Source organism: Thunnus maccoyii, chromosome 15, assembly GCF_910596095.1.
Source record: "Thunnus maccoyii chromosome 15, fThuMac1.1, whole genome shotgun sequence".
Classification (NCBI taxonomy): Eukaryota; Metazoa; Chordata; class Actinopteri; order Scombriformes; family Scombridae; genus Thunnus; species Thunnus maccoyii.
In genome coordinates, this window is record NC_056547.1 from 297,254 (window position 1) to 369,342 (window position 72,089).

Below are 72,089 nucleotides of genomic sequence, written 5' to 3' on the forward strand. Positions count from 1 at the left end.
ATGAACGTCTGACATGTGTTGAGATATCTCAGTCTGAAGCAAAGTGATTGTTCACGTGGCTTAAAAAAGGTTTGTATAAAACTTTATTGTTGACAGTATTAATGTTTGTAGAGTTTGTTAGTTTGAAGGTTTTCTACAGTTGAAGGCAGCTGATTGACTGTAGCTGAATAATAATGTTGCTCAGTATTCAGAAATCAAGCAAACGTTGGTTGATCTTTAGTTTATAGATGAACTCGTAGTTTTCATGGTGAAACTCTTCATGATGAAGGAACAACGATACATCAGCTTTGATACAAACATGATACTTGTTAGTAGATCCGTTCATTGTTTGGATCCAAACATGAAGACAAATAAAGGAAATCATCATCTAAACCCTGTAAGTGATGTGTTTAATGCTGCGGTGGCAGTAATGTGAGGCTGTTAGCTGCAGTCGCTCCAGTTTCTTTAATACATTTGCATAAAGTAACATTATAAATGTAGCTAAACAATTAAAAATGCCATATTTAAAGTTGTTGAAAGTTTGTGTTGAGCTGAGCCTTGACACCAGCGAGAGCTCCACAGGGATCAATTCTAGTTCCTCCTTTATTTAACATCTTATTTAGACTCATTTTACAAAAACACATCATTCATTACCATAATTATTCAAATAATGTGCAGCTATTCATCTCTCTGGCCTTGACCTTATTCCTCTTCCTGCACTAATGTTATGTATTCAGGCCAAACAGCAGCGAGTCAGTTGAACTTGTTTCTTCTTTATTAAAAGTCCTTCATACTCATCATCATCATCCTCACGAGAAAAACATCTCGTCCTTCCTCTCTTCCCGCCGTTCCCACGTTCTCAGCCTCTACTGTATGTCTGACCTCTGACCTCTGGGATATTTGGGATGTTTCCATGGTGACCCCGTCACCCTGATGGTATGAAGAGAGAAGAGGAAGAGAGAGAGACAGAGAGAGACAGACAGAGAGAGAGAGACAGAGAGAGAGACAGAGAGAGACATAGAGAGAGACATAGAGAGAGACATAGAGAGAGACAGAGAGAGAGACAGAGAGAGAGAGAGAGAGAGAGAGAGAGAGAGAGAGAGAGAGAGAGAGAGAGAGAGACATAGAGAGACAGAGAGAGAGAGAGACAGAGACAGAGAGAGAGACAGAGAGAGAGACAGAGAGAGACAGAGAGAGAGAGAGAGAGACAGAGAGAGACACAGAGAGAGACAGAGAGAGAGACAGAGAGAGAGAGAGAGACAGAGAGAGAGACAGAGACAGAGAGAGAGACAGAGAGAGAGACAGAGAGAGAGACAGAGAGAGAGAGAGACAGAGAGAGACAGAGAGAGAGAGAGAGAGACACAGAGAGACACAGAGAGAGACAGAGAGAGAGAGAGAGAGAGAGACAGAGAGAGAGAGAGAGACAGAGAGAGAGACAGAGAGAGAGACAGAGACAGAGAGAGAGAGAGAGAGAGAGAGAGAGAGAGAGAGAGAGAGTTTCTACAACGTCTGTGAGTAAACATCCAGATTTTAATTCAAAGAAGAAGAAAAAAAAACAGATTGTCTTTTAATAAATCTGTCACTGACACACACACACACACACACGCACACACACAGTACATTTACACAAAGACATCATAATGTGATCCTGTCATCTTTATTCTCAGGACTGAGATTGTTTTCTCAGTTTTGACCTGCTGAAGATTCATCGTTAACATAATAACATAATAATACAAAGATAATAAATACAGATGAACATTATGTTTTATATCAAAAAGAAACATTACAAATAATTATTTCATTGTACAAACAAAACATTAACCTGAGTAGATTACTTATGTCAGATAATAAACAAAAAAAAAACTTGAACTAAAAAACACTCAGGTGCTCTAAAAAACACTCAGGCGCTGTAAAAAACACTTAGGTGCTCTAAAAAACACTTAGGTGCTCTAAAAAAACACTTAGGTGTTCTAAAAACACTCAGGTGCTCTAAAAAACACTCAGGTGCTCTAAAAAACACTCAGGCGCTGTAAAAAAACACTTAGGTGCTCTAAAAACACTCAGGTGCTCTAAAAAACACTTAGGCGCTGTAAAAAACACTCAGGTGCTCTAAAAACACTCAGGTGCTCTAAAAAACACTCAGGCGCTCTAAAAAACACTCAGGCGCTGTAAAAAACACTTAGGTGCTCTAAAAACACTCAGGTGCTCTAAAAAACACTCAGGTGCTCTAAAAACACTCAGGCGCTGTAAAAAACACTTAGGTGCTCAAAAAAACACTCAGGTGCTCTAAAAACACTCAGGTGCTCTAAAAACACTTAGGTGCTCTAAAAAACAATTAGGTGCTCCAAAAACACTTAGGTGCTCTAAAAAACACTCAGGCGCTGTAAAAAACACTCAGGTGCTCTAAAAACACTTAGGTGCTCTAAAAAACACTTAGGTGCTCAAAAAAACACTCAGGTGCTCTAAAAAACACTCAGGTGCTCTAAAAAACACTCAGCTGCTCTAAAAACACTCAGGTGCTCTAAAAAACACTTAGGTGCTCTAAAAACACTCAGGTGCTCTAAAAACACTTAGGTGCTCTAAAAAACACTTAGGTGCTCTAAAAAACACTCAGGCGCTGTAAAAAACACTCAAGTGCTCCAAAAAACACTCAGGTGCTCTAAAAAACACTCAGGCGCTGTAAAAAACACTTAGGTGCTCTAAAAACACTCAGGTGCTCTAAAAAACACTTAGGTGCTCTAAAAAACACTTAGGTGCTCTAAAAACACTCAGGTGCTCTAAAAAACACTCAGGCGCTGTAAAAAACACTTAGGTGCTCTAAAAAACACTTAGGTGCTGTACAAAAAACACTCAGGTGCTCTAAAAAACACTTAGGTGCTCTAAAAACACTCAGGCGCTGTAAAAAACACTTAGGTGCTCTAAAAAACACTCAGGTGCTCTAAAAAACACTCAGGTGCTCTAAAAACACTCAGGTGCTCTAAAAACACTTAGGTGCTCTAAAAAAACACTCAGGCGCTGTAAAAAACACTTAGGTGCTCTAAAAACACTCAGGTGCTCTAAAAAACACTTAGGTGCTCTAAAAACACTCAGGTGCTCTAAAAAACACTCAGGCGCTGTAAAAAACACTTAGGTGCTCTAAAAACACTCAGGTGCTCTAAAAACACGTAGGTGCTCTAAAAACACTTAGGTGCTCTAAAAACACTTAGGTGCTCTAAAAACACTCAGGTGCTCTTAAAAACACTCAGGCGCTGTAAAAAACACTTAGGTGCTCTAAAAAACACTCAGGTGCTCTAAAAAACACTTAGGTGCTCTAAAAACACTCAGGTGCTCTAAAAAACACTTAGGTGCTCTAAAAAAACACTTAGGTGTTCTAAAAACACTCAGGTGCTCTAAAAAACACTTAGGTGCTCTAAAAACACTCAGGTGCTCTAAAAAACACTTAGGTGCTCTAAAAACACTCAGGTGCTCTAAAAAACACTTAGGTGCTCTAAAAAACACTCAGGTGCTCTAAAAAACACTTAGGTGCTCTAAAAAACACTCAGGTGCTCTAAAAAACACTTAGGTGCTCTAAAAAACACTCAGGTGCTCTAAAAAACACTTAGGTGCTCTAAAAAACACTCAGGTGCTCTAAAAAACACTCAGGTGCTCTAAAAAACACTTAGGTGCTCTAAAAAACACTCAGGCGCTGTAAAAAACACTTAGGTGCTCTAAAAACACTTAGGTGCTCTAAAAAAACACTTAGGTGTTCTAAAAACACTCAGGTGCTCTAAAAAACACTCAGGTGCTCTAAAAAACACTCAGGCGCTGTAAAAAAACACTTAGGTGCTCTAAAAACACTCAGGTGCTCTAAAAAACACTTAGGCGCTGTAAAAAACACTCAGGTGCTCTAAAAACACTCAGGTGCTCTAAAAAACACTCAGGCGCTCTAAAAAACACTCAGGCGCTGTAAAAAACACTTAGGTGCTCTAAAAACACTCAGGTGCTCTAAAAAACACTCAGGTGCTCTAAAAACACTCAGGCGCTGTAAAAAACACTTAGGTGCTCAAAAAAACACTCAGGTGCTCTAAAAACACTCAGGTGCTCTAAAAACACTTAGGTGCTCTAAAAAACAATTAGGTGCTCCAAAAACACTTAGGTGCTCTAAAAAACACTCAGGCGCTGTAAAAAACACTCAGGTGCTCTAAAAACACTTAGGTGCTCTAAAAAACACTTAGGTGCTCAAAAAAACACTCAGGTGCTCTAAAAACACTCAGGTGCTCTAAAAAACACTCAGCTGCTCTAAAAACACTCAGGTGCTCTAAAAAACACTTAGGTGCTCTAAAAACACTCAGGTGCTCTAAAAACACTTAGGTGCTCTAAAAAACACTTAGGTGCTCTAAAAAACACTCAGGCGCTGTAAAAAACACTCAAGTGCTCCAAAAAACACTCAGGTGCTCTAAAAAACACTCAGGCGCTGTAAAAAACACTTAGGTGCTCTAAAAACACTCAGGTGCTCTAAAAAACACTTAGGTGCTCTAAAAAACACTTAGGTGCTCTAAAAACACTCAGGTGCTCTAAAAAACACTCAGGCGCTGTAAAAAACACTTAGGTGCTCTAAAAAACACTTAGGTGCTGTACAAAAAACACTCAGGTGCTCTAAAAAACACTTAGGTGCTCTAAAAACACTCAGGCGCTGTAAAAAACACTTAGGTGCTCTAAAAAACACTCAGGTGCTCTAAAAAACACTCAGGTGCTCTAAAAACACTCAGGTGCTCTAAAAACACTTAGGTGCTCTAAAAAACACTCAGGCGCTGTAAAAAACACTTAGGTGCTCTAAAAACACTCAGGTGCTCTAAAAAACACTTAGGTGCTCTAAAAACACTCAGGTGCTCTAAAAAACACTCAGGCGCTGTAAAAAACACTTAGGTGCTCTAAAAACACTCAGGTGCTCTAAAAACACGTAGGTGCTCTAAAAACACTTAGGTGCTCTAAAAACACTTAGGTGCTCTAAAAACACTCAGGTGCTCTTAAAAACACTCAGGCGCTGTAAAAAACACTTAGGTGCTCTAAAAAACACTCAGGTGCTCTAAAAAACACTTAGGTGCTCTAAAAACACTCAGGTGCTCTAAAAAACACTTAGGTGCTCTAAAAAAACACTTAGGTGTTCTAAAAACACTCAGGTGCTCTAAAAAACACTTAGGTGCTCTAAAAACACTCAGGTGCTCTAAAAAACACTTAGGTGCTCTAAAAACACTCAGGTGCTCTAAAAAACACTTAGGTGCTCTAAAAAACACTCAGGTGCTCTAAAAAACACTTAGGTGCTCTAAAAAACACTCAGGTGCTCTAAAAAACACTTAGGTGCTCTAAAAAACACTTAGGTGCTCTAAAAAACACTCAGGTGCTCTAAAAAACACTTAGGTGCTCTAAAAAACACTCAGGTGCTCTAAAAAACACTCAGGTGCTCTAAAAAACACTTAGGTGCTCTAAAAAACACTCAGGCGCTGTAAAAAACACTTAGGTGCTCTAAAAACACTTAGGTGCTCTAAAAAAACACTTAGGTGTTCTAAAAACACTCAGGTGCTCTAAAAAACACTCAGGTGCTCTAAAAAACACTCAGGCGCTGTAAAAAAACACTTAGGTGCTCTAAAAAACACTCAGGTGCTCTAAAAAACACTCAGGCGCTGTAAAAAAACACTTAGGTGCTCTAAAAACACTCAGGTGCTCTAAAAAACACTTAGGCGCTGTAAAAAACACTCAGGTGCTCTAAAAACACTCAGGTGCTCTAAAAAACACTCAGGCGCTGTAAAAAAAACACTTAGGTGCTCTAAAAACACTCAGGTGCTCTAAAAACACTTAGGTGCTCTAAAAAACACTCAGGTGCTCTAAAAAACACTTAGGTGCTCTAAAAACACTCAGGTGCTCTAAAAAACACTCAGGCGCTGTAAAAAAACACTTAGGTGCTCTAAAAACACTTAGGTGCTCTAAAAAACACTCAGGCGCTGTAAAAAAACACTTAGGTGCTCTAAAAACACTCAGGTGCTCTAAAAACACTTAGGTGCTCTAAAAACACTCAGGTGCTCTAAAAACACTTAGGTGTTGTACAAAAAAGCACTCAGGCGCTGTAAAAAACACTTAGGTGCTCTAAAAAACACTCAGGTGCTCTAAAAAACACTCAGGTGCTCTAAAAACACTCAGGCGCTGTAAAAAACACTCAGGTGCTCTAAAAGCACGTAGGCGCTGTGTCTAAGTCTGTAGTAATCTGTACACTAACTCGCCCGTCTGGTAAAAACTTGTGTACTTTTTTAAAGAACAATGTGTTTGATGTCGCAGCATCACGACTGTCCATCCAGGAGACGACGCTGAGGATGAATCCTGCTAATTAGAGCTGAAAAGCTGTAACTGCAGTCAGCTCGTTACTGTTCAGCAATCTGAAACTACTCCAACACACACACACACACACACACACACACACACACACACACACACACACACACACACACACACACACACACACACACCAGTCCTCCTCATCATCATCAGCAGCACTAATTTCCTGTCTTGTTGGAGTCTGACTGCTGCCAAACAACAACAGGTGGAAAATGTGAAGTGTCAACAGCTGTGTGTGTGTGTGTGTGTGTCAGTGTGTGTGTGTGTGTGTGTGTGGTTGTGTCTATTTGTGTGTGTGTTTGTGTGTGTGTGTGTGTGTGTGTGTGTGTGTTTGATATGTGAAAGGATATAATCAGCAGGTTTGGATGCAGAAAACGCTGGTTTAAAAATATGTTTATGTTAATTACTCATTAAAGAGAGAGACATTGATTTTATTTTCAGAAGCAGGTGACAGATAAACAGCTGAGAGGCTGCAGGGTTTCAACAACATGGCTGCATATTTCATCAGCGTTTCTACTTCATACAGCAGCAGGATTGTGGTTTATAGAGTCTGCAGTGTGCTGTAAAGTACCAGAAGAAGAACTACTGACGTGTGAATTATTATTATTATTATTTTATTATTGTTTGTGAATTGTGATGGTGCATCTCAAGAGGTTTATCCTCAGACTAAAATTCAAATAAATAAATGAATAACATGTTTGTTATTGAGTTTTATGTGTGTTTTTACAGAGCCAGGCTAACTGGTTCCCCATGTTTCCAGTCTGTATGCTAAGCTAGGCTAACTACATCCTGTCTCCAGCTCAGGATTCAACACACAGACATCAGATAAGAATATACTTCCTGTTCGCATCTTCTATTTTCTATTGTCATGTGGAAAAACTCAAAAAGATTCAATAGTGACTGATTCATTTCTATTCAGTCTAATCATTTCAGATATATAATATTATTGATTAGTGATATTTATTTTATATCGACTATGAAGCTCAAAACTTCTCAGAGAAACACTGAAGAGAAGAATGAGGTCTGCTGTCGTCTCCTCTGTGAACCCTCCGGCTTCCAGCTGACCTCGGACCAGCCGGCGGTCTCGTCGGGTCGACCGCGGCTGAAGTTAATTGGCTGAAGTCTGAGCTGAAGAACCGCAGGACTCTAATTAATGCTGGAGTTCCTCCTGGAACCACACTGAGCCCTCTGTGAATCTTTGTTGTCCACATGCTGCAGGGTCAAGTGTCTCGTTTCTCCCACTTCATTATAATCCTGCTCTCAGATCCGTGTCATCATCTCATTATTAACACTTCCTCTACTGCTCTCTGCTCTTCATCCCGTCCTCTCTCTGTCACACGTTGTCTGTTTTCTCTCTTATAAGTGATATAAAAAGGATATTTATCACTTTCTCTCTCTTCCTTTGGGGTTTGATCGCTCGTTATTGATCCTGGATCCTTTTGAAGCCTTTATTAGTTATTGATCTGAAATGACCTTGGTTGACCTTCGAGATGTTATTGAAATGGAGGCGATCAGCTGATGTTTCACCACCATATTTACTCTTTATTGACATACATACACACATTTATTCTTCCTCTGCTGGTCCAGGTTTTCTTCATCGTTTCATCTCTTCTGTTCAATATTTACTTTATTTTATTATAATGTTTCTTGTTTCATTTTTTTTTCACGTCTTTTCAAACACATTTCTTCCTTCATGTATTTAAACCTAAATCTGGGATCTTTCTCCTTCATCTCTGCGATCTTTACTTTGTATTACTATAACGTTCTCTTCCTCCTCCTCCTCCTCCTCCTCCTCCTCCTCCTCCTCCCTCCACACTGCGACCTCCATCCCTCCCTCTCTGCAGTTGGGCGGCAATTTCATGTTCAAAGTCAAGGTCAGGAGGCGACGGGGCTGCCGGAGATGAACGGAAGAGCTGCTGGAGGGTTTGAACCTCCCAGAGAGAAGAAGAGGAGGAGGAGGAGGAGGAGGAGGAAGAGGAGGAGGAGGGGGAGGAGAAGGAGGAGGAGGAAGAGGAGGAGGGAGACAGAGGGATGTGGAAACAGAGAATCAGAAAATGATGTGTGTGTCTGTATTTAACCTCCTGATGCTCCTCTTCCTCAGCTGTGAATTAATTCAATAAGACTCGATATTTTCACTGTTGTGATGTGTTTCCTCCTGGAAATGTGTTTCTGTAAAGAAGCAGAGACAGGAGAAGAGAAAATATCAGTTCTGTTGAAGGGACAGAAGAGACGAGACGTGAGGAGGATTTTAATGTTGGAGGTTTGCTTTTATGTTTGAACCTGAAGCATCACAGTTAAACGGATATATGATGAAGGCTTTCACACTGATTCTACAGAACAGAAATGAATATTACTGAAAAAAAATCAAAACATTTGAATCAAACGAGTCTGCAGTCACACTAGTGTCTCTGCTGTAGCTACACTGCAGTGTTTGGAGCTAAATGCTAACATTAGCTAACATGCTGTTGTTGTTGTTTATGCTAATCCATCCAATAGTTGTTGAGATCACAATTCATCACAATTTATTGACATTAGATCAATGTGGAAATTGGGAATACTGCTTTTAACTGGGACATTATGGAATTTTCTACTGAAACATATCAGAGACCAACCCTGATCAATCGCTCCATTCATTGATTAGTTGTTTGGTCCATAAAATGTGGATCAATGTTTCCCAAGACGACGTCATCAAATGTCTCGTTTTGTCCACAACACAAAGATCTTCAGTTTACTGTCACAGAGACTAAAGAAACCAGAAAATATTCACATTTAAGAAGCTGAATCATCTTTTAAAGTGACTCAACGTGGCGTCCAGGTGACGTAAACGTCTCGCTGGAACTGAATGAATGAAGATGCTGTTTAAGTCTCTAAACATACGAGTGGAGTCATGTTCAGAATCCTTCGTCTTTATTCTGTTCAGGTTTCTTTCTTCCTCCTCGTCGAGCAGCGCTGAGGTCACAGTGAAGTGTACCGCGGGATAAATAAGAGAAAGATGACCTCCACACATCATCTCCAACTCCGAGGTCGAGACTAGTTTCTCTTTTACAACCAGCTGCTGCGTTCTCATCCTTCCTCCTCCTGCAGCTGAACGACGCTGCTCTTTTCACTCTGATAACAATCCTCAGTCTCACTTCTCCTTTCACCGCTTCTTCTTCTTCTTCTGCAGTCAGAGGAGACGACTTCACAACAAATAAACAACTTCACAACAGATAAACAACTTCACAACAAATAAACAACTTCACAACAAATAAACAACTTCACAACAGATAAACAACTTCACAACAAATAAACAACTTCACAACAAATAAACAACTTCACAACAGATAAACAACTTCACAACAAATAAACAACTTCACAACAAATAAACAACTTCACAACAGATAAACAACTTCACAACAAATAAACAACTTCACAACAAATAAACAACTTCACAACAGATAAACAACTTCACAACAAATAAACAACTTCACAACAAATAAACAACTTCACAACAGATAAACAACTTCACAACAAATAAACAACTTCACAACAAATAAACAACTTCACAACAGATAAACAACTTCACAACAAATAAACAACTTCACAACAAATAAACAACTCCACACCTCCAAACTGCAGCCAGTCTGACGTTATGTCCAGGTGATAGACCGGTCCCTCCCATCAGTCTCACATCAAAACGTTTCATAGCTACGTTGTTCTGCGTCCACGTCACAAATATTTTAAGACAGTTTCAGCATTAAAATGCATTTTGATGACATTTCTAGCAAGAAATGTGTATTTTATTTTCATAATCTTCATCCAGTGGATGTATATGATGCTTAGTTTGTCAGGTTTTTGGAGGCTTACTATCGTTGCTATGGTGGTCGCTATGGTGGTTGCTATGGACGCTGCTGTCGCTGAAACCATGTTAGTGGCATGTTGTTTGAATGATTGTCTGTGTCGTGTAGTTATCTGAGCTGTTGTGTTGTTTAGAGCCTCAGGGATGAAATGAATATGAAATCTAGAATTTGGAGCGTTGTGATTGGCTGACTGGAGGAAGTGCTCCCTCGCTGTCAGCGCGTTAAAGTTCTCTTATAATGACGTCGTCAACATTTCTCAACACAACTCAACAATACGAGAGGTTCATGTTAACGCCGTCAGTTTTAATTATTATTATTGTTGTCAGTTCTGGCTAGCAGAAGGTAAAGGAGGAGCAGTGCATTGTGGGTAACTTGTCTGCTGTCGGTGGACTTCAGATCGAAGAATTTAGAAGCTTCTTGAGCTTCAGACTCAGACGACAGAGATTCCAGAGTCAGCAAGAGCAGAGCAGAGGACTGAGAGCTGGAGCGAGGGTCAGAGGGTCGAGGGTCGGGGATCGGGGGTCGAGGGTTAGGGAGGAGCGAGAGGGAGAGGAGTGAAGCCTGATGAAGAGCAGGACAGACTGGAAGCTCTCCAAGAACAGAGAAGCACACACAGAGGCTGGTTTAGTTTAAATCATGGCTCAGTGGTTTATAAAGAACAATAACGACACACCGGACCCACATGATGATGTGGATTCATGTGGTTCCCTCAGCAACTTTCACAAGACCTGGACCTGGAGGAGTTCAGAGACCTGGACGGGGAACAAGAGAAGCTCAGTCCTGTAAAGACCTGTTTCTCCTCTCTGACAGTTGATTGGCTGTGATCATTAAAGGTGCAACACTGAAAAAAATAAGATAAGATTTTCTGTTCTGCAACTTCCAGTGTTTAATATTTGACTGCAGGTCGTATGTGTATATGTGTGACAGGTGTGTGTATAGTGTATATGTGACAGGTGTGTGTATAGTGTATATGTGACAGGTGTGTGTATAGTGTATATGTGTGACAGGTGTGTGTATAGTGTATATGTGACAGGTGTGTGTATAGTGTATATGTGACAGGTGTGTATATAGTGTATATGTGACAGGTGTGTGTATAGTGTATATGTGTGACAGGTGTGTGTATAGTGTATATGTGACAGGTGTGTGTATAGTGTATATGTGACAGGTGTGTATATAGTGTATATGTGTGACAGGTGTGTGTATAGTGTATATGTGACAGGTGTGTGTATAGTGTATATGTGACAGGTGTGTATATAGTGTATATGTGTGACAGGTGTGTGTATAGTGTATATGTGACAGGTGTGTATATAGTGTATATGTGTGACAGGTGTGTGTATAGTGTATATGTGACAGGTGTGTATATAGTGTATATATGTGACAGGTGTGTGTATAGTGTATATGTGACAGGTGTGTGTATAGTGTATATGTGTGACAGGTGTGTATATAGTGTATATGTGACAGGTGTGTATATAGTGTATATGTGTGACAGGTGTGTGTATAGTGTATATGTGACAGGTGTGTATATAGTGTATATATGTGACAGGTGTGTGTAGTGTATATGTGACAGGTGTGTGTATAGTGTATATGTGTGACAGGTGTGTATATAGTGTATATGTGACAGGTGTGTATATAGTGTATATGTGTGACAGGTGTGTGTATAGTGTATATGTGACAGGTGTGTATATAGTGTATATGTGTGACAGGTGTTTGTATAGTGTATATGTGACAGGTGTGTATATAGTGTATATGTGACAGGTGTGTGTATAGTGTATATGTGACAGGTGTGTGTATAGTGTATGTGTGACAGGTGTGTATATAGTGTATATGTGACAGGTGTGTATATAGTGTATATGTGACAGGTGTGTATATAGTGTATATGTGACAGGTGTGTATAGTGTATATGTGACAGGTGTGTATATAGTGTATATGTGTGACAGGTGTGTGTATAGTGTATATGTGACAGGTGTGTATATAGTGTATATGTGACATGTGTGTATATAGTGTATATGTGACAGGTGTGTGTATAGTGTATATGTGTGACAGGTGTGTGTATAGTGTATATGTGACAGGTGTGTATATAGTGTATATGTGACAGGTGTGTGTATAGTGTATATGTGACAGGTGTGTGTATAGTGTATGTGTGACAGGTGTGTATATAGTGTATATGTGACAGGTGTGTATATAGTGTATATGTGACAGGTGTGTATATAGTGTATATGTGACAGGTGTGTATAGTGTATATGTGACAGGTGTGTATATAGTTTATATGTGACAGGTGTGTGTATAGTGTATGTGTGACAGGTGTGTGTATAGTGTATATGTGACAGGTGTGTGTAAAGTGTATATGTGACAGGTGTGTGTATAGTGTATGTGTGACAGGTGTGTGTATAGTGTATGTGTGACAGGTGTGTATAGTGTATGTGTGACAGGTGTGTCTATAGTGTATATGTGACAGGTGTGTGTATAGTGTATATGTGACAGGTGTGTGTATAGTGTATATGTGACAGGTGTGTGTAAAGTGTATATGTGACAGGTGTGTGTAAAGTGTATATGTGACAGGTGTGTGTATAGTGTATGTGTGACAGGTGTGTGTATAGTGTATGTGTGACAGGTGTGTATAGTGTATGTGTGACAGGTGTGTCTATAGTGTATGTGTGACAGGTGTGTGTATAGTGTATATGTGACAGGTGTGTGTAAAGTGTATATGTGACAGGTGTGTGTATAGTGTATGTGTGACAGGTGTGTGTATAGTGTATGTGTGACAGGTGTGTATAGTGTATGTGTGACAGGTGTGTATAGTGTATATGTGACAGGTGTGTGTATAGTGTATATGTGACAGGTGTGTATAGTGTGTATGTGACAGGTGTGTGTATAGTGTATATGTGTGACAGGTGTGTGTATAGTGTATATGTGACAGGTGTGTATAGTGTGTATGTGACAGGTGTGTGTATAGTGTATATGTGTGACAGGTGTGTGTATAGTGTATATGTGACAGGTGTGTATATAGTGTATATATGTGACAGGTGTGTGTATAGTGTATATGTGACATGTGTGTGTATAGTGTATATGTGACAGGTGTGTATAGTGTGTATGTGACAGGTGTGTGTATAGTGCATATGTGACAGGTGTGTATATAGTGTATATGTGACAGGTGTGTGTATAGTGTATATGTGACAGGTGTGTATAGTGTATATGTGACAGGTGTGTATAGTGTATGTGTGACAGGTGTGTGTATAGTGTATATGTGACAGGTGTGTATAGTGTATATGTGACAGGTGTGTATAGTGTGTATGTGACAGGTGTGTGTATAGTGTATATGTGACAGGTGTGTATATAGTGTATATGTGACAGGTGTGTATATAGTGTATATGTGACATGTGTGTGTATAGTGTATGTGTGACAGGTGTGTGTATAGTGTATATGTGACAGGTGTGTGTATAGTGTGTATGTGACAGGTGTGTGTATAGTGTATATGTGTGACAGGTGTGTGTATAGTGTATATGTGACAGGTGTGTATAGTATATATGTGACATGTGTGTGTATAGTGTATATGTGACAGAAGTGTATAGTGTGTATGTGACAGGTGTGTGTATAGTGTATATGTGACAGGTGTGTATATAGTGTATATGTGACATGTGTGTGTATAGTGTATATGTGACAGGTGTGTGTATAGTGTATATGTGACAGGTGTGTGTATAGTGTATATGTGACAGGTGTGTATAGTGTATATGTGACAGGTGTGTATAGTGTATATGTGACAGGTGTGTGTATAGTGTATATGTGACAGGTGTGTATATAGTGTATATGTGACAGGTGTGTGTATAGTGTATATGTGACAGGTGTGTATAGTGTATATGTGACAGGTGTGTATAGTGTATGTGTGACAGGTGTGTGTATAGTGTATATGTGACAGGTGTGTATAGTGTATATGTGACAGGTGTGTATAGTGTGTATGTGACAGGTGTGTGTATAGTGTATATGTGTGACAGGTGTGTGTATAGTGTATATGTGACAGGTGTGTATAGTGTGTATGTGACAGGTGTGTGTATAGTGTATATGTGTGACAGGTGTGTGTATAGTGTATATGTGACAGGTGTGTATATAGTGTATATATGTGACATGTGTGTGTATAGTGTATATGTGACAGGTGTGTATATAGTGTATATGTGACATGTGTGTGTATAGTGTATATGTGACAGGTGTGTATAGTGTATATGTGACAGGTGTGTATAGTGTATATGTGACAGGTGTGTATATAGTGTATATGTGACATGTGTGTGTATAGTGTATATGTGACAGGTGTGTGTATAGTGTATATGTGACAGGTGTGTACAGTGTATATGTGACAGGTGTGTGTATAGTGTATATGTGACAGGTGTGTGTATAGTGTATATGTGACAGGTGTGTATAGTGTATATGTGACAGGTGTGTATAGTGTGTATGTGACAGGTGTGTGTATAGTGTATATGTGACAGGTGTGTGTATAGTGTATATGTGACAGGTGTGTGTATAGTGTGTATGTGACAGGTGTGTATATAGTGTATATGTGTGACAGGTGTGTGTATAGTGTATATGTGACAGGTGTGTGTATAGTGTATATGTGACAGGTGTGTATAGTGTGTATGTGACAGGTGTGTGTATAGTGTATATGTGTGACAGGTGTGTGTATAGTGTATATGTGACAGGTGTGTATATAGTGTATATATGTGACAGGTGTGTGTATAGTGTATATGTGACATGTGTGTGTATAGTGTATATGTGACAGGTGTGTGTATAGTGTATATGTGACAGGTGTGTATATAGTGTATATATGTGACAGGTGTGTGTATAGTGTATATGTGACATGTGTGTGTATAGTGTATATGTGACAGGTGTGTATAGTGTATATGTGACATGTGTGTGTATAGTGTATATGTGACAGGTGTGTATAGTGTATATGTGACAGGTGTGTGTATAGTGTATATGTGACAGGTGTGTATATAGTGTATATATGTGACAGGTGTGTGTATAGTGTATATGTGACATGTGTGTGTATAGTGTATATGTGACAGGTGTGTGTATAGTGTATATGTGACAGGTGTGTATATAGTGTATATATGTGACAGGTGTGTGTATAGTGTATATGTGACAGGTGTGTGTATAGTGTATATATGTATTATTTATCTTTTATCTTATTATCTTCTCTTATTTATCTGCTGTTCTTCTCATGTTGACCTGCTGTAACGAGTGTATTTGTCCTGTGGGGACTGTGATGACCCCTGGTGTCATTATTATTAACCTGTACGTATCTCTGCTCGTTCTGCAGGTGACTGATTAGTGTGACCTGCAGCACCTGAGGCGCCCAGCGTGTTTCCAGGTAATGAGTCCTGGCTGCAGTCTGATCGCTGTCTGCTCCTCCCTGCAGCCGCCGCTCGCTCTGCTGCGCTCCTGTTGTTTTAGTTAATGCTTTGTATGAAGATGAATAAGATAAAATAACCTAACAACACCCACACACACATGCTCATCACATATTTATGTGAATATTTAATTGGCACTTTAATTTGGTTTAATTAGATTTAATAGTAATAAGTAAAATAAATAATTAAAATTAATAAAAGTACTCTTTGTTTAATCTTTGCCCTCATTGAGTCTGGAGAACATTACAGTGAATACACTGAAGGCACAAACTGGCAAATCAGAGTTTGCACGCAGACGTTGAAATGTTCAAACTACCACGAGCACCGAGTCGATCAACTCACTGCGTCGGTTTGTGGTTGCCATGGTAACCATGTGGATTGTGTGTTAGACAGAAAATGATTCAGAGCTCAAACTCAGTTAAAGTTATTTGAACTGGTTGCTAGAAGGACTGTTACATTTGTTGTAACGTTAGCTAACGAAGCTAACCGCTAGCACCTAGCTGACCAACAGGAAACAGGCCGTCGCTCTTCATCCTCATCCTCTCCTTCAAACAACATGTAAACAACATGTTGGGGGGATTTAACTAGGAATCCAAATCTGGTGGCTTTAGATCTTCAATATTTGTCTTTTCATACTGTCGATCACAACATTTAGTTTAATTGCTGCTTTCTGCTGAAAGTTGGTTCAAGTCGTATCTGACAGAGTTCAAAGTGTCAAATTGTTCATGAAGGTGTCCCTCAAGGATCAGTATTTGGACTCCTGCTATTTACTCCGTATATACATAATATTTATTTGTCTATTCAGCTCTGTAATGTCAGTTTATATGCTGATGACACCATCTTGTCTGCATCTAAAATGATAATAAAATGAGCGATGACGTTCTGAAAGCAGTTTTTAAGATCAGAGGATCGTTTCCTTGGTGAATAAACTGATGCAGCAGCAGCCTCTTTGTTCTGAAGACGACCTGCTGATGTGACATCACATGGCGTCAGCAGAGTATCGACTCTCCGCCGCGCAACGCGAGCAGCGACAAACTCATCAGCAGCATTCAAATCACAGAGCAAACCTCAACACTTCCATCCCGGGTCTCATAAAGGATGTCTGATTAGCCGCTGCTCGCCAAAGCCGCAGCCAATGAGGCTCAGGTGTGCAGAGAGGAACCAGAAGCCTTTAATCTGCTGCTCTGATGAACAGACTCACAGCTTCACACGTTTCAGAAACAAAACTTTACGCAGAGAAACTCAGACTGTATCAGTGATCAGTAATAATCACGTTCTGTCCAGAGCAACATCCTTGTTTCTCCTTCGACTATAAACATGTTTTTTCTAATGTGACAGATGGAAACATGCTAACAACAACAGATGATGACAGAAACAAACACAAGTGTCAGGAGGCTGCTGTTCTCTCTCAGACACATTTAGTCAACTAGTCTCCATTAAAGTCATGTGAATCAGCTGTTAGCAGCTCCTGTCTGCAGTGTAACACGATGTACAGACAACTATCACTGATTACTGTCACTTAAAATGTTCTGCAGCCTCTTTTTCTCTGTTTCTAAAGAACACACTACAGCTGGTTGTCGTCCATGTTTGCTTTAGTACAAGAGCACACAATAACTGGCGTTCTCTCTGGACTTTCAGGGTCATGAACCTCCAGAACTCTGGTGGTTGTTAAGTGTGTTTAGTTTATTTACTCAGTTGTGCAGATTATCATCCTTCCTGTGTAATTTGGTGGAAACAGTCTTCATAATTATACAGTTTATAGGTTTCAGCTCATCTTCATGTTTGTTTACAGGACGAGTTCACAGTTTATCAAGTGTCTTAAACCAACGTTCAGGAGTTCAAATGAACATTAAAGCTGTGTTTCTTGCTGTAATCATTCCTCCTGTTCATACTGACCATTAGAAGATCCCTTCATAATGACCTTACAATGGAAGTGATGGAGGACAAAATCCACAGTCTGAAGCTAATATGAAGCTTCAGCGTCCAAATGAGTCAAATCAAGTAGATATCTTTCAACGTTACAGTCTTTTTAGTGCCAAAGTTCCTCTTTTTGTTACTATACTTCCACCTGCAGCTCAACAGGGAAACACTGTCCGAGGAAACACAAAGAGGGAATTTGATGCTAAAAAGACTGTAAATGTGTCAGATATCCACTTGATATGACTAACTCAGACTGATGAAGCTGAATAGAAGCTTCACACAGACTTTAAATGACTGTGTGGACACACTGTGGATTTTATCCTCCATCACTAACATTGAAAGCACATTTGAAGGATCTTTTAATATCCAGTATGAACAGGAGGAATGATTACAGACACCTGACTGCTGCTTTAACATTCACTTGAACAGAAACTTTGATATTTTGATTCAAACTCAAGTAAACCAAACAACCACAGTTACCATCTTTTCTTAGTTTAAATAAAGCACCATCTATTTCTTGACTGTTTTACATGAACAGGACAGACTGTTTTGTATTTTTTTTTACAGAAAATTACACAAATATCAAACTCTCAGTCTGCTTTAAAATCCATCCAGCATCTCAGGAAACAGCCGGCGTGACGAGCAGCTGGAATGAGATGCAGGGTCGATATTTTCAGGTGTTTACTCGACGTTGATGAAGCTGTAGGAGAGGAAACACTCGTCCTCTCCAACGCTGTCCTGATGTGAACCGCAGAGACAGAACGAGCGTTAATCCTGCTGGATAATTGTGTTTGTTCAGACCGACGTCTGGCAGACAGCCTTCAACCTGCAATTTAATCTGAGGACGGAGAGAACGAGCAGACAGAGAGATGAAGAGATGGAGAGACTTACAGTGTGTGTGCGACTGATTTAAATTCCCTGCATGTACAACACATTGAATTAGAAAATAATTTCACTGTAGAGGCAGAAATGTGAAGGTTAGAGAGCTGAGAGCAAGAAAAACAAACACAATATATCTGTCAGTTCAGCTGAACTCATGACTCATCACTTCCTGTAGTTACACAGAGAATCCTACTGCAGTAAAAGTACATAAGTATTATGAGCTTGATGTAGTTAAAGTATTGCAGTAAAAGTACATAAGTATTATGAGCTTGATGTAGTTAAAGTATTGCAGTAAAAGTACATAAGTATTATGAGCTTGATGTAGTTAAAGTATTGCAGTAAAAGTACATAAGTATTATGAGCTTGATGTAGTTAAAGTATTGCAGTAAAAGTAGTGGTTTGGTCCCTCTGACTGATATATTATTATATATGACATCATTAGATTATTAATAGTGAAGCATCAGTGTTAGAGCAGCATGTTACTGTTGTAGCTGCTGGAGGTGGAGCTAGTTTACACTACTTTATATACAGTTAGCTAGTTTAGTCCAGTGGTTCCCAACCTAGGGGTCGGGCCCCTCCAAAGGGTCAGCAGATAAATCTGAGGGGTGGTGAGATGATTAATGGGAGAGGAAAGAAGAAAAAACAAAGTTCTGATACACAAATCTGTTTTCAGTTTTTGGACTTTTTCTCTAATCTTTGATTTTTGCTGAAATATTGGATCATTTGAACATTTATTGAAATGAAAGCATGTGAGAAGTTTAGAGGGAAAAATCACTATTTGGTGGAGCTGTTAACAACTCATAGACATGTGAAATGTGACCCCGACTACACACTGCTTTTTGTAAGACGTCAAAAGACAAAAAGGTTGGAAACCACTGGTTTCATCTTTAACAATGTGTTGTATTTTAAAAGCTTGTTATATTATCCATTGTGTCAAATCTTCATCTGAAAAGTAACTAAAGATGTCAAATAAATGTAGTGGAGTAGAAAGTACAATATTTCCCTCTGAAATGTAGAAAGTAGCATCACATGGAAATACTCAAGTAACGTACAAGTACCTCAACATTGTACTGTTACTCTCAGACCAGTGGGACCAGTATGAACACAACAAAAACAAAAAGGAGTTTCAGTTTAAGGAACTTCTCTTACAGATGTTGAACTGTTGGTCGACCTCCCAGAGATCGAGGAGTTCCATCTCTGCAGGTGAATCTGATGAAGACGAGCAGCTGATCTGTTGACCCCATAAATCAGTGCGAGGTCGGCAGGGTGACGGAGGGGAATCGATCCGTCTCTTCGCTGTGGAAGTGAAACTCTACGACGGTGAGGTGAGAGAAGTGAAAGCTGCTGCAGACAGAAGGAGACGCATCGATACGAAGGACGAAGGACGATGAGACCTTTACAGGAGGTTCACTGGAGATACGAAGGTTGATGAAGGTCCTGAACTGACTCTGAAAATATTTTAATTAGTCAATTAACCAATTAATTATACAAAAATTGATCTTATACTCAAAGAATAACTAATTAGTTAATCAATAAAAACATAATTGAGCCGTTATTGAAAGTTAACAGACAAAGCAGAGCAGCAGGTGTCTCATCATGAAGACAAACAGGAAGAATTTAATCATCTTCAACAGGTTTTATTGTATTAAATATTACAACTCATGAACTCTGGAGATTTATGTTACAAATATCTTTGATTTCCAAAACTGTGTTTATGTTTTAGACAAAGATTAAATGTCTAATTCAGTCTATAAACTGTTTTTATCAGCCATGAACTGAAGTCAGTGGATGCTGTTTGTTCTTCAGCTTTGACTCGTCACTGTTGAACTTCCGTCTCATGTTGCTGAAGCCTCCTGAAGCCGAGGAAGAGGAAGAGGAAGAGGAAGAGGAAGAGAAGAAGAAGAAGAGCGACGTCCTGCTGAAGTGTTGGTGACTCGTTCTCTCCTTCATGAGGTTTAAAAGACAAAACACACAAACTTTACGTTATATCAACGTTATTACCTGGTTCTGTTAATGTTATCAATGATGTCTGTTAGCTTAGCATTAGCTTAGCATTAATGTATGTTTCTAACTTGGTTTCTATGGATGTTGGTTGTGATCCTGCTTGATGCTCACGTCTACTACTATTATTATTAGTCGTATTTCTATTATTGTTGTTGTTGTTGTTATTGTTGTTGTTGTTGTGCTTCTCTGTGGAGGAACGTTGGGTTTCTGTAAATTAAAGACTGAACTTCTGCTGGGATTTGATGCTTTATAAATAAAACTGACTTGATCTACCTGTAAACTGTCACAGTCACTTCCTGAGGACATCTTCATCAATAAACCTCCATAAATCCACCAGAGAAGAAGAGAGGCTCACTTCCTCCTCTACTGAAAATTACTTTCTAGTTTTATCGGGTTTATCGTGGATAATTCCTGAACTACTGTGTTTCATGTTGTTCGTACAGTTGTGTTTGGAGGTTTGGGGTCAGGATCTGACAGGAAGTAATGTCCTGTGTTTTGCTGCAGCTCAGCTGTTCCACACATCCAGGTTTATCTGGTGGAACTTGTTACTGTACAGACGCATCCTGAACTCCTTCAGCGCTCTTATTTTATTAATAAATCCCCACATGTCTGACGGTAGATTTCCCTTTAATATAATTCAATATCATTCAATATCATTCAAGCCTCATAAGCTTGAAGATCTGGAGAGAAAGAGAGATTTCACTGCAACCAATACCAAAGCATTAGAGACCAATATTTTGAAAAAATAATAAAAATATTCCCAGAATTCCTGTGAGTAAGTAACTGGGAGAGACTTCCAGTCCTGCTGGGAGAGAGAGAGGACTGCTGCAGCTCCACAGCTCTGTTAGACCCACACGGATAATAATTCATGTTTATTCATCAATAATTCATTTGTTGTATGTTTATATCTTATGTTACTCTTACCTTCCATAGCCCCCATTAATCTCTCTTATTGTTTTTTATATTTTGTTTATTGTTAATTTATTTATTTGTTTGCTATGATTGTATAGTTTGTGTAAATATGCTTAAGCAATGTTGTATTATATGCAGCCGAGAGAGAGAGAGAGAGAGAGAGAGAGACAGAGAGACAGAGACAGAGAGAGAGAGAGAGAGTACAGTTATCATCAACGATCTGAAGACATTAATAATTAATAACTTCTCTCTAACTGTGTGTTATAATCAGCGCTGTTCTTTGTGAATTAAACTGTTTTTGCAACGAGGTTTATCTGCATAGAAATAACGTTTGAATATTACTGAAACTACAGACATGCAGATGCATCATGACGCTGTTTGCTTGGCAGCGCAGTTTGAGGATGATTTCTGACTTAAATGTTTTCTTTTTGTCTCATTTGTGCAACAACCACACACTGCCGGTCTGTCACATGACCTTCCTGCTGCTGGTCTGTCACATGACCTTCCTGCTGCTGCCGGTCTGTCACATGACCTTCCTGCTGCTGCCGGTCTGTCACATGACCTTCCTGCTGCTGCCGGTCTGTCACATGACCTTCCTGCTGCTGCTGGTCTATCACATGACCTTCCTGCTGCTGGTCTGTCACATGACCTTCCTGCTGCTGGTCTGTCACATGACCTTCCTGCTGCTGCTGGTCTGTCACATGACCTTCCTGCTGCTGCCGGTCTGTCACATGACCTTCCTGCTGCTGGTCTGTCACATGACCTTCCTGCTGCTGCCGGTCTGTCACATGACCTTCCTGCTGCCGGTCTGTCACATGACCTTCCTGCTGCTGGTCTGTCACATGACCTTCCTGCTGCTGGTCTGTCACATGACCTTCCTGCTGCTGCTGGTCTATCACATGACCTTCCTGCTGCCGGTCTGTCACATGACCTTCCTGCTGCTGCTGGTCTGTCACATGACCTTCCTGCTGCTGCTGGTCTATCACATGACCTTCCTGCTGCTGGTCTGTCACATGACCTTCCTGCTGCTGCTGGTCTGTCACATGACCTTCCTGCTGCTGCCGGTCTGTCACATGACCTTCCTGCTGCTGCCGGTCTGTCACATGACCTTCCTGCTGCTGGTCTGTCACATGACCTTCCTGCTGCTGCCGGTCTGTCACATGACCTTCCTGCTGCCGGTCTGTCACATGACCTTCCTGCTGCCGGTCTGTCACATGACCTTCCTGCTGCTGCTGGTCTGTCACATGACCTTCCTGCTGCTGCTGGTCTGTCACATGACCTTCCTGCTGCCGGTCTGTCACATGACCTTCCTGCTGCTGGTCTGTCACATGACCTTCCTGCTGCTGCTGGTCTGTCACATGACCTTCCTGCTGCTGCTGGTCTGTCACATGACCTTCCTGCTGCTGCTGGTCTGTCACATGACCTTCCTGCTGCCGGTCTGTCACATGACCTTCCTGCTGCTGCTGGTCTGTCACATGACCTTCCTGCTGCTGCTGGTCTGTCACATGACCTTCCTGCTGCTGCTGGTCTGTCACATGACCTTCCTGCTGCTGCTGGTCTATCACATGACCTTCCTGCTGCTGCTGGTCTGTCACATGACCTTCCTGCTGCTGCTGGTCTGTCACATGACCTTCCTGCTGCCGGTCTGTCACATGACCTTCCTGCTGCTGCTGGTCTGTCACATGACCTTCCTGCTGCCGGTCTGTCACATGACCTTCCTGCTGCTGGTCTGTCACATGACCTTCCTGCTGCTAGTCTGTCACATGACCTTCCTGCTGCTGGTCTGTCACATGACCTTCCTGCTGCTAGTCTGTCACATGACCTTCCTGCTGCTAGTCTGTCACATGACCTTCCTGCTGCTGCCGGTCTGTCACATGACCTTCCTGCTGCTGGTCTGTCACATGACCTTCCTGCTGCCGGTCTGTCACATGACCTTCCTGCTGCTAGTCTGTCACATGACCGTCCTGCTGCCGGTCTGTCACATGACCTTCCTGCTGCTGGTCTGTCACATGACCTTCCTGCTGCTGGTCTGTCACATGACCTTCCTGCTGCTGCCGGTCTGTCACATGACCTTCCTGCTGCTAGTCTGTCACATGACCTTCCTGCTGCTGCCGGTCTGTCACATGACCTTCCTGCTGCTGCCGGTCTGTCACATGACCTTCCTGCTGCTGCTGGTCTGTCACATGACCTTCCTGCTGCTAGTCTGTCACATGACCTTCCTGCTGCTAGTCTGTCACATGACCTTCCTGCTGCTAGTCTGTCACAGGACCTTCCTGCTGCTGCCGGTCTGTCACATGACCTTCCTGCTGCTGCCGGTCTGTCACATGACCTTCCTGCTGCTGGTCTGTCACATGACCTTCCTGCTGCTGCCGGTCTGTCACATGACCTTCCTGCTGCTGCCGGTCTGTCACATGACCTTCCTGCTGCTGCCGGTCTGTCACATGACCTTCCTGCTGCTGGTCTGTCACATGACCTTCCTGCTGCTGGTCTGTCACATGACCTTCCTGCTGCTGGTCTGTCACATGACCTTCCTGCTGCTGCTGGTCTGTCACATGACCTTCCTGCTGCTGGTCTGTCACATGACCTTCCTGCTGCTGCTGGTCTGTCACATGACCTTCCTGCTGCTGCCGGTCTGTCACATGACCTTCCTGCTGCTGCCGGTCTGTCACATGACCTTCCTGCTGCCGGTCTGTCACATGACCTTCCTGCTGCAGTTAATTTTGTGCCTAATTAAACACCTGAACTCACTGTTAACATGACGCTCTCTCTCTCTCTCTCTCTCTCTCTCTCTCTCTCACTTTCTTCATCTCATCTTCATTCTTCTCCCTCTGGAGGTTGGAGGACGCAGCCAATGAGAGACATTTATTCTCCCTTAGTGTGTGCGTGTGTGTGTGTGCGTGTGTGTGTGTGTGTGTGTGTGTGTGTGTGTGTGTGTGGGTTGACTGATCTTAATAACTTCAACCTTATCAAACACACAGCAGTGTGTGTGTGTGTGGATACACATCATTTGTCTACTCTGTAGAGTTTTCTGTTCTTTTGGGGACGCTGTCACACACACACACACACGTCACACACACACCTGTCCCTGCCTGTGTGGATGTTTTGTGACCTCTGCAGGCTGAGAAAACAGCCACAAACTGTCTCGTCTAATCTCCAACAATTCAATAAGCAGATCAATAGAAAGTGAATTTTTTGTGAATTGCAACGCAGAGATTTTGGCGGTTAGACTCCGTCGATGTCGGCCATCTTTATAAGTGTGGGCCCTTATGAAGGCAGGAGCCAGGTAGGATCCCTGGAGTCTAGACGCTGACGGTTGGACCTTTAGTCAGGGGTCTCTGGACAACATGGAGGTGAAGGTGGTGATGAGGAGGAGAAGGGTCCAGTGAAGAACTGAGTATTTACAGAGCAGCATTAAGAGTCTGATTGGATAGAGGAACGAAGATCGTTGGTCAGGTGTGCTGACATCATAGTTGAGATTTAAGGGTTTTTACAGCGTGTTATTATATATTATTGAAATAATGATATTTAGAGGCAGAGTGTGAGGATGCAGATCTTCTCTAAAGCCTCATCACGACTGGTGCAGGCAGGGTAACAGGAACACGGATGACTGATGCAGTTCAATGATTTCATGACAAACTTGAGATAAAAAGGCCGACGGAGCAGTGAGACAGGAAACAGTCCAAAAACAAGCAAAGGTATCCAGACAAGAATCCAAAGTCCAATATTTAGGCAGAAGGTAAAAAACAGGCAGGATGTAGACAGCTAAACGGATAACCTGCTGCAACAACCCAACAACCCCGGACAACGAAGGCCAGGAAGGAGGAGAAACAAGAACCAGACGATGTCTGAGCGGTGGAACCTGAGCCACAAGCAACCGAAAGAATAGAAGTGAGATATGAAGTTGCTGACCACAACCTGTGATGGTCCAGTGAGATGTTCTTGGTTCCCATGACTACGGACATCACTCACAAACAGGCCAACAAGAAGGATTTGAATGACAGACACACAGAAATCCTTCTGGCCAAAACATTCAAGGTGTTTCTGCACAAAAGACGGAAATGATGGCAGCCGAAAAGAAACCTTGATATTAGGGATGCACGATATTGGATTTTTTGCCGATATGCCGATATGCCGATATTTCCAACTCATTGTGGCAGATTGCCGATGCCGATATATGCACATATTATTTCCAGCTGGCTGAGGAGACTATTATACATGCAGCATAGATTGTACTAAGTATGATCAAGAAAGACAATATATGAAGGAAGAACTGAGGAAGACTGGAGTTCAGGAGCTCAGCATTAAACCTTTAATGAACCTGCCAAGTGGGAGCAGCAGTAGAGTTTTCACTGAGTTTATTAGACAGACAGGATTAATGTGCAGGATTTAATCTCTGGTCCACACTCCGGAGCAGAAGGTGGCGGTAATGCACCTGATACGCTGGTTGACAACCGCCGTTATAAACCAAAAAGATTTTTTTCCAAACAGAGTGGTACATCCTGTCAGCCGAAGTGTTTCCTATCTGTGCAGCCGAACTTAGCAGCTCCTTGATGGACTGTTTCACCCTGACGGTCCCGGTGTTTCCTCCGCTGGCTGCACTTCACTCAGCCGCCCATCAGACCCGCTACATTAGCTGAGAGGCTAGCGGAGCATTAGCCGCAGTATGGCCGGGGGGAAGCACAGCCAGCTAGCCTCTGCTAGCCTCCTAGCTAACGTTAGCCTCGGCTGTCCATGTGGATCCAACCGGGTGGGAGTTCACAAAAAACTAAAAACACACATCTCGTATTTGCTCATAATAATTTGTATTGTTATATATGTACAAGGTCAAATAAATGTTCTGGTGTTTAAACTGAAAGAAATCTGTTGTTTCTTTTCTATTAGTTTCTGGCCCTACGAGACCAAATACATTCATTTGATTCAATATTTAATTTGAACGAACCTCAGTCAGTTCTCTGTCTGCATAACAAGTTCAACAATATACTTTAATTTAAAGTTAATAACTTAATTTAATAACTCCTGAACACTAAGTGATACAGACTTAAATAAACTAGCAGAGGTTTTCCTACATGCTGGTCTGGTTGCTACAACTGTCTGTTTCTGAGATATGAAACATGTTTAAACTTACAGTTTTCTACAGTTTTTACGATGTGAATCTGTGGCAGCTGCATCAAAGGAAAACATCACGAGTCATTTACTGTGAACATGCAGATGTTGGTACGACCTTCCGTTCCTGCGTCTCCGTTAAACATTACGTAAATTTATCATTTCAGAAAGTGTTCAGCGTGTTTCAGGACACTCTGGGTAAACTGGATAATATAAAGATCTAAAGATAAAAAGTTGTGTCTAATTATAATTAGACTTTGTTCTGGAAATATTAATAAAGTCTGATTATTACAACAACATTAATTATTACAATAATTAATATTTCAAGAGTAAAGTCGACATGTATGACAAAAGAGTTGCAGTATTTTGGGAAAAAGAGATTTTAATACTGTGGTAGTAAACAGCAGCTGGTGCGTTCAAAGACAGTCTGACATCTGAGATTTACGGTCAGCTGCAACATTTAGAAACATGTTTTCAGTCTGTCAGCTGAGTAACGAGCAGACGAGCTCGCTGACTGTTTCTGTCTTTGATAAACTCACTTCACACAGAATATTGGGATGTTTTTTTATTAGCGTGTGTGAAGCTGAACCTGCGCTGACAGTCGACCGTATGAAGCTGCGTCTCAGCTTTGATGTTTCTGCTGCTGCTTTAAACTCGACTCTTCGGCTGCGTTTAAGATGAAAAAGAAACGATTTAAAAGTTGTGGGAGGACGATCAGAGCGAGCTGCTGCTGCTCAGACAGGAAGCAGGAAACACACAGAGGAAGATCTCAGACACACGTTTGTCCATGAAAATAACATCCTGTTATAGATGATGAGCCGCCCAGACCTCATCAATCAATCAGGTGCACCTGGTCAGGGAGGACGTGGTTCAATGCTCCAGGATCCGCATGCAGAGAGAAGCTTCCTGTTTGTGGACTGTTGGTCCTGCTGGTCCTTCTGGTCCTACTGGTCCCTCTGGCCCCGCTGGTCCCACTGGTCCCTCTGGTCCCGCTGGTCCTTCTGATCCCACTGGTCCCACTGGTCCCTCTGGTCCCTCTGGTCCCTCTGGTCCCCCTGGTCCTTCTGGTCCGTCTGGTCCTTCTGGTCCTTCTCATCCCGCTGGTCCCACTGCTCCGCTGGTCCCGCTGGTCCTTCTGGTCCCACTGGTCCTTCTGGTCCTTCTGGTCCTTCTGGTCCTTCTGATCCCGCTGGTCCCACTGTTCCGCTGGTCCTTCTGGTCCCTCTGGTCCCACTGGTCCCACTGGTCCCTCTGGTCCCGCTGGTCCTTCTGATCCCACTGGTCCCGCTGGTCCCGCTGGTCCCGCTGGTCCCTCTGGTCCCACTGGTCCCACTGGTCCCTCTGGTCCCGCTGGTCCTTCTGATCCCACTGGTCCCACTGGTCCCTCTGGTCCCTCTGGTCCCGCTGGTCCTTCTGGTCCCACTGGTCCCACTGGTCCCTCTGGTCCCGCTGGTCCCGCTGGTCCCTCTGATCCCACTGGTCCCACTGGTCCCTCTGGTCCCGCTGGTCCCGCTGGTCCTTCTGGTCCCACTGGTCCCACTGGTCCCTCTGGTCCCGCTGGTCCTTCTGATCCCACTGGTCCCACTGGTCCCACTGGTCCCTCTGGTCCCTCTGGTCCCGCTGGTCCTTCTGGTCCTTCTGATCCCGCTGGTCCCTCTGGTCCCGCTGGTCCTTCTGGTCCCACTGGTCCCACTGGTCCCTCTGGTCCCGCTGGTCCCACTAGTCCTTCTGGTCCCACTGGTCCCACTGGTCCTTCTGGTCCTTCTGGTCCTTCTGATCCTGCTGGTCCTGCTAGTCCCTCTAGTCCTGCTGGTCCTGCTGGTCCTTCTGGTTGTTTCTGTGTTGTGATTGTTTATAGTGTTTATTTAGCGTCTTGGTTTGTATGTTTTTGTTAATAAATCTCATAGTTTGGGTATTTTAAAAGGTAAACGGTGGAGTGTTGTTTCCCCCAGAGAGCCGACTGATGGGGGGACGTAACAATCGCCTCAGGTGGTGGTCGTAGTGGTAAAGTGGACTTTAAAACATGCCAGATGCTTGGCGTGACTGAATTGTCCAGCTGGAACAGAAAGTGACTCACTGACGCTGATGTGGTTTCAACAAACCTTCTCACAACTAGAGGAAGTGACATCACGTGTGCAAAAACAGTCAAAATGTTTTTGAGAAAATTCTGAATCTAATCACATCATTCTGCTGGTCTCAAGTTTACTGTCAAACACTTTGAAGTTTGATCAAACATTTGATTAGAAAATGTTGAGTTTTCAGATCAAATGACAGTAAGAACCTGAACATCACTGCAGACTCACCTGGACTGATCTGAACGTTATTATCTCTCAGCTAGAGAACATCTGCGTTTGGTAGCACATGAATGAAGGAAATGTGCAACGATGCCAAGTGGCTCATATCAGTTTACACATCGCTGGTGCAGAAATCTGTGTGTTTATGGATAAAGCGTCAGACGTTATCAGCGATACGTTGTAGGAAGGAGCAGTTATCCAGATAGCTAACGTTAGCTACTGGCTGCCATTCATTCATTATCTAGCGTTAGCTTTATTGCTACTTAGCTAGCTAGCTGCTACAAATGAAACATCTAACGTTACACAAAACAGCATTTTGATGTTGACATAAGACCACATACATTGATATTGTAGGTAGATAACAGTAAACTCTGCTCCTTTAAAATCTTTGTTATTTAGTAACTTTAAGAGACAAAAAGCACTAGAAAGTTTGGTTCTTAGATCACAAATATTACACAGAAACCAGACAAGAAGCAGAGTGTTTGTGTGGAGACGAGAGAAGGAAAATAAAATCCTGCAGCTGGAAAATTCATGTTTTTATCAATAATTCAGAAGTTAGAAGGAAGAAAAAAGGTTTTTGTGTCGTTACCAAAATTCATGACTTTTTTTTTTGTCTGGAAAAGCTTTTAGAGGGTAAAAGTCAGAGTGCTGCTGCAGCCACTTTGTGGTTTCAATTATGTCGTCTTTTAACACACATACACACACACACACACACACACACACACACACTTACAACTGTAGTTTCAGTAGTTTAACATCCCTGCAGCAGAGTGACTCAGTGTTGGAGAGCTGCTCTTAAACAGCAGCCGACCTGCAAACTAGCACACACACACACACACACACACACACACACACACACACACACACACACACGCGCACACACACACACACACTGTAACACACACACACACACTGTAACACACACACACTGTAACACACACACACACACACACACACACACTGTAACACACACACACCGTGAGAGCAGATTAAATTGCTTGCCCTGTGGGAACACAACATGAGTCACCGTTATTCATGAGAGCTCCTGTGATCTGTGTGTATGTGTGTGTATGTGTGTGTGTGTGTGTGTGTGTGTGTGTGTGTGTTCATCCACTTCGGTATATAAATGTAAAACCTTCTACACCTGAAGTGAACCTGAAATAATATTTGTCATAAATGAATCATGAAACGTTGTCAGATACCAGCGAAGACTTTCTCAGATTTTTCTCTGCTGTATTTTTATTTGTTAGAAAGAAGCCTCTTCATGTTGCTACGACAACACACACCTGTGAATTACTTGTGTTCCAGCGAGCGTCACATGACGTCCTATCAGGTGATCAAAAACACTGAAACTAAACAACCAACCGATGTTTCTCCAAACTTTAAAGCACAAATATTTAGCACGTCATGGTCAGCTTCAGGAAGCTTCCTCGTAAACGTATACGTAACACCTCAGATTTTATGATTTAAATATTTTACACATTGTGCAAAAACAAAACTTCTAATTGATTGATTGATTGATCAAATTAATCTGAGATATCACCCAGCATTACTTCATTATGAATCTTTAGTCTTGAGTCATTCTTTATAAATCCTTCTGTTTGATCTTTCATTATAAATTAGAGATGCACTGATTGATCAGCCATCAATCAAAAACAGCCGGTTCTCAGCTGATCAGTCATGACCGGTGACCAACAGTCTCATATATCTGATGTTTTGCCGGTCAAACACACACACATGCTGCACACACACACACACACACACACACACACACACACACAGAGAGAGTCGTGTCTCCATCACTTCACAGGACGTTATATTGACTTACATTCATTTCCTGGAGACTTATCCTAACCTTGACATAACCCTAAACTAACCTTAATATAACCCTAAACTAACCTTGACTTTAAACCAAGTCTTCACCCTAAAGTTAATGATTTACGAGACTTTTGCTTTTTGTCCCCATAAGGGAGGAGTCCCCACAACGTAGGAATACCTGACACACACACACACACACACATTGACATTACAACACGTCTGCAGTTTTTAACTGGTTTAATTTAACTGTTTCATTTACCGGCAGCATGTTGCACATCGTCATGGCGACCACCAACAGGCGGCGCTCAGATGGCGGACCATCCAGCCCATAATAACCTATAAATAACACGGAGTTTACACGCCAGGACGAGTTCAGCTGTTACTGTTTTATTGAAGACGACTTGAACTGTGACTGTTAATACTGCTGCTGTTTATATTTCATTCAACCTCCTCCTCATTATATATATCATTAAATATATTATTATATATATCATTATAAATATCATTATATATATCATTATATATATCATTATAAATATCATTATATATATCATTATATATATCAGACACACTGACATGAATCCTGCTGTGATTCAGTCTGTAGGGAAAAATAAAACAGCTGATTAATATTATTAATCTAGACATGATGACCAGATGAGTGGTAGTAATTGATATTTGCTATATAAGCATTTTTGATCACATTTAAAGGTGAATATTTATATTATCAGCTCTGACAGCAGCTTAGCTCTGGTTAAGCATGGCTGCTGCTGCTGCTGCTGCTGCTGCTGCTGCTGGACTCACAAACCACAAAATCAAACATACTGAGTTTTTTTTAAATGAGCTGAGCTGCCTGGCAGAAAGTCCTGGTTCCAGTGCCAGACGCTGCAGCAGTCACCTCCAACACGTTTCATGACAAAACACCTGCTGAGATAAACAGATCTGCTCTGAACAACCTGCTTCCTTCTGCTTATTACTAATTTATCCAAATCATGATTCCTGCTGAAGTGCGACGTCGAACCGAACGCGTCCAGGTAGAAATTAAACCGGTAACGTTTATTAGCTGCAACAATTAGTCGATTAATTGATTCAAATCAAACTATTTTGATAAAAGGAATCTGAATCCAGAGAACTCAGTAATAATTACTGGATGTAAATACATTAAGACCATAAATACAATCAAAAATGGAGTTTGGTTTTTGTACCAAAACTCTTTAAATAATCATTTATGAACATGAAATTATCGCTTTACGACTGAAAGAAAACTGAAACGTCTTTAATTTGTGAATAAGTGTTGTTGACATGAATAATAAATACTGTAATATGATGTTTGTTGGTCCTGCAGCGTTAATGGATGTACAACAACACGTCTCCACGGCTCCATTATTACAGATTTTATTAACTCAAAACTTCAGCAGCAAAGACGCAGAAACAGGAAGTGTGTGTGTCTGCGTAAGTTTGTTCATTAAGAGGAAAATATCCAGCTGACTGTTGTTGGTTTGAATCCCGTTTAACTGACCGAGATGTCACCAAAAACACAGACCACACAGTGAAGTTACAAAACTCCTCAACCGTCATCCAACCAGCAAACCCAGTTTGTTTCTGCTGACTGGAAGTTCTGGTCATCCCTCCATCTTTCTCTCAGTCCGTTAAAGGACGACTCCATCAGTGACTGAAGCTCATTAACTATAACCACCACATTACTCAACATTTAATCACAAGCTTGTATCCTTGTCTTTGAATGTTACCAGACAGTCGGTCTGCATCAGGCGGAGACGAGGACCTGCTGACTCATGTTGGGATTTATTATTGTTGTCCTTTTCTGAAAGCAGGCTGCTCACATCAAACACGATAAAACCTGACAGTTATAAACCAACATCTGTACTTTTTCTCAACACTTATCATCTAGATGCAGTGTTTGGCTGTTCTAGATATTTGATATGTTCAGTAGATATTATCTAAATATCTAATTGTTAAATAGTTGAAAATGAATTTTAACAGTATTTTACCCATATCTGCTTGTATCACATTCAGTCAGGACACGGTGAACAACTGAACATCCTAAAACCCTCCAACAGTAAACCTACGCGCTAGCTTAGCTTAGTTTGGCTGTTTACTCTTAACAACACCAGTATTGTGGAATTCAGATGTCAGACTGTCTGACCTGGTTAGCTTGGCTTGGTTAGCTTGGCTTGTTAGCTTGGCTTGGTTAGCTTGGCTTAGCTAGCTTGACTTGGTTAGCTTGGCCTGGTTAGCTTGGCTTGTTAGCTTGGCTTGGTTAGCTTGGCTTGGCTAGCTTTGCCTGGTTAGCTTGGCCTGGTTAGCTTGGCTTGGTTAGCTTGGCCTGGTTAGCTTGGCCTGGTTAGCTTGGCTTGGTTAGCTTGGCCTGGTTAGCTTGGCCTGGTTAGCTTGGCCTGTCTGTGCCAGTCCCATTGCCTTGTTGCCATGGGTAACAACTATGTTTGCTTGTTTCTGCAGACACTGTATGGTCCACCAAGTACAGATTACACTGGGCAAATAAATGGGTCCAAAGGAGAGGAAGACCAAAGTTTATTCATAAATATTACACTCCAGATAATAATTGTAATTAAAATGACATTATCACCTTTACTCTCAACCAGCACTTTTCACGTTTTATAAGTTTTTTCACGGAATGATCTAATGTGGACCACAGCTGCTTATAATGTGTCATGTTCTTTTATTACAATAGTCACATTTATAAAGTTCATAATGCAAACATGTTGTCTTTACTTACAGGTGGAGGGACCAGATCCTCAACCTCAACCGAGCACAACCAGGAGATACGGCCTGACCTCCAGACCACATCAACAGAGACCTCCAGACCACATCAACAAAGACCTCCAGACCACATCAACAGAGACCTCCAGACCACATCAACAGAGACCTCTAGACCACATCAACAGAGACCTCTAGACCACATCAACAGAGACCTCTAGACCACATCAACAGAGACCTCTAGACCACATCAACAGAGACCTCTAGACCACATCAACAGAGACCTCTAGACCTACATTATCAGCCTCTCCAGACTACACAGCTGGTGAATAGTGTTTTGTTTTCTATCAAGTACAATCAAATCCTTCAACCATCATCAGTGCACTTAGATATGATCCATGTCACATATTAGACTACTGGACTGCGTCAGGGACACTTTACATCCTGGACCAGTCAGTAATGTGTTGCACATGGATCTTTTCCTTCAGCAGAACTATACAGCTGAGAGGATCTGGCCTGAAATAAACCAGAGAGTCAATTATCCCATCAAACAGTTGCGGTTCAAAGGATCAACCAGGAAACATCGACCTGGACAATCAGTTAACGAGGTTTTGAACCTCCAGTGTGAGCTGTCAGATCAGCAGCGTTGGGATGCAGAGAGCGGTGCAGGCAGGGGAAGCCCAGCGTATTCCAGGTGTGTCAAATGTTAATCAACACTGGCGCCCTCATGTACCTCTGGATTCATATTCAAACCCCATACTGGACCCAGAGCGGACCCTGCACACCCACCTCTACACTGCAGCTCCAAACATTTCAGGTAATGTTGGGAAAAGAGACGTGACGATGTAGTGTAACGTTTGTGATTTCTAACCTCTGAGAGAGAGACGAGTATTTTACAACTCAACAAGAATCCTGTGCTGTTAAATATTCTCACTACAAGAGATCAGAACACACGCTGGAGACGACTGCTACCTGGAAGTGGGTCACAACCGACAACCGACACCTCTACATGCAGATTCAGCTGTTGTTGGACTGATGTATGTGAGCACACTAACATGCTGTTTTAAAGTCACAAGCTTTGAAGTTCATGGATCTGGTAGAATTTAAGACACAAACAATGTACAAAGCAGGAAGTCATTTACTTCCTGGCAACATACAAAAAGAGAGAGAGAGAGGGGTTATTTTATTTATAAAAGTGTGTGTTTCAGTTTGTGGAACAGTCTGAAGAAATCAGAGTAAAAATATCATATTAAAAAGATTTAAAAACAACAGAAATAACAGAAATAAGGAAAAGGAAAGTAAGGCTCACAAACAGTGACGTTGTTAATGACTTTCTTTTAATTCACATCCTTGATTTGGAGGTTTGATTATATATGAAGAGTAAAACCTGGAGGTTTAGACCTGTATAGTTGGATTATGTGAATCTTTGATTAGTAGAGAATAGAGGTTGGACAAGACAAGCATGTTGCTTCTTCCTGCTGCTTTACTGGTTATTTTTGCTATATATATATATACATATATGTTGGGAGGCAGCAGGTAGGCGACCTCAGTGGCAGCTCTACTCATGTAAAATACAACCTGTGTGTAACGGTGGTGTTTCCTGGTGATAAGTTCACCATCATTGCACCGACAGTTTAGGTCACTTTCTTGATTCTGAATATCAAAAAAATCCACCAACATGCATCTTGTGGATGCGGCGCCCCGTGAGCAGGAGATGAGGAACTGATTCCAGGTCGCTGGTGAAGAGGAAGGCCCCTTCCTCCTCTACATCACCGCTCCACAGCCATGGAGCTCACCAGTATTCATCATCATCACCGACATCAGCTTCAGACGCCAACACCTGCAAAACAAATCTTATTCAAGTAACAGAAACCTGAAAGATTTTTGTAAAAGCAGAATATCGACTTCACATCTACAGTTTGTGGCAACCGCAGTGGTTCACTAATATTTCTGGCATTATGTACCATAATACTTCTGTTTTGAATGTAATATTCATTTCAGCTAACAGCTCATTGTGAGTTTGTGGAAGGGATGAAGGGGATGAAGGAGCGATGACGTCGCTGTGTTGGGATCAGACCTGCTGTTTATGTCACATCTATAAGGCTCCATTAAATTACCTCCACAAGGCTTAAACACTGCAACCTCTGAAATAACCTGAACATGAAATGTTAAAACTTTGAATAAGATTTTTGTACCACTGTTTCCTCACAACTCCTGCAGATGTTGGTTTGTTGAAGAGACAGTTTCTGTGTGTGGGGCAGAGGATCTGAGTGTAAACCTGCTGTGGGAGTCAGCAGCAGCTCTTCTATGAATGAACCCAGTAATGCTTCTCTCTCAGAAGGAGCCTCTTATTTACAAGTTAAGTTAAGTAAGTATTTGGTCAGTTACTGAATGTTCTGTAGTTCAGCAGCTTGTTTCTCTCTCACAGTCAGTTAAAAGGTGATTAATATTTAACATGAATGCTTGTCAGCATGTTGCTGCACTCTGTGGCCTAGAACAGGAAGATCTGAACACCTGCTTCACCATCAGCAGGTCTGTATGAACCCTCATACCATCATTTACTCAGGAGGAAGAGGAGGAAGGATAGATATATCCATAACACATATTTGATTTACAACATGTTCAGCAAAATAATAGAATTAAAATGTCAGTTTCTTAACTTAAAGAGTTCATTCCTGAACTTCATGGTGTGTTTGACTAGTCCACTCATTTAAACATGTACATACACACACGTCCTTTCATTTTCATAAATACTTATATTATTCTTTTTTTTTTTAATATATTGAAACTTATATTAATAACTATATAACTGGTGGTAATGTAGAAAATCAGCATTTGGAGTTTGGGACAGTCCTGGTACGCTGGTGGAGGTGCTGCTGGAATCACCGCCGACTGTCTGCTTAACGAGACTCAGCAGCAAGATTTTCTCTTTTTGACTTTGTGAGGAAACTTTGACGTGATCGTACCGTTCTGAGCAGAGCTGCAAACTCACTCTGCTCTCGTGCCACACGTTCCTTTTTCTCTGCCGCAGTTAAAAACAAATGAATAACTGATGACGTTTCAGCGTGAAGAGAAACGCTGACAGCGGACGGACAGAGAAACCATCAGGGAGAGAACCAGAAACAAACATAAATCTATATTGTAATGTATTCATATGCACGCTCTCCCCATCTCCTCTGCAGGCAGCAGTGAGAGTCAGTTACCATGGTTACAGGGATGCTCTGTGTCTCTGTTGCTCTGAAACTTCCCAGTAATAGGTTTTTAGGCTACATGATGTTTTTTATAAATATAATAATAATCATTTCCTGTCCTGTTATATATTGTTCTTGATGTTTTCTTGGTTTTCATAGCAGCCTCAGTCGAACTAATCCAGACTAGTGCAGGTGCAGGTTTCTTGACTTAATCCAAGAGGTTGGTTGGTGTAGAAATGCAGGAAATGTGTTTTAAATTAGTTTTTTTATGGGGGAGCAACCCCAAACCTCCCAACCAAGTTTGCTCCCTCATTTTAAAACATATTCAGGTGCTGATGCTAGCAGGTGTTTCAGTCATGTTGACCTGACAGGCAGTCGTCATTTGTCTAACTTTATGAGTTTGTTGGGTCAATTTCCTCCATCAGCTGCAGACGCTGCACCAGGTCAACATGCTGCTGCCTTCATCAGGTGTGTTCTGATTGGCTGCAGGTGAAGGAGGGGACACATAAATTCATGTTTTCTTTTATCCATTTTCTTAAATTTCTCTTAACTGATGTTGCTGTGGAAGTTTTTAGATGCTGAAGAGGTCACATGTTCAACCGTCAGCTCTGTCGTAACGGTCGCTGATCAGTTTGTCTCTGGATGAATCCTGACAGAGATTCTGAAACTGACCTTCGACTTGTTTGGAGATTCTAAAATCATTTTTAGCTTCAGCTCTGAACAGATTTGACCCCGAAGCCTCCTCATCCTCCTCTCTTCATCCTCCTCTCCTCATCCTCCTCTCCTCATCCTTCTCTCCTCTCCTCGTCCTCCTCTCCTCATCCTTCTCTCCTCATCCTCATCCTCCTCTCCTCTCCTCTCTTCATCCTCCTCTCCTCATCCTCCTCTCCTCATCCTCATCCTCCTCTCCTCTCCTCTCTTCATCCTCCTCTCCTCATCCTTCTCTCCTCATCCTCCTCTCCTCTCTTCATCCTCCTCTCCTCTCCTCCTCTCCTCATCCTCCTCTCTTCATCCTCCTCTCCTCATCCTCCTCTCCTCATCCTTCTCTCCTCATCCTCCTCTCCTCTCTTCATCCTCCTCTCCTCATCCTTCTCTCCTCATCCTTCTCTCCTCTCCTCGTCCTCCTCTCCTCTCCTCATCCTCCTCTCCTCATCCTTCTCTCCTCATCCTCCTCTCCTCTCTTCATCCTCCTCTCCTCTCCTCCTCTCCTCATCCTCCTCTCTTCATCCTCCTCTCCTCATCCTCCTCTCCTCTCCTCCTCTCCTCATCCTCCTCTCTTCATCCTCCTCTCCTCATCCTCCTCTCCTCATCCTTCTCTCCTCATCCTCCTCTCCTCTCTTCATCCTCCTCTCCTCTCTTCATCCTCCTCTCCTCTCCTCCTCTCTTCATCCTCCTCTCTTCATCCTCCTCTCCTCATCCTCCTCTCTTCATCCTCCTCTCCTCATCCTCCTCTCCTCATCCTCCTCTCCTCATCCTCCTCTCCTCTCCTCCTCTCCTCATCCTCCTCTCTTCATCCTCCTCTCCTCATCCTCCTCTCCTCATCCTCCTCACCTCTCGGGTGGTTTTAACTGACTTAACTGTTTGTCTTTCACCTCCTCGTCTGCTTTCTTCCTCTCTCCTCTCCTCCTCCTCCCTGCAGCCGTCTCTCTGCTCTCCATCCCACCTGACTGACTGACTGACTCCTCATAATGGAAGTGTTTTTGTGGGTTTAGAGCCAGAGAGTGAGCCTGCAGGCACACACACACACACACACACACACACACACACACACACACACACACACACACACGTACACACACACACACACACACACACACACACACACACGCACACACACACACACATATACACACACACATATACACACACACATACACACGCACACACACACACGCACAGACACACACACACACACACACACACACACACACACACACACACACACACATGCATTAAATTAATGTAATGCTCAGTTACACAGAAGTCCGTTTATTTAAAGAGCACATTATAGAAACCCAAAGTGCTTTACAAAGAAAATAAAATACAATTAAGCTATAAAATGAAGATAAATAACAATAAATGAGTAAAACTAGTTCTAGTGCAGCTCAGGAGCAGAGGAGGGAAAAATTATAGATCCTGAGAAACTGATTTATGTTGCAGATGAAAGAATAAAAGCACTGAGAGGGCTGTTTTTACATCTCTGGTGTGTTTGTTGATCTGAATCAGTGATGAGCTGTGTCTGACGGTTGTTGGTGTGATGGTTGTTGGTGTGATGGTTGTCGGTGTGATTGTTTTTGGTGTGACGGTTGTTGGTGTGACGGTTGTTGGTGTGATGGTTGTCGGTGTGATGGTTGTTGGTGTGATGGTTGTTGGTGTGACGGTTGTTGGTGTGATGGTTGGTGGTGTGATGGTTGTTGGTGTGATGGTTGTTGGTGTGATGGTTGTTGGTGTGATGGTTGGTGGTGTGATGGTTGTCGGTGTGATGGTTGTTGGTGTGATGGTTGTTGGTGTGACGGTTTTTGGTGTGATGGTTGTTGGTGTGATGGTTGTTGGTGTGATGGTTGTTGGTGTGACGGTTGTTGGTGTGATGGTTGGTGGTGTGATGGTTGTTGGTGTGATGGTTGTTGGTGTGACGGTTGTTGGTGTGATGGTTGTCGGTGTGATGGTTGTTGGTGTGATGGTTGTTGGTGTGACGGTTGTTGATGTGACGGTTGTTGGTGTGATGGTTGGTGGTGTGATGGTTGGTGGTGTGATGGTTGGTGGTGTGACGGTTGTTGGTGTGACGGTTGTTGGTGTGATGGTTGTCGGTGTGATGGTTGTTGGTGTGATGGTTGTTGGTGTGACGGTTGTTGATGTGACGGTTGTTGGTGTGATGGTTGTTGGTGTGATGGTTGTCGGTGTGATGGTTGTTGGTGTGATGGTTGTTGGTGTGACGGTTGTTGATGTGACGGTTGTTGGTGTGATGGTTGTTGGTGTGACGGTTGATGGTGTGATGGTTGATGGTGTGATGGTTGTTGGTGTGACGGTTGATGGTGTGATGGTTGATGGTGTGATGGTTGTTGGTGTGACGGTTGATGGTGTGATGGTTGGTGGTGTGATGGTTGTTGGTGTGACGGTTGGTGGTGTGATGGTTGGTGGTGTGATGGTTGTTGGTGTGACGGTTTTTGGTGTGATGGTTGTTGGTGTGATGGTTGTTGGTGTGATGGTTGTTGGTGTGACGGTTGTTGGTGTGATGGTTGGTGGTGTGATGGTTGTTGGTGTGATGGTTGTTGGTGTGATGGTTGTTGGTGTGACGGTTGTTGGTGTGACGGTTGTCGGTGTGATGGTTGTTGGTGTGATGGTTGTTGGTGTGACGGTTGTTGATGTGACGGTTGTTGGTGTGATGGTTGGTGGTGTGATGGTTGGTGGTGTGATGGTTGGTGGTGTGACGGTTGTTGGTGTGACGGTTGTTGGTGTGATGGTTGTCGGTGTGATGGTTGTTGGTGTGATGGTTGTTGGTGTGACGGTTGTTGATGTGACGGTTGTTGGTGTGACGGTTGTTGGTGTGATGGTTGTCGGTGTGATGGTTGTTGGTGTGATGGTTGTTGGTGTGACGGTTGTTGGTGTGACGGTTGTTGGTGTGATGGTTGTTGGTGTGACGGTTGATGGTGTGATGGTTGATGGTGTGATGGTTGTTGGTGTGACGGTTGATGGTGTGATGGTTGATGGTGTGATGGTTGTTGGTGTGACGGTTGATGGTGTGATGGTTGGTGGTGTGATGGTTGTTGGTGTGACGGTTGGTGGTGTGATGGTTGTCGGTGTGATGGTTGTTGGTGTGATGGTTGTTGGTGTGATGGTTGTTGATGTGATGGTTGTTGATGTGATGGTTGTTGATGTGATGGTTGTTGATGTGATGGTTGATGGTGTGATGGTTGTTGGTGTGACGGTTGGTGGTGTGATGGTTGGTGGTGTGATGGTTGTCGGTGTGATGGTTGTTGGTGTGATGGTTGTTGGTGTGATGGTTGTTGATGTGATGGTTGTTGATGTGATGGTTGTTGATGTGATGGTTGTTGGTGTGACGGTTGATGGTGTGATGGTTGATGGTGTGATGGTTGTTGGTGTGACGGTTGATGGTGTGATGGTTGATGGTGTGATGGTTGTTGATGTGACGGTTGTCGGTGTGATGGTTGTTGGTGTGATGGTTGTCGGTGTGATGGTTGTTGGTGTGACGGTTGTTGGTGTGACGGTTGTTGATGTGATGGTTGTTGGTGTGATTGTTTTTGATGTGATGGTTGTTTTTTGTGTTTTGCCAGCAAGCTGTTGACAGAAACAGTGAAACAGTGACTGGAAGAAACAATCTGAACCTTCATCCATCTCTCTGAAAATGATCTCAGAGGATCAGAGTTGTGTTTTATCTTGAACTCTTCCTCTTCGTGTGTTTCTCCTCTCCATCCTCTCTTTTAAAGCAGTCAGGATCTCCTCTCTCTCTCTCTGTGAACTCTTCCCTCCAGCCTCCTCCTCCTCCGTCTGTCCGGCTGACGTCTGGAGTCAAACAGGACGAGAATCAAAGGCAGAAACAGGATGAATAAGAGATGAAAGGAGGACTGCCGAGGAGAGACGAAGAGAGGATGAAATGATGATGGTCGGCACAGTCAACTCAATAAATTAGCTTTCTGTAAAAACTAAAACCAGGATTCAAATAACTGCCTGAACAAATACAGGCTGGTCACTGATACAGAAAAAAAACTTCAGTAACATTTAGTATAATGTACTGATATTAATGTTGACAATTTTAATATTAAAATATGATATTTACTCCTGAACATGACCAGCAGGGGGCGACCTGACAGACTCCTGCAGGGGTCTGATGGTCAGTCTGAGATATCGACCAGTAAAAACTCTCCTCTAACCTCAGCAGCTCCTGATGAACTGGTTTCACTGCAGACTGACAGAGTGTGTGTGTGGGTGGGTGGTATGACTTAAGTCACTTTCAGGGACACACATCAGACTTAAGAGCAGTTGACTGGGGACAAAAGTCGTGTCCCCAATTGGGAAAAAGCAGATTTTTGGGGTCAGTGGTTAAAGTTAGTGTGAGTCTCCAGGAAATGTATGCAGGTCTGTGTAAATACCCCAAAAGTGACTTAAGTAAACCTCTGTGTGTGTGTGTGTGTGTGTGTGTGTGTGTGTGTGTGTGTGTGTGTGTGTGTGTGTGTGTGAGTTCATAGAAAGTCCAGGGAGACACCAAGTGGTAACTTCAGGCAGAACTGGAAGCAACAATTCAACTTGTTGTTTAAAGGATCATTCTGCTGATTTTCTATCTTTGTCTTCATGTTTGGATCCAAACCAACAATGAACTGATCTACTAACCAGTGTTGTGTTTGTATCAAAGCTGATATATCTTATTAAAAACATGTCAGTGAGCCACACCGCTGCACTGGGTCACATGTTCCTTCATCATGAAGAGTTTGTTTAGAAACGACTCCAAAGACTAATAAGTGATCATGTTTTCAGTCTCCAGTGAGCAGTTCTGTGGATTAACGGATGATTCTGTGTGTCAGCAGACAGCCTGCGGAGATATTTCTGCTCTGTGAGGACTTTTCAGTTTGCAGGTCTACAACGTCTCCGTCTCTTCTCCTTCCAGTCGATGACTTTTAATATCTGCAGCCTCCAAATGAGGAGCTGTTATCTGATGACTGGTTGCCAGGTAACCGTGTAATTCTGGACCATTAAAGTTTGGGGATGGAGCTCACGGTTGAGCAGAGTGAAAGCACTTCACACAGTGAAATGTGTCTCTGTGGGTTTGTTTTAATGTGGATGTGCTTTCATTTTATGAGCCTAATTCAACCTTTAATTTTCTTTTTATGCTTTGATCTGCTTTATTGTGAAATGTTTTCTGTGTTTTATTCAGTCTGTAAACTCAATATAACATAAAGTGCTAAATAAAAATGATTGGAACAGTGGACAAAGTCTATTAATGTGTCAGGGGAGGGTCAGGATGTGATCTAAAAGAATACCAAACAGTCTCTGGATTTGCTGCTGTGTCAGTAAACCAACAAAACAAGACCTCAGGCTGTAGGAAACAGCAGATTTATCAATAATGAAAATAACTGTTAGTTGCAGCTCTGCAGACAGTATCTGATCAATACTATGAATAGGAATAATCAGCTGCCGTGTGTCTGTGTGTTGTTATAAACACGTAAAACACAGTGTGAGCATCACATGACTGCTCTAACAGTCACATGAACATGTTTGTCAGACTGCTGTCAGCCCTTCATGATCTACATTATTTTATAAATCTGAACAGATATTTGATCAAATGTGAACTTGTACAATGTGACATTTCAACAGGAGGTTGAGAAACAAAATAATGGCGTCGGAGCACTTCCTTGTTGCCGAAGCACAGAGGCTGAATCCAGATGTCTAGCTAGCTTACAGCTAACGCACAGCTAATGTGTTTTGGCTGTTTGGGGTGAATAAACACAAATAGTCCAGCAGTCATTCATTTTGAATAGGGTCTAAACTCACCATAACTTATTTTGAAGAGCTTTTCTGAACAGTTCTTGATGGTTTAGATAAGTTCAGGAGCTACAACACATCTGTCAAAATGTTCATGTTCACACACAACAACCACAAACAACCTCTGCCTGACTACAACAGATTATATTAAATACATTAAAATTTGTACTAATATTAACTCATACAACAAAACTGACAAAAGCAAATGTCATCTGAAGTAAATATGGTACATATCATTATGATGATGATTATTGGGTTTTTTTTAAATTTTATCATTATAAAACATTGTCACTCCCATATTGCTGTGAATTATGGGTAATATTCTGAGTGAAGTCTGCACCCCGAGCAGACTCTCTGGAGGTCTGCAGGAAGTCCACTTGAGGCTCCTTGTGGACTTGATGAACTGTGGACTTGGATCAAGCAGGAGGGTCCGGGTCCTTAAACCTGCATTCTCTCTAACGGCCAGCAGGGGGCGACTCCACCGGCGGCAAAAACACGTCTACGACAAAATGATCCTACTGTTTCCTAAAAGTCTTCTTCAATACATCATGATGTTCATTTATAAATGATGGTCCATTTAGAGTAAAACAGACGATAAAGCAGCGTATGCTTTAGGTTGTGGCTTCATTGTGATCGACAAATTGCTACCATGGCAACAACATTGATGGCGTGTAGGTGTAGCTGCTGCTCTTTCAGTGTGTTTTCAGTTCATGAGTTAATTATAACATTTCAGTCGCCTAAAAAAGTCTCGTTCAGTGTTTGGTTGTGATAAAAGATCCTCTTAATGAGTCGGATGATCCGTTTTTCTGGTGAGCACATTTTGTTTTAACGGTTTCAGGCCTGTTTTTCACTGGAAAAAATGAGCATTAGCATTAGCATAATCAAAGTTAACCATAGACTGTAAATGCACTGTGCTAACCGAGCTAGCAGCTAGCGCTATCGTCAGCTCCACCTCTCGTCCAAATATGGTCACTTCTGGCTCCAAAAATCAACCCGGACGTCTGGTTCAGCCTGATGAGACAGAATCAAACGTTTGTTGAGATGCAACTTTGAATTTTTAATAAAACATGAAACACAATGAGAGATAACGCATCTTTCACACACACACACACACACAAACACACACACACACACACACACACACACACACACAGTCTGATCAATACAGGCATATTACAGAAGTATCGACTGAGGAAATTAAAGGTTTAACTAGAAAATGCATTTGCTGCAGAAAGTGTGTGTGAATGCTGTCGGCTGAATTGAATCACAAAGTTTTGCTGAAAATGCAGAAATCTGAAATATAAAAACCTGCAGAACTGGAAGCTGAAATACATCATGTAAGGAAGCTTTGAGCTGAAATTCACTTTTCTCTACCTTACATTATATATATATATAATGTAAGGTAGAGAAAAGTTGAATAGAAGCATAAATGTTCTTAAAGAGCAAGTTTAGCATTTGAAGGGTTTCTGTAGTTTATCTTTATGATGCCTTTTATCTTATTTGTTAAAGGAGTTTGGTGTAATATTTTCCTTGTATGTTAATATGTGTGTTCTTTAACGTTTTGTCACCACCAGACAAACAGCAGCTGAAGTACGATGAGGTTGACTGCTGTTTGTTTGTGCTTTGATTGATGGTTTACAGTCTGATAATGTGTGTTTGTATTGATTACTGACGGTGGCTGAGCAGGCTAATTATCAGCTAATTGTGCTCAGTTTCTAACAGCAGTTTGCAGTAAATTGTCGCCCTTTGTGTGCATGTTTTTAAATGATTTTCATAATTAAACATGATGTGCTTGATGCTGTTATGAATCCTGATGAAAGCTCAGCGTTCTCGTTGCCTTTTAGCTTCTCTTCTTAAGTCACGTTAACATTTATTCACACAGGAAAAGCTCAGAATAATAATAATAATAATAATAATAATAATGATTTGAGCTCCTCTCTGTCAGCTGCTGTGTGTGGATTTTATTTCTTTAATTTTCTGTTACAACATACATAATTATAACCATGTATCATCAAACTCTAGTTTAACACTACAATCTGTCAAATAAAACACTGTTTTTATTGGTGACCCACTCAAATGAGCACCTGCGGGTCCCGGAGACTCAACCAACCAATCAGCATCACCGTATGACCACAGCGACGGGGATTATCAATGACTATATTCATCATCAGCCTCCTAAAGAAATCAGTCATCATCCTCTCGGCCCTCAGCGTCCCGTCCTCTGCTGCTTCCTGTTCCTCAGGGTCTCAGGCAGCTTCGTGTCCATGTCGTTAGTAAAAGTGATTTTAAATCCTCTATGAACTTGCTCTCATCCTCTTCGTCTCCTCCACCATCCTCTCTCCCTGATTACGAGTTCTCCTCATCGTCCTCTTCTCCGTCCTCCAGCTGTGCTAACAGCTGCCACTCAGCTAACGTTAGCATTGCTGCTAGCAGTGCTTTTGCTATGCTGAGTTACCAACATTCAAACATTCCTCCCATAGACTTTCTATATAAATTTTAATATTTTAAAAAATATATAATATCTGGAATATGCTAGAAAGAAGAAAATAGCATATATGTCCTTAAAGAGCTGCATGGTTTGATGTTTGGATGGTTTCTGTAGCTGAAAGTATGCAAGTAGTTAAAATAAATAAAGCTTTGAAGAACGATGTCAGCATTCATATTAATCAATCAGTGAGCTCCTGATCAATAACATAATCACAGCAGAGCTGCTGTTAAACAGACAATAACACGCTGCTGAGAAACACCTTCAGCTTCAATTACAGCTGATCCACTAATTACATGTCAGATCATTACTGTCAGCTGATCATTACAGGAAATACATCTGTGACTAATTAACTATTTAATACCAATAACTGTAAGTAAACAATTCACCTGAGTAGCTATATATGAGTAATAATTTAATATGTCATATTTAATGCTTAATCAACTAATTAAGATATAAGACTAGTTACAGTACAGAATAATCAAATACTTGTACATTTATTGACCCAAATATAAGACGACGCCCCTTTTTCCAACAGCTGTTTTTGAAGATAAAAACACTTTGACAGTCGTCCTGTTGGGAAAGTTTCCCTGAGATTCTGTTCAAGGTACTTATACTTTACTTGAGTATTTCCATGTGATGCTACTTTCTACGTTTCAGAGGGAAATATTGTACTTTCTACTCCACTACATTTATTTGACAGCTTTAGTTACTTTTCAGATGAAGATTTGACACAATGGATAATATAACAAGCTTTTAAAATACAACACATTGTTAAAGATGAAACCAGTGGTTTCCAACCTTTTTGGCTTTTGACGTCTTACAAAAAGCAGTGTGTAGTCGGGGTCACATTTCACATGTCTATGAGTTGTTAACAGCTCCACCAAATAGTGATTTTTCCCTCTAAACTTCTCACATGCTTTCATTTCAATAAATGTTCAAATGATCCAATATTTCAGCAAAAATCAAAGATTAGAGAAAAAGTCCAAAAACTGAAAACAGATTTGTGTATCAGAACTTTGTTTTTTCTTCTTTCCTCTCCCATTAATCATCTCACCACCCCTCAGATTTATCTGCTGACCCTTTGGAGGGGCCCGACCCCTAGGTTGGGAACCACTGGACTAAACTAGCTAACTGTATATAAAGTAGTGTAAACTAGCTCCACCTCCAGCAGCTACAACAGTAACATGCTGCTCTAACACTGATGCTTCACTATTAATAATCTAATGATGTCATATATAATAATATATCAGTCAGAGGGACCAAACCACTACTTTTACTGCAATACTTTAACTACATCAAGCTCATAATACTTATGTACTTTTACTGCAATACTTTAACTACATCAAGCTCATAATACTTATGTACTTTTACTGCAATACTTTAACTACATCAAGCTCATAATACTTATGTACTTTTACTGCAATACTTTAACTACATCAAGCTCATAATACTTATGTACTTTTACTGCAATACTTTAACTACATCAAGCTCATAATACTTATGTACTTTTACTGCAATACTTTAACTACATCAAGCTCATAATACTTATGTACTTTTACTGCAGTACTTTAACTACATCAAGCTCATAATACTTATGTACTTTTACTGCAATACTTTAACTACATCAAGCTCATAATACTGATGTACTTTTACTGCAATACTTTAACTACATCAAGCTCATAATACTGATGTACTTTTACTGCTGCCTGCAGGTTAAACTGAGCTAACAAACACTTTCAGTGCTGACTGGCTCTAACCTGCTAGCGTAGCAACATCAATGCTACAAACAACCCAGAATGCATCACTCTCTGTAGGTTCTCTCCATTCAAAGAGACGATCAGATGTTGTGAACACGTAACTGTTGAGTCCTGAAATATAAGACGACCAACACTTCAAAGTGTAATCTTCAGACTGTATTCAGTGCTCATGTTTTCATATCAGATTGATGATCAATATGTGGTAATGTCTCTGCACATTCAGTCATTAGTCTGCAGTATCACAGCGTCCAATCACATTTATAATCTAATACATCTGGAACATGAATCCGATCAGAACGGTCGTCCCACAGAGAAAAACAATCCACTTCATCAAATGAAATATTGATGTTTAAATGTGAAATCTTTACGAATACAATAACTCTATGAATGCTATAGTTCTTCATCACTGCATTCCTGTCAGTTTTTAATTTGTTCCCTCGTTCTCCATTGAATGCCTCAACACACACACACACACACACACACACACACACACACACACACACACACACACAGTGATCTGATAATACAACCACAGAAACAATTAAAGCTGTAAGCAGCGTTGGTCGGGACCTCGCACTCTGGCCCATCAGATCATTTTGCTTTTTAAAAATGAGGGATATTTCTTATAAGTGTGGTGTGCTTTTATTTTGAAAGTTTGATTGACATGTGTACTGTCAGGTGTGTAGAGACAATAAGTAACTGCAGCTGGACACAGAAAAATACTCATATATTTGAATGGAGAGTGTGAGCGAACCCACACCTTTTTGAACATTTACTGCTTCCACATAGTTTTAGATACAAACTTCATTTGAACTTTAAATGAGTCACGAGACTTTGACCTACAAATCTTGAATTTACATGTTTTTTCTATCTTTTATTGTTTTTGAGATATTAGAGTGTGAGTTTTAAAGTCTTTTCTTGCTCCTCCTGTGATTTTATAATGAGTGTGTATTGCGGAATGTTTCACAGCACTGAGGGAGTGACATCACCAGGATTATTCCTTATTTGGACATCAGTCCTGGAGTTGGGGGTGTTCCCCAGAGATAAAGCTGAACTACTGACACACACAAAGTGCTGAAGAGACTCTCCATAACCTGTTGTTCCTCTTCTTCTTTCCACAAAGTTAGGTTGTAAAAAATAGGCAATAAATGAAAAAAATAGGTAGAGGTCTGTCTGCAGGGAGGTGATGAGTAAAGTTGTATCTCAGTAGTCAGCGCAGCTGTTACAGTTTTAGTCGATATTCAAGAGATTTTCAGTAAATATTGATCAGCAGATTTTAGTAGATATTTGAGAAGTTTCAGCCAATATTCAAGAGCAGAAGTTTTTATTTAATTAGACAGTCAAGACGTTTATTAGATATTTAGGATGATTGTCTGAACAATTATTAAAACAATATTCAGCAAATATTGAGTCAGAGTTTTGGTGGATATCAGTGATAGTTTCCTTTATTTCAGTTGATATTATTGATCAGCTGCTGCATTAATCATTGTTGATGATGCAACAAAAGATCAAAGATGTCTGCAGACAGCAGTCCTCAGTGTAATCTTTGTCTTAAATGAACATGAAGTCTTATGAAGGGAGGATATTGAACCAAATAAACATGTCAGATGGAATCTTGTAAAAGATTATATTAGAAACTTTATTTCATAAAGTTCTGTTAAATCCTGATGTTGTGTCTGTCCCTTTGCTCTGGCAGTGATAAACACTGGAGCATCTCTGTTCCTGTCATTTCCATCGCTGACAGGTGATAATTACAACTTCCTGTCCTCCTTTCTTCTTCTACTGTCTGTCATTAAAGTGAGACCTGATAATTAGACCTCAGTCCTCCCACAGCTTTCATCTCTCCTCTGATTTTTATTTTTTATCTCTTTATGTCACTGAGGCAAATGAGGCTTCCAGTCATGGCCTCCCACTGAGGGCTTCTGGGTAACGCAGTTCAGAGAGACGTGGAGGTGACGAGTGGAAGCCGTCCTGCTGACGTTTGTTGGACTCTCAGTCAGTTTCAGTTGAGAGTCATTGACATTTATACTCCACTGCTCGTCATGTGATCTCGTTCATTCAAACTTAAAATGACACATTATGATGTCATAGTGTTTCATGATGACATCATAATGCCAATAAAATGTTTTGTTATCATAATGACCAACATTACATCATAAAATGAATTGTATTGTTACCATGGTGACATAAAGATGTCAGTTGTTTTGCTACCATGGACAGCCACAGCCCACTTTTTATTACCTTAATGACATCATAATTGGTTGCTATGCTACCATGGTTGATTGATTTGTTACGACAGTGACATCATAATGCCAATTGTTATGTTACCATGACAGCATATCGCCCATTGTATTGTTACCACTGGGGGCAGAGAAATGTCAGTTGTTTAGTTACCATGATGACATCATAACCTCCCATTGTTTTGTTAAGATTATGACATCATACTGTTATGTTACCATGACGGCGTCACATTGTCAACATTTCTATCATGGCCTCAGCTGATGTGTGTTTCTCTTCTCAGACCTGAACCGACACACAGAGACTCACAGGAAGTAAGCAGAGGAGCCCCCTCATTAATTATGCACATATTCATGATGTTTAATATGCTAATGAGGATCAGGTCACCCTCTCTGCAGAAGGTCACACGCTCGTTAAGATAACTGGCTTCCCACAATCCTCCTGGGAGTCCATCTGCCCGTTAAACACACACTTCAGAGCTAAGTGTGCGTGTGTGTGTGTGTGTGTGCGTGTGTGTCTGTGTGTGTGTGTGCGTGTGTGTGTGTGTGTGTGTGTGTGTGTGTGCGTGTGTGTGCGTGTGTGTGCGTGTGTCTGTGTGTGTGTGTGTGTGTGTGTGTGTGCGTGTGTCTGTGTGTGTGTGTGTGTGTGTGTGCGTGTGTCTGTGTGTGTGTGTGTGTGTGTGTGTGTGCGTGTGTCTGTGTGTGTGTGTGTGTGTGTGTAGAAAGTACAGGAAAATAAGGACACCAAGTGGTAACTTAAAGCAAAACTGTTGGTTAAAGGATCATTCTGGTGATTTTCTATATTTTTCTACTAACTAACGGATCGGAGTCGTTTGATAAAATGTAAATTAACCCCCAAAGTGCCAAAATGTGCTCAAGAGCACCACCTATGTAACTAAAATGGCCGCCACGGCCCGTAGGAATGTCGTAGAGAGATCAAACCAAAACTTAATTGTTCGTCTCATTAAGACCTACAAATCACACCCCTGACCTAAATCCAACAGGAAGTCTGCAATTAGCCTTTCAAAATAAAACCTTGCCCCAATTTTGGCCCCCGAACAAACGCTATCTCCTCCCGTTAATGGTATCAGCTTCAATTTCCTACTAAAAAATATGATTTTTAATGTTAGATTTGGCCAAAGTCATGGGATTTATGAGGATATTTCACAAGAAGCGTACTCTAAAATCCTCCTCTCCAACTGCTCCTGGTGATGTCACTCATCACCGCAATACACACTCATTATAAAATCACAGGAGGAGCAAGAAAAGACTTTAAAACTCACACTCTAATATCTCAAAAACAATAAAAGATAGAAAAAACATGTAAATGCAAGATTTGTAGGTCAAAGTCTCGTGACTCATTTAAAGTTCAAATGCAGTTTGTATCTAAATCGAGGCAGATGGCGTCCACCTAGAGCCCGGTTCTGCTTGAGGTTTCTTCAACAAGCTAGTGAAGCTGTAAACAGAACGGTATTCCTGCACATGCTCAGTGGCGTCTGCCATACACTGAACTACTTGTCCTGTTTTTTTTCTCTTTGATGGAGTGAGGCTAGCAGTTTCCCCCTGCTTCCAGTCTCTGTGCTAAGCTAGGCTAAACACATCCTGCACCTGTCTCTGTTCTGGACACACAGAGATGAAACTGATATTTTAAACAGCTGACATGTTGACATCAAACAAGAGAACTTCCTGAAATGTCCTTTAAGTCGTGTGTATTTCAGTTTCTCTCCTTGAGTCTGTCTGGCTCTTAAATTCTCCTTCCAGTCTGAATCTTTTGACTTTTCTCCTCTTGTCACGTCTCCTCTCCGATCATTAGTCCCGTAACGAGATGACGAGTCACCTTCAGCGTCTGTCGGAGCCCAGCTGCTCCTCTTCACATTTACATCCCACTCAGATCTCATACATATTACATATCAGCCCTCAGAGGAGCCACACCTGAGATTAAAGCAGATTTCCTCTCTCGGGTTCACACACGGCGGCACAGTGATGTTGAAGGTGAGGTTGAATTCCCCCCCTGGTGGAGCAAGGCACTAACACCGCCGGGGGTCGGGGGTTCAAATCCCACCGGGAGCACCGACGCTGAGAATAAACACTTATTTTCCACACAGCAGATATTCTGTGGGTTTAAAGAGAGTTTGAGTTCTCCTGAGGATAACACAGGAAGTGTATCTGACTCTAAAACATGGAAACAGTCAATAAAACCTCTTTCCTGGTTTGTTCGTATAGATTCAACAAACTCTCTTAACGTCACTAACCTGAGATTTCATCATTAGCATAATAAAATGTCCATATAAGGCCCTCAAATGTTCTTCAGATAAAGGGGTATGAACTTTGATGCGTATTAATAATGTTTCCAAACAAAAGTTTTGACCAAATTGCCAGAAAATCTGCAAAAGAAAATGCAAATGAAAGAATGTTTCTGATATTTGAACATCAGGTGTTGGTTCATCTCATGATTAATATGACCAAATGGTGATTCAGTCTGATTATGAGGTTTGGGCATGAGTATTTAAAACTGCACAATCTACTTAAGGTCCACTTATTTGCTTGTTATGGAGCTTTTGACCCCTATCACACAGTCTTCATCAGCAGGAATCTAGAAACCAGTAAATGAAGTCCTGAAACTGCTCAGAAAATCCAAAGTTTGAGCATCTGTAGGTTCAAGATAATAAAGAAAGCTTAATCTACTCATGATGAAGATGTGATTTGGTTGAAAGCTCCAGAATACGCAAGAAAGTGGGACCTTGAGTGGAGATTGTTGAGTGACATGATTTTATTCAAAGCAGCTTGAACCTTCGGTTAGGAGTGTGCCCGAATACAAATACGTTATTCAGCAAAGCACAAACAGTGGGTTTCTTATGAATATTCGTTTCATATAAATATTTTAAAAATTATTTGTTTTCGGGAAGACAAAAAAAAAAAGTCAGATACCAGCGTGCAGGTCGGTTACATCACTACCTCAGTGTCTCTCCTCTGCTCCGCTGTGACGTCTATCAGCAGGTCTCAGTGAGGGGAGTCACATCCACCTGCTACATGACGCACATCTCTTTATTGGGACATCACTCCTGCAGCTACTGACACTTTAATTTTCTAAAATTAAAGCATAATAAAAAACAAAAACAGTATTTTTAGGCCTCTTTCCACTTTTTTCGAATACAAATACAAATAATTTTGGTGCCTCAACAAATACAGATATAAATACAATTAAAGCTGTAAGCAGCGTTGGTCGGGACCTCGCTCTCTGGCCCGTCGGGATCATTTTGCTTTTTAAAAATGAGAGATATTTCTTACAAGTGTGGTGTGCTTTTATCTTGAAAGTTTGATTGACATGTGTACTGTCAGGTGTGTAGAGACAATAAGTAACTGCAGCTGGACACAGAAAAATACTCATATATTTGAATGGAGAGTGTGAGTGAACCCACACCTTTTTGAACATTTACTGCTTCCACATAGTTTTAGATACAAACTTCATTTGAACTTTAAATGAGTCACGAGACTTTGACCTACAAATCTTGAATTTACATGTTTTTTCTATCTTTTATTGTTTTTGAGATATAAGAGTGTGAGTTTTAAAGTCTTTTCTTGCTCCTCCTGTGATTTTATAATGAGTGTGTATTGCGGAATGTTTCACAGCACTGAGGGAGTGACATCACCAGGAGCAGTTGGAGAGGAGGATTTTAGAGTACGCCTCTTGTGAAATATCCTCATAAATCCCATGACTTTGGCCAAATCTTACATTAAAAATCATATTTTAGTAGGAAATTTCATGGCGAATCCATTGATACAGGTTTGAAAGTGGTCAGACTTATAGTTTAGACGTCAGAAGCCTCTGTTTGACACAAAGTTCATGCCCATATATTGCCTCCCCATTGGTTTACATTGTAAGGGCTGATGTGGCACTGCAACTTTCAGGGCTTATAATATCTAAACCGTTCGAGTTATTACAAAGTTTTTAACAACTTTTTTCAGCACAGTGTCATAAGTCACCTATTAAAGTTTGAAGCCGATACCATTAACGCCCTCGGAGGAGATAGTGTTTGTTCGGGGTCCAAAATCGGAGCAAAGTCTTACTTTGAAAGGCTGATTGTGGACTTCCTGTTGGATTTAGGTCAGGAGTGTCAGCAGATGATTTGTAGGTCTTGATGAGACGAATAATTGAGTTTTGGTTTGATCTCTCTACGACATTCCTACGGGCCGTAGCGGCCATTTTAGTTACATGGGTGGCGCTAGAGAGCACATTTTGGCACTTTAGGGGTTAATTTTTACATTTTATCAGATTTTTCACCAGACCTGATGTGCGTGCCAAATTTGGTGAGTTTTTCAGCATGTTTAGGGGATCAAATTTAGGGTTTAAGTGGCGTAATAATAAAGAAAGAAACAAACAAACAAACAAACACACGAAAAACAATAAGGTCTTCGCCCTTACTGGGCCCTCTGCACATCCCGTCACGTCACAGGATGTTTAGGAATAATATCCGAACCTTTTAAAAGAAGTCCTGACTTTTCATAGATCAGATGGTGGATTTTTTTTACAGTCCAGATGCTGCTTGAACCTCCTCCACACGTTCGCTTGCTGTTAACAGCTCAAAACACAAGCTAAACACTCGAAATGCAAAATCCAGGAGCCTCTTCAGAGCTTTTATGATGTCTGAGTTTGTTTTCACTGAATGTGTTTGGGTCTGAAATGCATCTGAGTTCCTCTTCACAGCATCATCACCACTGTACTTCAGCTGTTAAGTGCTGCTTGAAAATGAAGAAAAGTCTCTGAAAGGCCTTCAAACACTGCAAAGGAAGTTCCTGCAGGCACGAAACACTCCTGACAGAGAACAGACAAGTTTTTATTGTTTTAGATAAAAACAGAGAGAGAGAGAGCATCACACAGCCAGAAGGTAACGCTCAGCACAGAGCAGATGAAGTGTTTTTATATAGTATAGCTTCACTTTTCTTTAAGAATAGTGTAGTAGTACCTAAAAGAAGAGAAAGAAAAGTTGATTCTCACTCTCTTGTCCCTCTGAGCTCCCTTACAGACAAGATGGCGGTGAAGATAACAGAAACGGGTTTATTCATCTCATGTGGAGCCTGACTTTAGTGGATCACAACATATCAGGTCTGAGATTAAACTGCAGACACTCCGGTTCAAGATGAGACCGAACTTTTCTATGGATGTCAGTTTTTGAGCCACGACGAAGGCCAGAACGTGTCCTGCAGCAGACGAGGAAAGCCTTGCTTTCAGTCTCGCCGACTACAGGAAACGTCTTGATCATGTTTCTGTCACCTGAGAAACAGCCAAACTCCGGTCTGTCGTATCAAGAAATGAAAAGGAGATGTTAATACATGCTTTTATCTCATCACGTTTGGACTACTGTAGCTCTCTTTTGACCTGTCTTAATAAATCTTCCATATAAACTGTCCAAAACGTTGCTGCAAGGCTTTTAACACAATCCAACAAAAACTCCCGTTTAATCTCTTTGCACTGGCTTCCAGTACATTTTAGAATTCATTTTAAAATGTTGGTGCTCACTTATAGAGCCCTACATGGCCTTCTGCACCCCTACACCACTAGTCGAGCTCTTCGGTCCTCTACCCAGGGCTTTCCAACCCCGGGATTCCACCGGCTCCATCCTCTGCACGGCGCCTTATTCCACTGGGAGCGTGTCAGAGGCGGAGCGTCTTCACTGCGGGGAAGCCTTCCGCTGTTTAAAGTCAGTTGCACTCCTACTACAGTAATTACAGCAGCCTGGTCAAAGCTGATAAAGTGCCTTAAGGCTACCGTAATTACTGCAGTAGCAGAGCAACTAAACTGCTCAATTTTGTGAACTTGCTCAGCTTTCGTTGATTTGGTCATTTTCCTTGATCTTTGTGCTTCTGCTGTGGTTAATTAGGCTACGTAGTTAAATGGTTTCTTTATTCGTCTGATTTAATTGTGTTTACTGTTGATATACGACCAGGAGTCTGCACGGGGTGTTTTATTTTGAAAATTGTCCGAGACGTCTATCTTTAGCGCAGCGCAGCGGAGAGCCGCTTCTGAAACGCGCCGCGGATACATTGACTAGCGCGGTGGAATTTAGGGGTCAGTGTAGCTCGTACACATTTTAAGACCCGGAGGGATCATGCTGAGCTTTGGAAGTCTTCCAACAAGCTGAAGGTCCTCGGATAACGTAGACTCCTTTAAAAAGCAGCTTGTTCAGACGGCGTTTGGGTTTTATTTGCTGTTTTATCTTCACTTGTCCATTTTATCTGCTCTGCTTGTGTATTTTATCTGGTGTCTTTGCTTTTCTTTATTCTGATTTTATTTTATTTTATTTTATTTCTTTGACTGCGTGTTTGTGAAAGGTGCTGTATAAATAAACTTTGCTTGCTGTTGTAATGCAGGTTGTAAAAGGGTGACAGTCAAAGCTTTTAACTTTTATAGAAAATGTTACTACTGATACTTTATGTCAACAATGAATCTTTAAAGTAAATGAACAATGAATAATAAAAGTTTTATCTTTGATTAATTATCATTTCAAGTGTCTTTTTAGGAGAAATGTCTGTAAATAAAAACAAATGATTTGTTCCAGTGTCTGCAGGCTTCCTCAGCCAGCGTTTGTTCTGCCTGGAAGTATGAAGCAGCATCAGATGGAAATACTCAAGTAAAGTACAAGTACCTTAAAATTATACGTAAGTACTGTATTTGAATAAACGTACTTGAAACCAGCATCCGTCTGGAAGGAAGGAAATCGATCTAAAACTGATGAAGGATTTTGGAAAAACAACGTTTTTTTTCTTCACTCTTGTTTCTAATAACATGAAATCAAAATGATAAAACAGGATGAGTTTGGTTTTCTTGCTGACTCTTTAATCCTTCTTCTCTCTCTAACCCAACAACTACAGTCACAGATAAATACTGGAAACCCCCAAAGTTGGCTTTAGTAAGTTAAGTTTTCACACAGCTGCAGCAATATGGCAAAACGTGGAGAAGAATGGAGGGATTACTGGCGATTAAGAAGCCGAGCGGAGTTTCTTTCTTTTTTTTTTTTTTACGGAGCGTAATCCACCACCGGGCCGTGACTCCATCACTCCACTCGCCCAACAAAAGCCTCCGAAATCCTCCCTGAAAAAAACAACTTGACTTCAAATAACTGTTCTCAATGGCAGCAGAGAGCCTCCCTCCCTGCAGCAGCCCTTCAAAACCGCTTAGCAGGAAGCCCGGCGTGAAAAGGGAACGAAGGCAAAGAAAAAACTGGGACACCCGAACAGAAGGCCTCTCATTTCCCCTCTTATCTTTTCAAAGGAGGGAGGGACGGAGCGTTTCTATTCACACACACGGCCTCCAGATTAAATATAGATGAAATATTAATGCAGATCTTTCATGGTGACGGGTTTCTGCAGATAAGAAGCAGGTGAGGAGCTGAAACTGATATTATCTGCTCTCCGGCGGCCATGTTGGAGGTCGTCCGTCTTCACACGTCTGAAAACAAACAACATAAAAGGAGAAAGATTTCTTTTTTTATACAGTTTGTATTTACTGTAAATGTTGGAAATGAGTCAGAACAGACAGGATGAAGATCACAGGGGGAGGTTCAGGATCAGGATCTGGTCTGTGACAGACATCCAGCAGGACAAAAAGCCTCCTCAGGGGGCGCCGGAGAGCTGAAGGTGAGTCCGAAGATGAAGGAGGAGAAGAGGAGGAGGATGAACAGATGAACCACACAAATGAAGAAGAAGAAAGAACGTTCAGTTTGATTTTACAGCTGCTTCAAAGTTTCTTATTTAAACTGTTTTCGTGATATTTTTCTGTTGCTGCAGGTTTCAAACTTTTATATCAGATGATAAAACTCATTTAATGTTTGGTGGTTTTGCTCCAGATTAATATGACAGACGTTACATTTCAGTCTGAACACGAAGAGTTTATCAACTCTGGACTCTCAGAGTAACACGAGGTCTGACCTGACTCAGGAGGGCTGAGGCCTGATTTGGACTTGAGACCAGGTCTCAGGTCTCAGTACTCAGGTCTCAGGTCTCAGGTCCCAGGTCTCAGGTCCCAGGTCTCAGGTCCCAGGTCTCAGTACTCAGGTCCCAGGTCTCAGGTCCCAGGTCCCAGGTCCCAGGTCTCAGTACTCAGGTCCCAGGTCTCAGGTCTCAGGTCCCAGGTCTCAGTACTCAGGTCCCAGGTCTCAGGTCTCAGGTCTGAGTCCTCTGACAGACTTGAGACTTGACTTGAAAACATAAAATTTGGTCACATAAACAATAAAGTCTTAAATCATGTTGTGTCCTGATATCTGAAGCCACAGAAAACCTTTACACAAGGCTTTATTATAATCACACACATAAACACACACACACACACTCACACACACACACACACACACACTCACACACACACACACACACACTCACACACACACACACACACACACACACACGTGTCTTTGTTCAGACTCAGTTTAATAAAACAAGACTTCATGTTATTGTTTCGGAGGCGTTGAGATTATTTACTGTGATATCAGTCGTCTCCCGACGGAAACACTTTATTGCATTCACAGTTCATTAATGCTGCAACACACACACACACACACACACACACACACACACACACACACACACACATAAACACATACACACACACACACACACACACACACACAGACACACATAGAAAGTGATGATGCTGCAGTTTGTGTAAATGATGGTCAGCAGGTCAGAATGATGAAACGCTGCAGTGCTCAGGTTTCCCTTATGAACACATGTGAACCGAAACATTTCACATGTGAACCGAAACATTTCACATGTGATGTTTTGATTTCACATGTGTATCTTAAAATTCACATGTGAAAAAAGACAACATGTTTTTGGTTTAATATGTTTAATATGTCAAACATTTCACATGTTGTTTGTCTTGAATACTTCACATGTGAAACGTCTGAAAACCACATGTGCCCTTTAATGCATCACATGTTAAAACACATGTGAATTATCACATGTTTTTTTCATTAACATTTTAATTAATAATAAAACATCATTAAGTTTATAATCTGAAATATTAAATACACAGAATGACATGAAATGAATCTGTAGTCAGTCTGTTCATCGGTATTTTATTTTATTAATATCTTCTTCAGCTCGTTTTATGTTTCACTCTTGTTCATATTAAACTCAATAAATTCAAACTACACAGTTCCCATTTATGCTTTTAATATTTAATGTTTAGTTTTAATCAACTTTTCCTTCCAACAGTCATTTTGACTGATATCTTCATCTGTGCAGAAGTAAAATCATCTAAAAACATCTTATTCTGAACAATCATAAACATTTTACTCCAAGACAAATAAAAGGTAATATTGATCTCATCAGTTTCAATTTCATATATTTATCTTAAAAGTTTTAATTGGCAGAAATTAGATTTTTTTTCTAACATTTACATTTTTGTTCTTTTTATAACAAAAATAAGTTAATTGATCTGCTGAGGAAGACGTGTGAGTTTACAGAGTGAACCATCTGAACAGTTTCACTAAACTAATGATCATTTTCATTATTGATTAATGTGCTGATTATTTCCTTGATTAATTGATTCCTCTTTTGGGGGGGCTACAGATCAAATCACAGGTTGATTGATTATCAAACTTGCTCATTTTATGTGGATTATTAGTCTCCTTTAATCAGAATATAGATTTGTATCGTTCACGGTCGTTTGACTGACAGCAGCACAGACACACTGAGACAGTAAATAAACAGGAGATGGAGGAATATATTTATATATTTATATATTTATATATTTATATATTTATATATGAGGCGTCAGTCGGCTGTCAGTCGTCCTCGGGGGGGGATTCTCACTCTGCGGCGTCTGGAAAGTCTCACTTTTCTCTCCGGCTTTTTATTTTATGGTGTGAAGGATTTTCAATAAAGCAGTAAAAGCTCCGAGTCTCCTGCTGCTGCTGCTTTCAGATCTCTATTGATCATTTCATCGCTGATCTGGATCAACCTGAGAGAAGCAGCGTCTGGATTCCCTCCAGAGTGAGACATCCCCGAGCATCCGAACATCTCAGTCCTGCTGTAGTTTAGTGGAAACAACTAATATCTAGTCATTAACTTAAAAAATATATTTTATAATTTCAAGTTAATTGAGCTTAAAATTTCTAGTTTTTATTTCAACATCATATTTATTCTTCTGACTTGAAATGAGTTCAATGAATTAACTGCTGAAAGTTCAATGAATTAACTGCTGAAATTTCACTCGTTAAACTCATTAAATTCTTTGTTTTAAGAGTTAAAAGTTCTTTATTGTAGAAGAAGAAACAGACATGATGGGAACTCGCTGTGTGTCTTTAATACATGTTAAAATAGTCGCGTTTGTTTCTTTTTATGACAATAAAAACAGCTGTAAGTCCAACAAGAATAATTCATCATCATGGCCAATAAATATAAACAAGATTTTCAGAACATTTTCCCCAAATCTTTATATTTCTGCACACAGTAGTGAAATAAAGTACCTGCATGACCTGATCTGCATTTATACATTCAGCTAAGTCGTTATTATTAAATTGATGCAATAAAAATGATGTAATATATGTACACATGATCCATCTGTCAGAGTCTCCTTTCATCTTATTCTCACATCAGTAACTCAATATCTATATCAATAACTATATTTGACAAGTGACGTCCAGAAAAGATCTCAAGCAGCTTCTTTAAAGAAGGAAGTAAAAGAGATGAATATTTCTACAACCACTGAACGATAAAAACATCCAAAAACTCGACATATTAACAGAGAGAAAATAAAGTTAATATTGGTCTTTATTGAGTTATTAAAGAAGACAAACTACTCAAGTTTTACTACTACAAGAGATTTATTGCAGACTGGAGTTCTTGTGTCGTTCATTCAGGTTAAAAAAAAAAAAAGAAACAATTTTAAAATGAATTAAAAATTGAAATTAAAAAGAAAATGCAAAGAGAGTATCTGCAGCTGCTCTGGATGTGTGGGTTTGTTTGTTTTAGTGGCCTCAGTGTGCAGTAAAACACAGAGTCAGACTGCCCCCTGCTGCTCACTCTGCTTTAATACATCTCTCATCTCAGATATGTTTATTATTTCTGTGCCGACATCTCAAACAAATCAAACAGTAAGTTAGAACAAATGAAAACTCTCATATTTCTGTTGCACATGATGTGTCAGTTTATTTTGCTGCTGTTGTTGCAGGAAGGTCACTTCTTGTGTTACATCTGTTTTTATGCACATTTACCATATAAATGTAAAATGTGCTGCTTCTTCCTCCTGGAACATCATAACAGCAGGACAGTAAACTGTTGGTGAAGTTCTGATGTATCATGAAAATAGTGATCTTGGTTGGTTGCTTTTAAATGTTTTGTTCCTGTTTTAATCAAACGTGCTGATGCATCTTATCTGTGTTTAGTGCTGACTGACTCGTCTGCAGTGTGTCTGTTTGTATTTATTGCTGTAACTCTGCGTGCGCGTTCATATCATAGACTGTATATAAAGATGCACACACACATAACAAATCTGGCTGCAAAAAGTTGACTTTATTGAATATGTATTTGTGATATAACTCACCTGAAACCAGACGTATATCGTTATTTTTTCTCTGATTTAATCTGATCAACGACACTATTTTCAGGTTCCCATATATTTATTCTGACTTTATGACTAACTGTCATCAAAAGGCCTGAAGAACAGGAACCTTTTTATTTTGGGTTTGTTATTTTCAGACGTGCATAAACCTGCCTGGTAAGAGGTTAAACTCATATCTTACTTTGCTTTTAATTCATGTAAATCTGAGACTAAAATTCATATTTAATCATTGACATTTGAGACATTTGAGACATTTGAGACACTGACGTCTTGAGAAGGAGTCTGTTCGTATGGGTGCTTCTTCCATGAGGCCCCATGTGTGATTTTTGCTGATCGAAGGTGCATTTATGAATTTGATATTGATAAATGACTCACAAGTGGTTCCTGCATGAAGCCCATTGATGGAGATGATTCATACAACATTATATATTTTACTTAAAATGTTTTAAGAACAATACACAATAACATTCTTACACAAACAGAAAATACATTATATATACATACATATATACACACACACACACACACACACACACACACATATATATATATGTATGTATATATATATATATACATACATATATATATATATAATGTGGAACATGAATGCTTTTTTGTGAATAAAATCTTATATGTAGAGCTTTACTGATAAACAATTCTTCAAAAAATATGATTACAATATATCAGAAACAAACAATTTTGATGTAGATTTGTTCTATTTTTTGGGGACCAAAATACACACTGAGCGAACATTTTACAGTGTAAAAATCTTCTTATTAGCGCTCTCTGGTGGATAAACTAAGTAATAGTCACACTGATTATAAAATATCTTTGGGGCCTCAGTTTTCTGAATGATCAAACCAATGAGTTCAGCTCGTACGAACAAAAGTCAGGGAGATTCAGGAGAAGAATATAAATGTTCTTGCATGAGGCCCAGATCTTTAGTTCTCAGTGAAAGCCGCAGCCTGTACGGACGTAGCGAGGTGCGACGTCACCCGTTGGTTTCATTGGAGATGGTTTGAAGCTCAGAGTTGCAGCTCATGTTCAGCACCATCGTTTCTGTTTGGAGCCAGGAGTGCAGGATGTTTCCTTACACGCTCTGGAAACACGTCCCGCTACCTCGGACCCAAGCTAACGCTAGCTTACTGGGAACACTGAGTGCTGCACACTCGGGCTGACGTTAGCTACTTCAGCTAAATTGTGGTAACAGGGCAGGTATCAGAGCCAACTGTCAATCACAGCTGTCAATCAACACCCACATGGCAGACATTAAAGCTGCTATAAGTCTTCAAATCTTATTGATGGAGCTATAATTTCCAAAATGTCCACCAGCACACTTATTAGAGGGCCGGGATTTAGAGACTGAGACCAGAATGACTCGTTGAAAACAATGATCAACTCAGTATTTCTAGAGAGAAGCTGAGGCTTTTTGAAAGGGAGTCAGTTGGAGCAGCTAGCGACTGTCAGAGAAACTTTAAGGTACTTCAGCCTGATGACATGGGAGCTGCTGGTTGGTGAAAGCTCCCTGCTGGTCCGGTCAGCAGGTTGGTGTTCTCGGTGGGAGCGTCCCTCGTCTCCAGAGCTCTCCGTACGTTCTGCCAGAAGACTCCCGTGTGTTGGCCGGCCTGCGACCAGCTCAGGTAGGTGTGTCTCTTCACCAACTTCCTCATACGGTAGAACGGAGACAGCTGATAGGCCGGGATCTCCTCCAGAAACAGCAGGATCAACACGTCCTTCTGCTCGTCAAACAGACGGAAGCTGCAACGACAAACAGGACGAACCATGAGGACGATTCAGAGGACTGAATCAGAGATAAACGCAGGAGGTGCTGCTATATGTGAGGACTGAAAGATGCTTTTTATTACACTTATTATTTATTATTTTTGTAGGCTTTTAATTTGAGGATATTAAGGTGTTAAAATAAGTGTTTATGAATAAACTATCTTATGAAGGAGGACTGCGCTGACTACTGAGCTAAACTGAATGTATCCCTGATGTGCAGACAGACCTTCTTTGTATTTAATAATGTGTTTGTATTCAGGCGCACCCCTAGAATGTATGTATCTGTTAACCGTTTGATCAACCTGCTGATAAATTGTTTTGTGTATAAAATAAAAGTCGTCTTCTAACATTGTTTTGTCTGACCAACAGTCAGAAATTCAAAAGGAATTTAGTTTACTGTCATACACAGAAAGTCATTACATTTAAGAAGCTGAAACCAGCAAATATTTGGCATTTACACTCAGAAAATCACTAAAATTGATTATTTAATAGTCAATATAAATAAATTAATAGTTGCTGATTGATTTTCTGTCAATCAACTAATCAATTAATCACTGCAGCTCTATGTGTTCGTATTAAACAGTCTCTGTATTGTACAGGTCTGAAAAGGATTTTCATTTACTGTCGTAATTCTGTCGTAATTAACTACTCATTACATATTACTCATTGTAAAGTAATCACATTACTTTACTCATTACTCAGCAGCAAAAGTAATGCATTACATCACTCGTTACTTTGGTTTCTCAGCCGTCAGCTCCATCAGATTCCTCCACTGATGGTACCATTATTCCAGAGGAAGTGGCTATTGGTACGGATTCCTCTGTGTCAGCAAATTCAAATAGTTTAAAAATGGTTTGGGGTTAAAATGGTCAGGATTAGGCACAAAAATCACTCGGTTAGGGTTCGAGAAAGATCTTGGTTTGGGTTAAAACAGTAAAACGTAGGATAGTGGTCTTGAACAGTTCTCTCCTGCTGCTTCTTGCAATGGAAAACCAGTCTGGACCAACCATCTGTCTGTCCAACACCTAGCGTTAGCATAGCCTCAGTGACTGCACACACCCTCCAACTCTGAGCTAAACCAGCGTCATGTGACTCCTCAGTGTAGGCGTACCCGTGGCTAACGTTAGCACGCCAGAACATACAGCATGTGAATAAGACAACGTTTTCCTCCTCCGGAGCGTCTGTCAGCTTATTCCGGTGAGACAGCGAGCACACAGACCCCCAAGTGTAAAAGTAACGGAGTGTTACTGTGATTTGTAGCTGCAATATGATTACTGAATCTCAAACTGTAAACCCTTTACATTACTGGTACTGAAACAGTAATCACATTACTGTAATGCGTTACAAAGTCATGTATGACCGCCCAACATATGTAACAAATATAACATTCTTTCTTTATCTTTTTTTCTTGTTTTTGATCTGTCTGCTCTTATTTTTCTTTGCTTTGTCTTGTTGTCTGATGTTTGTGATTTCACTCGATTGAAACTTTTTGTATCGGCCTCCTGGTTTCCTTCCTCCTCTTCACATCACCCACAGAGCTTTATGATTCTGTTTCTTCAACCAAGATGTTTAAATTAAAGAAAGAAAGACTAATGATGGACAGCGGCCCCCACCTGGCCATCTGGATCTCTCTGGAGCACCACTCGCTCTGCAGGTAGCGCTGGCTGATCACACAGATGGTCTTCCTGCTGCTGTAGATGGCGTCTGTAATGTTCTCTATGATGGGTTTACCTGTGGAGACACAGCAACACTAAAGCAGGTAAAGGTGAGATGCTAACTCAGGACAAATGTATTGATGGATGATGTTGTTGCAGCAGGTCGAGGCTCAGACTCTGACAGCTGATGCGTCTGTTCATGTTCAGCAGTCTGAGAAGTAAAAAACTGTAACTCTGCTCTCGCACCACAAGCCACAAAACCAATGAGGCATGTTTGATGAAGTGAGCTTCATGATATTGTAGCTGACATACGAGAGCAATGAATAAAGAGGATGTGAAACTCAAACACTTTAAAAATAATCAGCGTACTGCAGAAACTCTGCAATCTCAACCTCTCTGACTGGAGGCAGATAAGAGGAAGAGGACGTGACAAACAGGTTAAATCTGAATGTCATTTTTGGTTATTGAAACAATATCCAACAATAGACCTGCAAACCCTGGCTGGAGTTATTGAGTACCACTTCGGTGACCATGATGCTGTTCCCATGATGAATTATTGTACGTAATTTGCAAACATGCAGCAGTCAAACAGTGAGGGAAGCACTGATATGAAAATTCTTGATACCATTAACAGATGTTGTTTTGTTTTACAAAATATCTGTAAATGTCAGTACTGTTAGTTGGTTGTTTATGGCTGTTTGTCCATTTGTCTTTCACCTGCCTAAACACAGCTACACAATTTCACTGCATTTATATAGTTTCTTCTTGTTTTCACCTCCACAATAATCAAACAAATCAAACAAATATTTCAAAATATGATTTTCAGTTAATTTGAAAAGATGATGATAATGTAGCTGTTACTACATTGCAGTAGTTAGTACAAAGTACAAAGCTAGTAGTTTTTAGCAGCAGAGAAACATGCATGCAGACTCTAAACGAACATCTACTGCTTTGTTGTGGTTGGAAATAAAGACTGCAAGTTAACTTTTTCTTCTGTGTTACCATGTGAGAGTTTGGGGATTTGGCTGGTGTCAGCCGACAGAAACAACAAGCCTACTGGTTACCAGTTAGAAGTGGTGAAATGTACCTGGTTGGAAGTCTCTGTGGTGCAGACAGAGTCTCCAGCCCTGCTCTCCTTCCAGCACTTGAAGCATCTCTCTGTAAACCCAGGCCTCATCATGAACGTTGTAGGAGATGAAGGCGTCGTAGCAGTGAGGAGATTCCTTCTTCCTCCTCCTGCTGTCATAGAGGAAGGCCAGGAAGAGGTAGAAGCTGTAGACTAGCTGCCACCTCAGAAAGTGGTAGATGAAGGATGTGAGGAGCGTTAACACAACCAGACAAGTGCTGGAAATGAAGCAGAAGAAGTTAACGTCAATCCAGCAGGACTGGATGTCAAAGTCCAGCAGCTTGCTTCCTCGTTTAGCCACAGGAAAGGAACAAGCATACTGGTAGGCATTAACGACTTGTGTCTGGTTGTTGCTCTTCACCCATTGGATGAAGCCGATGTTAGAGCAGTTACAGGCGAAAGGGTTACCAAGCAGGTCCAGATATGTTAGTGCAGGCAGAGACTGGAAGACCGTTTCATTGATCACCATCAACTCATTCTCTCTCAGTTTCAACCAGCTGAGAGCTGGCAGGTCGACCTGAGCCAGAAAATCCAAAGATCTGAGCTTGTTTTTGGACAGATCGAGAGACTTCAGGTTCGGGATCGGCCGAAACAGTTCAGGATCCAAATCTGATAAATCAGTCTGCTCAATTGTCAGATTCTTGAGCTGAGAGTTGAACTGAAATGTCTTTGGATGCGGCGCAGAAACGTACAAATTCACAGCTGTGAACTCCTCTAAACGGTCCATAGCCTTGAGGATGTATGACGGTATGTCAAAGGGATAGCCGAAGTGATCACCCTTGCATATTATTGTAAGCATTTTCAAAGATTTTAAATTAGGGAAAGCTTCATAAAGGTTTGGAGGAGGTTTTTTGAAACCAATGTCAGTATTAAAATATATAGTGAGATTTTCCAGCTGCTGCATTCCTGTGAAGTTTATTTCAAATGTAAGAGGAAGCAACACAATAAGAGTCTCCAGGTTGTTCAGTCCCTCTAAAGCTTTATGTCTCACCCATTTGATGTTATCTGACACCATATCCAAATATTTCACAGACCTTAATCCTTTAAAATCCCCCTCTTCAAGAATAGACAATGAGTTTTTGCTCAAATGGAGGAACTCAAGCCTCTGCAGGCCCATTTTAAAGGCACTTCCGAATGTCCACAGCAGGTTCTCACTCAAATCTAGAACTTTAAGATCATTCATATTTTCAAAGACACACCCATCCAGTTTGGCAATGTGGTTGGTGTTCAGATAAAGTTCTGTGAGGCGCGTCGTGTTTAGGAAATCCCCGCAGACTAATTCGGTGAGCAGATTGTTGCTCAGATCCAGGATCTCGAGGGAGGAGAGACCGCTGATGTCATCTGGCACTTTGGAGAGGAAGTTGCCTTGTACAACAAGGTTCTTCAGTTGCTTCATCGATCGTATTGAGCCTTGAGACAGTTCAGTCATGTAAGTTATGGACAGGTCAAGTTCAGTGAGCTGAGAGCAACTTACAAGCTTTGCACTTATATTGGGGCATTGGTTGTAAGACAGATCCAGTTTCTTAAGTGTCGGGATTTTGCAGACCGTTTTTAAGAGGCCTTTGTTGATATACTCCCTCATATGATTCAGTCTGAGATGCATCAGCGAGTCAAGACTCTGCAGGACGTTTTGCATCTCTTTAAAAGGCAGTGAGCTGTAGCTAAAATACAGTTGAGTTATGTTCCTCAGGAGAGTCTTGTCAGGGATGTCCCACTCCAAGCTGGCATTGTGGCCACAACGAGAAATGTCAACCAGCTCAAGGCGAGGAAAGATCGGTGTTGTGATGCTGAACTTTTCCAACTCGTTATGGGCTACATCTAACATCTGAAGGCTTGAGGACATGTTCAGCAGCAGATCTTTGGTCTGGAAGGAGTGAAATTGATTATCTCCAATGATCAGCTCCCTTAAGTGTGGTAGCTGTAAGATGGGCTGAATGTCGGAAACTTGTCGGAGCTGGTTGGAGTCGAGTTTCACAGTCTGTAAGCTGGTCAGGAACTGAAAGGCAGAGGTATCGATGAACTGGATGTTGTTGTTCCCGACATCAAGTGTTGTGAGGTTGGACAGTCCCTGAAAAAGGTTGCTCGTCAGGTTGGTAAGATTATTAAATCTCATGCGGAGTTTTGTCAACGCCACCAAACCTATAAAAGATCCGTCGTCTATGTCAGCGATCTCATTCAAGTCCAGGGACAAAAGTCTCAGCTTTGACAAGAAGCCAAAGTCTTCCCTGTTAATCCGTCCAATGGTATTGTTCCTGAGATTTACTGAGCTCACATCTCCGGGGATGTCATCAGGGATAACAACGAGTTCACCGTTTGAGCAATCCAAGACAACATCAGCAGAGGAATCCTCAGAATAATCGATGTTACAGCTTTTCAGCGAATAAGTGAGTGAAGGGTTGAGATGAAGCAGCAGAGATAGAAGTAGAAGAAGACGTCTTCGTATTGTTCCCATTGTTGAATGTAGATCTTCAGATCTGTTATATCCAGTCTTTTAAGATCAGCTGCTGTCAGTCCTGATGTTGTTGTATATCTGCAGAGGAATTCAACAAGAATCAAAATGTTACTTAACATTACTTCATCTAATCAATGTCTCTAATTTATGAAGATTAATCATTGAAATTGTATTTCAGGTTTTTGGAGGCAGAAGAACTCCGCATTCCGACAGACAACATCCCCAACATATCGTCACTTTATGAAGTTGTTTTGGCTAGCATGTTAGCATAGCCTAAAAAATTGGGGTTTGATAGTATTTTATCTAATTTTAATAAAAGTCATGACTTTATACTACATTGCCTATTTCTCAAAGAACCTCAGTACAAAGTCTAGAGGTTGTGATCTGCAGCACAACAAGCTAGCAAAGCTGTAAACAGAACCATGTTCCTGCACACGCTCAGTAGCGTCCGCCTTACACAGAACTACTCTCTGGAGACTGAAAACATGATGCTGTTATTGGTCTTTGGAGCCGTTTCTAAACAAACTAATGTGACCAAACTCTTCCTGATGAAGGAACATGTGACCCAGTGCAGCGCTGAGACTCACTGACGGGTTTTAATAGTTTCTGAACAACAACGGAGGAATCAGATATATCAGCTTTGATACACACACGATACTTGTTTGTAGATCAGTTCATTGTTTGTTTGGATCCAAACATGAAGATTTGTTGACAAGAAGAAAAACATTGAAAATTGTTCGTGCCTTAAAGCCAGGACATGAACCACTAACATAGTTCCATCATCCATGATAACACCATCATGTTTAGAACCGTTCTGCTTGGTTCACTGTCAGAACCCTAAAGCTACTATCAAACTTGCAAAATTAGGAATCCTGCAATTGTTAAATTGTAAATACTTTGTTTAATGGAGTAACTGTATTCAGGAAGTGTACCCGCCTGTCTGTGGACAGGAGGGGACTGACTCTGCTCCCCCAGAACTCTGCAACCCCTGGGATTGGTCAGGATGCATCTTCTGGGCGGACAGACTGAAACTTTACAACATCGTCTTGTCTGAGACTCTAAGCTGCTTTTTGGGCTGCTGCTTGCTTTTGTCTTCTTGCTTCCTGCCATGCTGGTGGAAAGCTTGCAGCTTGCTAGTCTGAAGATGTGACTCAGTACAACAGGAGGTTAAAAACCTCTAAAGTCTAGAGTCCTGAGTTGAGAGTTAAGTCTAGAGAGCCTGAACCAGGAGCTCTCTTCCAATGGGAACTTTTCATGTCCGGACCGGCCGACTCACTCATCATTACCAGATCCAGACTCCAGCTCCTCACCCCAGCACAGCAGACTCCATTCTCCACAAGAAGCCGCCCCAGAGAGCAAACAAGTATTCCTACAAATCCATCATCAACATGCTTAAACCCTGGTGCATCATGATTTGTAATTTCAGTTGGTGATTCAGAACTAAGCTGTTGTACCGTTGATTTGACTCGCTGCTTCTCAGGTAACAGTCATCTCATCTGTTTATCAGGTCTCTCATACCAACTACACAATAGATAACTCTGCATCATTCATTACAATCATTCACTAGCCTTGTGCACCAGTTTCCCTCTTGTGTCTCATCTGTTAAATGTTGTAGTGTTTAGTACTTGTAGCTGTAGTATTAGTAATAAATGTGTATGTAACTAAAGTGGACTTGTTTGTGTTTTTATCTCAGTCACTTCACCTTAAAAGACTTTATAATCTTGCAGAATCATAATTAAGATTAATAACAATCATTATCTCTCTTGTGTGGCCAACGAGGACGACTGTTCCCCTGTTATTACACCTACTGTAATATGAGTTATGTCACTATGTTGGAGTTGTTGCACAATAATAATTCATAATTCCTCATAAAACCATAAAGATATTTGAGTGCACAAATTCCTACAACTGAGAGTTATTAAATCATTATCAGAGATGTGTGTGTGTGTGTCTGTTTATTAAAGAAATTACAGTTATATTTTAACACAAAACAGATGCAGCAACATCACAGATAAATAAATGTTTGTGATACTCACAGTCGAGCTTCAGAGCATCACGTCTCGGCCGCCTACTTCCTACTTCTGCTCGTCTCGACTCAGTGATGCTCGCACATGTCTGACGGAGCGTGAATGAGCTGTTTTTAGTCTGTTTTAAATACTGACAGGACGCTGATATGTTCACACATATTCAAGAGAGTTTGAAGAAGCAAATATTCAAGAGTTAATGTAAATATTACATAATATAAAAACCTTTTCAGCTGAGGAACAAGACATTATCAGAAAGTTGCAGCAGATTTTTAAGAAACTTTAGGAAAATAGTCAAGAATGATGACAGATATCAAGTATTTGGAGAGTTGCTGTTGATATTCAAGAAAGTTTCAGTATTCAAGAGAGGTCGAGCAAATATTCCAGGAAGGTTTGGTGGGTAATTATTAATTTATTCAAAGGTTTCAGTAGATAAAGTATTCAAGAGTGTGGAGGAAGAGAACTGTTGGAGAAATTATATTTTATTGTATTAATATGTTGATGATCATAGAAGTATATTCAGCTTTGCCTTTAAAGAACATGATGCACTCTTGACCTTATTTATGACCTTTTATATGTTGTAACCACATCGTTCTGCTTGAAATGAACAACTCGTCTGTTAGAAAAGAAGAAACAGGAAACGTTGTCTGATCGTACACGGTGACTCTGGTTCTACAGAAGAGGAACTGAATGTATCAACAGGAACGACACCGTTAATGGAATCAATATTGATTATCTTCCAGGAAACAGGTCTGCAGATAGAGAAGTGTGACTGCACACGACGGACTTGTGTGAAAGTATTTATTAAAGTTAACGTCTCTGGTATTTAGTTGCCTTTCTCACCTTCCTGGAGAGCAAGAGTTTCAGTAAATATTCAAGAATTATTGAAAAGATTTTTTTGTAAATATGAAGGTTTGCAGTTGATACAGTATACAAGAAGGTTTCTGTAGATATTCAAGAGAGATTCAGTAAATATTCCAGAAAGGTTTCAAGGGTATTTTAGAAAGTTTCAACAGAGTTTAATATTTGAAAACGAGAGTTCATTTGATAATTAGGGATTTGTCTTAAATGAACATGAACTCTTATGAAGGGAGGATATTGAACCAAATAAACATGTCAGATGGAATCTTGTAAAAGATTATATTAGAAACTTTATTTCATAAAGTTCTGTTAAATCCTGATGTTGTGTCTGTCCCTTTGCTCTGGCAGTGATAAACACTGGAGCATCTCTGTTCCTGTCATTTCCATCGCTGACAGGTGATAAATACAACTTCCTGTCCTCCTTTCTTCTTCTACTGTCTGTCATTAAAGTGAGACATGATAATTAGACCTCAGTCCTCCCACAGCTTTCATCTCTCCTCTGATTTTTATTTTTTATCTCTTTATGTCACTGAGGCAAATGAGGCTTCCAGTCATGGCCTCCCACTGAGGGCTTCTGGGTAACGCAGTTCAGAGAGACGTGGAGGTGACGAGTGGAAGCCGTCCTGCTGACGTTTGTTGGACTCTCAGTCAGTTTCAGTTGAGAGTCATTGACATTTATACTCCACTGCTCGTCATGTGATCTCGTTCATTCAAACTTAAAATGACACATTATGATGTCATAGTGTTTCATGATGACATCATAATGCCAATAAAATGTTTTGTTATCATAATGACCAACATTACATCATAAAATGAATTGTATTGTTACCATGGTGACATAAAGATGTCAGTTGTTTTGCTACCATGGACAGCCACAGCCCACTTTTTATTACCTTAATGACATCATAATTGGTTGCTATGCTACCATGGTTGATTGATTTGTTACGACAGTGACATCATAATGCCAATTGTTATGTTACCATGACAGCATATCGCCCATTGTATTGTTACCACTGGGGGCAGAGAAATGTCAGTTGTTTAGTTACCATGATGACATCATAACCTCCCATTGTTTTGTTAAGATTATGACATCATACTGTTATGTTACCATGACGGCGTCACATTGTCAACATTTCTATCATGGCCTCAGCTGATGTGTGTTTCTCTTCTCAGACCTGAACCGACACACAGAGACTCACAGGAAGTAAGCAG

General features: G+C 41.0%; 3 protein-coding genes across 3 annotated transcripts; all 3 read right to left on the reverse strand.

The window, feature by feature from the left end:
• Positions 1–20,046: 20,046 nt before the first annotated feature.
• Positions 20,047–28,244, reverse strand: LOC121913388 (collagen alpha-2(I) chain-like; the record flags this gene model as incomplete). The annotated part of the gene is made up of 2 exons (XM_042436096.1): positions 20,047–20,326; positions 26,424–28,244. A coding segment is annotated over one exon (1,011 nt), but the record flags the coding sequence as incomplete, so codon positions are not given.
• A 10,342-nt stretch (positions 28,245–38,586) lies between these two features.
• LOC121913389 (GATA zinc finger domain-containing protein 14-like) lies at positions 38,587–49,868 on the reverse strand. The gene is made up of 2 exons (XM_042436097.1): positions 49,850–49,868; positions 38,587–40,733 (listed from the first exon to the last, which is right to left on the reverse strand). Exons 1-2 carry the CDS (start codon positions 49,866–49,868, stop codon positions 38,587–38,589), a joined length of 2,166 nt encoding a protein of 721 aa, XP_042292031.1.
• A 12,540-nt stretch (positions 49,869–62,408) lies between these two features.
• LOC121912584 (toll-like receptor 13) lies at positions 62,409–68,113 on the reverse strand. The gene is made up of 3 exons (XM_042434808.1): positions 65,502–68,113; positions 64,373–64,490; positions 62,409–62,735 (listed from the first exon to the last, which is right to left on the reverse strand). Exons 1-3 carry the CDS (start codon positions 67,990–67,992, stop codon positions 62,462–62,464), a joined length of 2,883 nt encoding a protein of 960 aa, XP_042290742.1. The 5' UTR covers positions 67,993–68,113; the 3' UTR covers positions 62,409–62,461.
• Between the last annotated feature and the right edge of the window lie 3,976 nt (positions 68,114–72,089).

Excerpts from the sequence above, each read along its gene's own strand:
- LOC121912584 (XM_042434808.1), bottom strand. The coding sequence starts at position 67,992 with ATGGGAACAATACGAAGACGTCTTCTTCTACTTCTATCTCTGCTGCTT. Across the intron at positions 64,491-65,501 it reads CCACAGAGACTTCCAACCAG|GTAAACCCATCATAGAGAAC; the intron begins GTACATTTCACC and ends GTGTCTCCACAG. Across the intron at positions 62,736-64,372 it reads AGAGAGATCCAGATGGCCAG|CTTCCGTCTGTTTGACGAGC; the intron begins GTGGGGGCCGCT and ends TTGTCGTTGCAG.